Source organism: Condylura cristata, unplaced genomic scaffold, assembly GCF_000260355.1.
Source record: "Condylura cristata isolate star-nosed mole 26May11 unplaced genomic scaffold, ConCri1.0 scaffold00015, whole genome shotgun sequence".
Lineage (NCBI taxonomy): Eukaryota > Metazoa > Chordata > Mammalia > Eulipotyphla > Talpidae > Condylura > Condylura cristata.
Window position 1 is genome coordinate 10,436,397 of NW_004567116.1, and position 65,710 is coordinate 10,502,106.

The window sequence follows — 65,710 nt, forward strand, 5'->3', positions numbered from 1 at the left end:
GCCACCTCATGTTCAGGGTGGTGGGATGTCAACCACCCCTTACCAGACAGAAGCACTGTCAGATGGCGTTCCCAGGCTGGGCACTGGGCCTCTCCAAGAGGTTGTGTGAGGAGGGAGGGGTCAAGCACAGGCGAGAGGACTGTGGAGAGAACAGTTTCTGGCCCAGACTTCCAGTGTCTGGGATCAGGGACATCTTTGAGACTACTGAATATTTTGAACCTACGCCCTAGAGACGGACAAGCAGATACAGAGTGTAAGGCATCCCGCATCACAAGTCTGTCTCCATGGCTGTTTCCCTGCCCCAGAGAAATGGGTAGGAAGGCCTCTTATGCTTCCCTGGAACTAAGGTGAGCTGGCAGATGCTCCGTACCAGAAAGCACCTCGAGAAAGCAGCACATCATTTCTGTCCTGAAGGTGCTCAAGCGTGTGCCCTGTATAGTGAGGGCATCTCCCCACTGCCAGTTTTTTCCTAGTCAGTTCTTCAACCTGAGAGGGCCGCTTTCCAGGAGAGAAAGGCTGGAGGGATGGGGCATGGGCGTGAAGAGCAGCCGGGACCAGGGGCTCTGGCCCAAACACCTGGCTGGGGGTTTGGCTAGTGACCCTTGGGAATCATCTGTGATTTAAATGATCTGTGTTCTCCTGGCTGTAACCACTATGCAAGGCTTGTGACCCAGCCAACGGGCTGCGACCACGGAGAACTTCCGGTCCCAGCAACTTCCTCTTGGGATGAGGTGTTAGGTGGATCAGAGACCTGGGCTTGCGGGCTTTCTAGCCTTGTTGTCCGGGGCTGGCCAGGCCCCAGTCCGGCGCTCCTTGCTTCGCCCTTGCGAGGGGAGGGCAAGGAACCAAGTTCCGCCGCGCCGGGCCGGTGTCTCCACACGGGAACGCCAGCCAGGCAACGCGGCCCGACGCCTGAGAACCGGGACCCAGCTCCCTCCCGAAATCGCAAACCCCGGAGTCGTGTTGGGGACAGAGAAGGGCAAAGGGTGCTTCCAGCGCGGGGGTGGGGGTGGAGGGAGGAGGGGGGAGGGGCTCCGGCGTGGGTCGTTTTTGAAAACACCATCCCTTCCTCTTTGTTCCTAACTGATGCTCGAGACCACCGAACAGTATGTGGACTAGGCTTGTTTGATCTGGCGCTCCGGAGTCCGCCATTCCCGGATGAATGAAAATGCCTTCTGAATGCAGGCTTCCCCTCCCTCGGGAAAAGGCCTCTCCCGGCGCCGATTTCCCGAGCGCTCTCTACCCCTGGCACCCGGGGCCACGCACCTATCCAGGGGTCCAGCACTGGGAGTGAGGTGGGGGCCGCGGATGGGGAGCAAGGGCTGGCAATTACCAGCAGCTGGGGACCTGGCCCCGCGCCCCCTCCCGCGAGGTCCTCCTGGGGCTCCTTCCACCGAGAGCCCGGCGCGCTTAGTGCGGGGACCTGCCACCTCACCCCAAGTGGCCCCGGAGGTCGCGCCTCCCAGCTTCCTCCGGACAGACGGGGGCGCGGCGGGCCCTGGGGCATCACGGGCGCTTAGGGCGCTGAGCCCAGCGCAGACAGGCGCACGGCGTCCGCGTCCCGGGATCCGGCCAGAGACCCGGAGGCAGATGTTAGTGCCAGCGCAGGCGCCGACGGTTCCTGTCCACCTCTCGCTCTGCGACCTCGGCCGCCGCCCGCGAAGGGCACGGTGGACTCGCGCGCGCCGCCAGGGCTGGCCAGCGCTCCGAGATCCCGCCGGACTCACTCGCGCTGTAACGCCCAGCGGCGCTAAGAAACCCAAGCTTCTTTGCGAGCCCTGCAGACCGGGAGAGATCAGAAACCTTTCGATCCGCCTTTCCCCACAGAGGTCTCAGAATTGGGTGAAGTGGCAGACACCCTTGAGATGGCTCGGTGGTTGGGAGCCTGGGTTCCGAGATCAGACCACGGGCGTTAAGTCCCACGTTCTCTGCTTGGACTAGCCTTAAACAGTCGTTTCACTTCTCTGCTCGATATTTTAATCATCGTAAAAGGAGGATAAGGGTACCACCAGAGGGCTTTTGTGAGGACTGCAAAGGTCTCTTTTGCAGCAGCTGACTTGTAGCGGTTTCCCATACACAGTTACTAACGTGCTATTTCCTAAGCTTGAGGTTGGTGTCTCAGTGTCTGCCGGGTAGGAGAGCTCCTACAGGATATGTTTGGGGTTCCTGGCCTCTCAGCTTCATATCTCTACTCTTCTGTATCTCTTTGCTGGTGTCCCCAGTCTTTTAGGCAACCCCCACCTTGGGAGAGGATTGTGTTACCTCCTGCCATTGACAGAGTAAACTTTGACAGTAAATGTGAGTCTGGCATTGTACACATTGGTTCAGGTCAGAATAGCCCGAGTTTTACTTACGCAGTCCTGCCCACCTGGAGCTGGAGAACACCCCAGCATCCAGCTTCACTGTTTGTCTAACAGGGCAGGTGGGTGGGTGTGGAGGGGAGTTCCTAGAACCTCTCTCTCTGACCAAAAGGAGTATCTACTGTGCCTTTCTCCATCTGGAACTTTCTATCTAACAAACTCAAATCCCCACTCCTGGCTTCAAAACCTCCAGCTCTGAGCCATGAGGTAGACAGTTACCTCCAGCCAATGCTTCTGATAATCAGGTATTCACTCACGTATCAACTCACTTGCTCAGTCATTCAATTCAGCAGATATGTTCAAGCACTGCACTTCACACTGGGGAGAAGTGGCCATGGATTCCCATGTTAGTAGGGAGACGGACATAAGTCAAGTAAATCAACAAATATGGGAGATGACACCAGGTAGATGTCATGGAGGAAACAGACAGGCAGGTGTGACAGCAGTGTGGCGAGGGGGGGGGTGAAGGTGAGTGGGGTGGGGCATTGGACACTCAACAAAGAAAGACTTTTTTTCACCGCTCTGCCTTCCCAGGCTGTGTGCAGAGCCAGGAGGAAGAGGGAAGCTGCTTTCAGACAGACTCAGAAGATTCGAAAAGGGGAGAGAAAGGAGCAGTCTGAGGGTACAAGACTGGAAACAAAGGGTCCTGCTGACCCGCCCCCAACACAGTAAGCAGTGGTGTAAAGTGCACTGTGCAGCTCCTGCTGGGCTTGTCCCCAAGGAGACACCGGCCAACCCAGGGAAGCCAGTAGTGAGAATGAGCCTGGAGAGCAGAGGCTGAGGACAGAATCCTCAGAGGCCTGCAGCCAGAAGAGGACACTGTACCCTGGATGGGAGTGATGGGTGTGGCCAGACTTTCCACTTTGGAGGGAAGAAGGGATTGAATGATGGGGGGGGAAGCAATGAAATAATCAGCTATACTTATTAGCCTTCTCCCAGAAAGCGTGCTAAGGGGATGCAAGGGGGGGTAAAGGCTTTTGTTAGGCAAATGATACCCCCCCCCCCGTGTTCCCATGGGGTAGCAGAGAAACTCACACACACACACACACACACACACACACACACAGTGTCTACCTGTCAGGTGTAAGAAATCTTGGATGCTCTTAAGCCATTTCCCAGAACAGAAGAACTCAGCACCAGAAGGGATTCTGGTTGAGGACATCCACTGCTTCAAAGCACAGTGCTCAGGGTTTGAAATCCCAAAGGGGGAAGGGAAAGGTAGAATAAGGAGGTGATAATGAAGCAAGGAGTAGGTTAATGTGTGGGTGAGTGGGGAAGTGGCAAGCTGGTTTCCCATCACCTCCCAGTACATTTACTTCTTTCTTTCCCCCATGTTCAGGCTGATACCTGGAATGCCTCCACCACCGGGGTGCTGGCAGCCAGCTGTGAGGCTTGGCACCGGAGTAGTGAGCTCACTTAGCTTGGCACTCCTAGGCCAAAATGTGCGCCTAAGCCCCTGGGCCACAAGCATTTTCATTCATTCATTCAACATATTATTTGAGAGACACAATGTGCCCAGCCCTGTGATCAACAAGATCGGCCTGGCCCCTGCTCTGAGAGAATTCGCTGTTCCTATGCAGCTAAGTGCGGAGAGGACCTCAAGCCCTTAATCTTGTCCTTGGATTTATAAAGTGGGGGTGGAGAAGGAGAGCCCCCTCCTTATCCTTGGCTGGAGGAAACCAAAGACACTGGGAACCAGCTCCATCCTGGGCCGTAGAAGGAACCCAGAGCACGGTAGCCCCAACCTCAATATCTTATTATGCAAATATTGGGGTGCACCAGACATGGCAGACACTGCCCTCCTGGGCACTCCAGTTGGTGCAGTGGAAATGCACATGGAACCCAGCAGCTGGACAACCAGGAAGTCCAGGATAGAGGTGGGGAGAGATGGGAAGGCTTCCTGGAGGAAGCTTCTCTAGACTGAACCTCTAACTTGTAGCACAACAAAATTATAAGAGCAAGACTGATAATTCCAGGTCCAGAGGACACCTGTGCTATGTGCTTGGTGGAGGTGGGGAGAAAGGACTCGGCAGATTCTAAACACTGAAAGAAACGGAGTATTTAGGATGGTGGCAGCTTCTTCCACTTTTTGCCCAGGTTAGAAAAACGAGTTGGCTTCTTTGAGCTTCAGTGTGTTCACCTGCAAAATGGGTATGACAAGGAGTGTGTCGCCAGGCAGCCCGTGAGGCTGACCTGGGAGTGTGACCTGCGAATGGCTTCCAGCACTATATACATTCAGTATAAAGTCCTCACCGTGCCTTTGGTCTGCAAGGCCAGAGAGGCATGGGTCCCCATGGGCAGTGGAGAGAGGTTCGGGCCTGTGCACCCCCACCCAAGGTTTGCGGAATATCTTTATTAACGAGCACTTCAAGGTAAGCCGCGATGGAAACCAGATGTGGGATCGCATAGTCCCGGGCAGAGCGAGGAGTCGAGATACCAAGGGAGTGGGGTGGGGGGATGAGGATTAGCCCGGATGAGGTAGGCGGTGGGAGCATAATGCCCCCCACCCCCAACACACACTTTTGGTTTGAGAAATTGACTTCTGACCCACATTCCTGGGTTCAAGGAGCTCAGGCCCTTTTCGTTGCCCCTTCACCTCTCACCCCATTCCCAGACTCCCTTGAGGTATGTCCTCCATCCTAGCAATTTCCCTGCAGTTTATGGAAAGAAAGACTCTAACGAGTCCCCTTCAACTCAGTTATTCCGCAGCGGGTGACCTCTATTCTTTGCTTTATCGAGATCTACTGTGCCAGCCCAGGTCCATGGAGGCACACGCTGGCGCTGCTACATCCCCAAACCTCTCTGAGCCTCAGTTTGCATTAAAAAAAAATTGGAACCCCAGTTTCCACCACTTACGGTTATTGAGGCGCATTCGATGACGAGCGGCGTAGAAGGGGCGCGATGCGCGGTCAAAGTTATTTTTCCCTCGCTGTATGCGTCCTGGGACTTTGAGCCGCGCATGGGCTGGGCGAGGGAGACCACAATCCATCAAATCCAAACCATTCGTTTTACAGTCGGGGGCAGTGAGGACAGAGAGAGAAAATACTGCCTCCCACCCCACCCCGGGCGGCAAGCAGGTGACTCGCGACGTGGTTTCCAGACAATTCACTCTCAACCCGCCGGCCGGAAAATCCACGCGGCTGAACAAGACGTGCAGCGCGAACCGCTCGGTCCAGGGAGCAGAGAAGAGGGGTGGGGACAGCGCTCTAAAGCTTCGGAAGCCGACCCGGTCGAGGGGGTTCTCCAGTGGCTGAGTGAACAAGGCTCCCTCCGCAGCGCTCTTACGGGGGGAGGAAATAGTTAACGAGACGTGAAAGTGGCGGTGCACCGGACCAGAGCGGCTTGCGTGCACGCGCGGGTTAATTTCATGGAGGAACTGGGACGGAGGAGAGGGGCTGGAAACGCTGAGGGAAAGGCACAGCCAGCCTCTCGCAGAAGAGTCCACACGCCACTCGGGCACCCGAAAACGAGCGGTCCGCCTGCCCGAATGTCAAAGCCTGTTAGTGTTTTGGGTTTTTATTTTATTTTATTTTCGGTCAGTCTCTAAAGCTTTGTGTGCCTGCCTTCCCTGAACCAAAGCTTGGACCCTCCAGTTCAGTGCGGCCTCAGGGAGTACTGACACCTCCCCGGCCGGGTCTGAGTCGAAAAGACCCCCGGGCGCGGCCGGTCGAATCCCGGGCCAGCGAGTTAGTAGCGCTGTCTCAAGAGTGGGAAGAAGGGGCAGGGGCGGAGGAGGGAGAGCAGGGAAGAGGAGGAGGAGAGAAGGAAGGAGCGAGTTAGAGGGAAAGATCACTCTCTCCCCCCACCCCCACCCCAACCTTAAGAGGGTTTGGGAGTTCTGGTCAACTTTCGGAAACGTCTGAATCTTTTTACAGCCCTCCGTTCTTTCTCTGGGCCAGCTGTAAGGAAAGGAGGAGGGAGAGAGAGAGTGAAAGAGAGAGAAGAGAGTAAAAGAGAGGAGAGTGAAAGAGAGAGAGCGAGCGAGGAGAGAGAAAGGAGAAAGAGAAGGGGGGGGGAGAGGTGGAGGGAGGAGGGGAGGAGGGAGCGTGAGGAGAGGAGGAGGGAGCGTGAGCAGGCCGGCGAGGAGCGCACAGCCGCCCCTCCTCGCCTCTCCAAACTCCCGGCCCGGCGCGCGGTGGCGTCCTCGCGCTCTCGCTCGCCCCCCGCCCGCCGCCCGCGGACGCCAGGCATGAATGCTGAGACTTGCGTCTCTTACTGCGACTCGCCGGCTGCTGCCATGGACGCCTACTACAGCCCGGTGGCGCAGAGCCGGGAGGGCTCCTCGCCTTTTAGGGCTTACCCCGGCGGCGAGAAGTTCGGCACAACTTTCCTGTCGGCCGCGGCGAAAGGACAGGGCTTTGGGGACGCCAAGACCCGGGCCCGCTACAGCGCGGGACAGCAGGACCTGGCGGCACCCCTGGAGAGCGGCGCCGGGGCCAGGGGCTCCTTCAACAAGTACCAGCCCCAGCCCCAGCCGCAGCCCCAGCCCCAGCAGCCGCCCCCCGCCCCGCAACCGCCGCCGACGCAGCCGCAGCCGCAGCCGCAGCCGTCTGCGCAGCCACCGCATCTGTACTTGCAGCGAGGCGCCTGCAAGACGCCCCCGGACGGCAACCTCAAGCTCCAGGAAGGCAGCGGCGCTCACAACGCGGCCCTGCAGGTCCCCTGCTACGGTGAGTGCACGTGAGGCTTCCTCGGGGCTGGGGCCCCCGAACCCGTGGCTTAGGCACCCGGGAAATCGTCTCGGCTTCTGCGAGGCAGGAGTTGGCGGGCTGGGGAGGCGCAGGGCAGAGCCGCGGGCGACGACTCGGGTCGGAAAGTGGGGATCCGCCGCCCCGAAGGCAACCAGGGATCCGTTTTTGCCCCGTTCGTGTACCCGGGCAAGAGCGCAGTGTTTGGGCTCCTGCGCCCGACCTGTGCTTGCCTCCGCCGGCCTTCGCCGGGCTCCCGAACCTCTCGCCTCGCGCTCCCCGCGCGGCCGGCTTGGAAGCAGAAGCTTCGCACCGACTCCAGGCGCGTGGTGGGACGCGCTGGCGGCGCAGCTCCGAAGCGGTGCTCCGGGGGGTTCAGGCCTCGCTGCCGCCCGCTGGGAGGCTCCCCGGCGGCGACGCCGCAGGTGGGAGCGTGGCAGGTGCGGAGTCCGGCTGGGAACCCCGAGCGCAGTCTGCGGGCGCGCCCGGGATACGAGGTGCTGGGGCGCCACAACCGTGCGGACCCAGAAACTCCAGGGGCTGAGGAAGACACGTATCCCAGGGCTCCTGGACGAGGCTCCTGGAGGGGAGACAGGCGAACAGTTTCCCAGCGGCTCTCTCTCCCAGAGCCCTGGAGGAGAAGGAACTGGGGACAATTCTTTAGGACGACCCAGGAAGAACGGCTGGAAGCCGCTGAGCTCAAGGCAGCCCCGGCTGGGTAGGGATTTGGGCCCATCGTGAACCTGAGGCCTAAATGACCTCCAAGCCCCCTTGAACGTGTCTGTAGGACGAAAGTCCCTGCTCAGGGCCTGGGCTTCCAGAGAGCAGCCACCATAGTGAAGGAGAGAGCGGAGGGGCTGAAGGGCAGCGGAGGCCAGAGCACCTCAGTAGGCTGGGCCTTCCCTTCCACATAATCCAGAGTGACCAGCCCACGGCGGCAGGGAGAGAAACTGAGGAAACGGGGATCCCTGTCGGGCCCTGAGGACACATTGCCCTACTTGGCCATTCTGCCGGGTTCTGGAGGGGAAGAGCTGATCCTGGCAAGGCAATGGCTTTGTGCTGACCCAGGCTGAATGAGAGATACCAGCCCTGAGGACAGCGGTGGGATATGGTGGAGGCCTTCCTAGCTGGAACAACAGAGCAGGAACAGTGTTAGGAAAGCACGTCTCACACTCCAGCTGGCTCTTCCACAGGCTCAGAACTATTGATAGATGGTTGTTCAAACACATTAGCATTCACACAGTCCTACTTTCTCTGTCTACACTTGCATTCTACACACACAAGCACCCTTTCTCGTGAACCAACATGGTCATACTGTAGGTACCCACATAGCCAAACCCATGGGACAGGACAGTGCTGAGAGCAGATTTAGAAAGGCCCCGTGGCCTTTCCCCACTTGCTCCACTTCGGTGCACATTCCTGTTGCAGTGAGGTCAAGCTCTGGATGGCAGACACTCACACAGGTGCTCCTCCTGCCATTAACTGGCTGCCCACCTGCGGGGCCTGCCAGCCCCAGGCACTCAGGCTCTCTCTTCCTGACTCTCCTGATCTCTGTCATTTGGGACGATCAGGGGAGAACAAGTCACAGACTGGGGGGCTCAAGTCACAGACTGGGGGGGCTCACTGTTCCAAGCCAGAGGATTCACTGGGAAAGAGTCACTAGATTGTCATGTTTTAAAGCAATTCACCAGTGAGTCTTGTGAGGAAGACAGGATAACAAGCAAGGAGAAGCCCCAAGTGAGTTCCAACCTTGTGAGGAACATTCAGGTCAGGAGGGAGCACCCTCCCTCTCAGCACCCTCTTGAGCCCTGCTGGGAACTTCCTAATAGGCCACTGGGTCAGAGGGCAAGGCCAGGCCACTTGACCTAGGACTGCTCTAATGCATAGTATGACCTAAGAGCAATTGTTCTTAGACCTCCCCCCTTTCTCCTCTGCACTTGGGGTGATCATTGTAAGGCCCCATTAGGTAGTGTCTGCCCACAGATAGTGTCTCCCCACAGAGGGTTAGAGCCTCTTCCCTATTTCTGTCACAACCTCTGTCTCACTGGAAACCTGTGAGCACCAATTCTGAGGACAAGGCAGACCCCTGTCCAGATGGTTCTGAACAAAGCCTGCAGGTTAGGACAAAAGACAGCCTGGGATCACTGAGAGGACCCTACTCCCTGGCTTTCCAATATGAAGGCACCACTCAAGGCAAAGCAGCTCTTCTTATTCTTTCCTCCTCAGAGCAGCTGAATTTCCCTAGCCAGGAGTCTGGCTCCAGTGGAAAAAAAAAAAGATCCGTCAACTTAGGTTCAGGATGAGGAAACCGAGTCACCAGCAGTGGGTCTCTGCCCCTCACAGAGGCAGCTGGATGCAGCCCCTCCACAGCTGGCTGTCCAGACTTCCAGCTAGCAGGAAAAGTGAGGCACACCCCGATAAGTTCCTCAAAGTTGAGTACTTTGAGACTATGTACTCAAAACGGGGAAATAAGGCCCATTTTTTCTTAAGCCTCAAGTTGTTCCCTGGAGCTTGGAAATCTCAGAAGCTGAGACTGCCTAGGCGCTGACGTGAGTCCCAGCCTCAGAGAGCGACCGCCTGGAAAAACTCCTTCCCAGCTCTCTTGGTTGGTCTGGGGCCGGAGAAAGGAGGGGTTCTGAGGCCCCTTTGCAGACCTTAGCCCCAGGAGCTACCTTTAGTGTCCAAGGGACCTCCAACCTGCGGGGTGTAGTTGTGAGGACACACAGGGTGGGCTTCCAGAGCCCGAGAGAGCGCGCCGCGGGGTAGACTCAGGGTAAAGGAGCGCCCGAGTTTCCAGTCCGCCTGGCCGGTTCTTCTGAGTTTCCCCAGAGGTGAGAATTCCTCCCAGAAAGCAGAGTACTTTGCCCAAGGTCCCCAGTCCCAAGCACGTACTAAAAGAGCAACGAACTAACGAGAAGGAAGACCCCTCAGTCCCCTCGGGTGCAAAGACGCTGGCGACCTCAGGATAGTTCCACCGGGTTCGCCGCTGCCTGCCTAAGTCCCGACCCGACCCGCGAGGCTCCCAATCCTTACTTCATCCTTCTTCCCAAACCCCTGCTTCCCTGGGCGGTCCTCAGCTGAGGGTCACCGGGAGACACAGCGAAATGGACACCCGACCTTTCCCAGCGGCCAGAAGAGCCTCCTCTTCTGGGCCGGTAGGTGGGTGCTCCCTGCCTTATCTTCAAATCGGTGCGGACCAGTGAACCTCCACGCCCAGCCGGGGCCAGGCCTGGGCCAATGGCCCCGGGATGCTGCAGGGAGCGGCCTGGCTCCCTCCTCTTTCGCTTTCGGTTCGGTGCACGCAGGTTCTTGTCGCTAGCTTATTCCTACCTTCTAGAACACGCTTTGCCCCCCAAGACAGCGCTTTCAGCGCCGAGATCTCCCCAAATCGAGGGCCAGTTCGGAGACCCCTGGGGCACTGCTGTGGGGCTGGTCCTGATTTGTTGAATTAGACTCAGTGTGTGAACGCTAGGGGTATTTATTTCCCCACACCGACACAATCCCCACACCACAAAATGTGTAAACTCCTCCCGGGTCCAACTCGAATTTTATCAAACAACTCGGAAGTTGTTTTGGGTTTTTGGGTTGTTATTTTGGGTTTGTTGTGTATGTGTGTGTGTGTTTCGTATGAAAGACATCCAAAAGGAAAACAACAAAAGCTGAAAAAGCTGAGGGTGGTTGTGGGATGATGGGCGGAAAGAAAACTCGGAGCAGCAGCTAGATTTGGGGGATCCCGTCAGTTCTGGAGGAGGATATGGAGAAGGAAGGTGCTTTTCTCTTGGTACTTCGGTAACTTCCCCAGCCGCCAGCCCATCTGAGCAGTCTGGCTAAACACATATAAGTTCTTCCATAGAAAAACAGGAGTGAAAGCAAGGTCTCCTATCCGCACCAGCCCATCGATCGGGACACTGTTCCATTATTATAATTTACATGCTGTGAAGCGCACAGTTAGGTGGACCGCTTGGAGACTTGTTCTGCGTGGGCACGGCTCTTATTAACTTCCATCCGGTCAAGACAAAGCTCATGTACGCGTTGTGTGTGTGTGTGTGTACGTGACAAGAAAGCGCAGGGCAGGAAGCCTAAGTTTGTAGATTGTTCAAAATTTCAAAAGAGACCGTGGCGTCTCTTGAGTGGGGCGACCTTAGACAGCGCGTTTTCCCGCAGACTCCAAAGCGCCCAGGGCCAGTGAGAACTCTCGGTGCTCAAGGAACTACCCCAGTAACGAACCCAGGCGGTGGGCACCGCTTTCGGAGGGCGGCGTGGGCACCGCTTTCGGAGGGCGGCGGGACAGCGAATTAAAATCCCGTCAGCGAAACTTGGAAACGCAGTGCTCAGGCAAGAGCCCTGCACTTTTCGTTCCAGAGAGTGAGCCGCGAGGCGGGCACACTCTTCCCAGAAGTACTTTTATTCTCCTCCTACTGCTCTTCTCGAGGCTTGGTCTTGGTAGCAAATCGAAATGTAAGCAGAAATACAGCGGCTTTTGCAACGAGGGGAGGTTGGAGTCTCACACCTTTGTGGGGGCTTTGGGCTTCACCGCTGATTGCTGGAACAGTCCAGGCAGCAGCAGCCAGAGGAAGGGGAAACTGCGACCCACAGCCACAGGATGGGGGGGCCGGGTGCCTCTGCTCCTGCTAGCTTGCTCCTCAGCCCGAGGCTTTCCCGGTAAGGGAAGAGGAGTTGGGGGTGGGGTGGGGGTGGGCAATGCTGGATAGAAGGCTTGTTGGCTGCTGGGTCCGAAAGAGCTCCCTGGCCCCTGTGCCCATGATCCTTGGCTCCCACCACTCTTGTCTGGGAGCAAAGGAACCTAGGCCCAGGCACTATTTAGGGTGAGGTGGTGAGAGCCCCCTCCTGCTTCCAGATTCTTGCTGGGTACTACCTAGCTAGGTGTTCCCCAAGCTGGGGGGGGGGTGAGCAGGGGAGGGAAGCCAATGTATGTGTGACAGGCAGGTCATCAGCTTAGGAAATCAGGACAGCAAGGACCCCGCCACACTGTGATGACGCCCAGAGAATCCAGACTGACGGCCACCCACCCTCCCTGCCAGAGGCTGTGGCCACCATAGCCATCGGCTGGGCTGGGTCTGATACAGTGAGAAGAGGTTTTGCAAGTAAACAGGGCCCTTTTGGGAAAGAGATGTCACTTCTTGCTGTGCAGCAAGTCCTCCCAGTTATAGGCTAGTGTTTCTCCGAGATCTGTTACTGGTATCAAACACCCGCCTGGGTAAAACGAGCGACACTCTCTCCCCAGTGCTCTTCAGGATGTGTCCTTCTCACCTAGCACAGCAGTAACCAGGGTCAGCAAATGCCATGTTGCCTGAAAGTGGCTCTCACTAGAAAGCCTGGCACAGTAGTGCCGACTCTGGCATCCAGTGTGAGCAAGGAGTTGTTGGGCAGGGGAGGGGTTTGATGCCCCAGATTCACCCCCACTTTAATTACCAGCAGGCTCTGTCACTTTAGCAAACACCCCCTTCTCTAGCGTATCCCAGCCCTCACTGCCAGGACCACGGAGGAGAGGGGAGTAGGAAAGGAGCCCAGCTCAGCATAGAGGGACGAGCCCAGTGAGTGAGAATCTCCAATCTCCAAGCAGCAGCTGGGGAAAGGCTGGGGAGTGGGTGGAGGAGTGGGTAGGCTCCAATTCTGGCAACAAAGGCAAGGCCACCTGAGCGCCTTTTTAGACAAGAGAATGGCTGAAGATTCAGAGGGGAATGACAGGAGAGAGGCCCCACCACCAGACAAATGCCTGTCTCTCCTGGGGCCCAGGCTGCAAGACCCCGGGTTTGCCACACCGCACTGCTTTGGAGAAAGTGAGCGGTGTCTAGGATGAAAAAACCCATCGGATTCTTGGATTCTTAAAACAGATCCTCTTAGAGCCAATTCTACTTCCAAACTTGGGGGATCGAGGTGCCTGTGGCAGAGGCCTGCCAGAGACCTGGGTCAGGGCAAAACAGCTGGTTCTCCCTGAGCTGCAGCGCCCTGGTGGAACAGAGGAAGAGACTGGAAGGCTTGGGCTGGGATGCTAACTGACACCCAGCTTGGCTTGGCAGAGGAGGGCATCCGGGTCCCAGCTCTCAGCGGGCCTCGGGCACTGCTGCCTCGTTCTCTGGTCTCAGCATGCCTTTGGGACAGTCCGTTCTCCTCTGGCTTCAAGTTCTACTCTGTGTCATGTGGCAGTTCAGTTTCCAAGGGCCCGTTGGGGTTTCTATGCCAGTACCCATCTGGACCCGCCTCCCCGTTTCCCTGCCACTGCCCTTGTGTGTATTTAGTGTGTGGCCAGAAACATCAGACTAGCCTGAGCGGGAAAGACTTCTCTGGAAATGGAGAGGGCTCCCTGAAGCTTACTTGCATGTGCTTTGTGTAAGGGGCCCCAGGAAGTAGAAGCAGGAGGGGTGGGGGACTTCTGGCAGGTTCTAGGCTCTAAGCTGTGACTTGAATTGGGGGGAGGGTCTCTGTGCCCATGGTGAGTAGGCTTCAGGCAGGCTCTGAGCGCCTGGCCCCCTGGCTGCTCATGCCTCTCTCTCCACACATCCCCTGTCCCTGTTTTACTGAGTAGCTACTATGTGTGGGACCTTCCCCTGGGAGAAGCACCCAGTGCCCACCAGCAATCCTACAGTTCAGTCCTTCCTGGAGCACCCGTTTGCACAGAATAAATATTTACTGTCTAGAAGGAATGAAAAAAGAGCTCTTCCCGTGCATCCCAGCGCCTTTATATCACCTGAGCCAGAGGGTAGAGGACACTGGCATTGGGGTTGTGTGAGCACCTGCACAGGAGGGGGAGGGGGAAGGGGACACGGGGTGGGACGCACCCTGCCCAGACTCAGGGTCCAGGTTGCTTTTGGTTCGGTGGCATGTGCTTGTGTGGATTCATCAGTGTGAGCGCCTGTGTGAAAGACCCTGGTGCCTGTGTGTCCCGCGTGCCCTGACCCGCACGCACTCTGTGCCAGGATCTGCTCTCTGAAGCCACAAACGCTGCCCAGCCCAACCTCCTGACTTGGCTCAGCCTCTGGGGCCAGAACCCCGCACCAGGGAGATAGGACCAGGCACCCCTGGGCAAGGCCAGTGCCCTGCCTCCTTGGGTCACAGTCACGATTGCCCAGGGGACACTGAGTGGCAGACATAGTCCTTCCATGGACAGAGGGGGGTCCCAGAGTCTACCCAGCCCACCCTGAAGCAGTGAGGCCAGCCCCCTGCCCAGTGCTGGAGCGTTCTCTACCCCGTGAGGCTCACTAGGAGAGAAACCTGGCCTGACAGCCTGGACAGGCATAGTGCAGATCCCAATTAGCACATGAGCGAACTGAGCCCAGAAATGGGGCCCCACCCCCAGGTTAGCAAGAAAGTGGAAACCGCTCTCTTTCCCCCACCCCTCGGGGGTGGGAAGGAAGGAGGGGAACGTGTGCTCCCGCTCACCCACTCTCTTCCTTTGCTGTGACCCCTCCAGCCAGACCCACGCCCGCCCTCTCTGTGCATCCACTAGGGCAGGGAATTGCAATCTCCAGGCTCCCCTGGAGCTCCTGGGGGTTCCAGGCAGCAGGAGAGCAGCAGGCTGGCACTCCTGTTGGGTTGCAGGCCTGCCCTAGCAATGCCAGCCCTCCTGGGCCTCCTGTCCACACCAGCTCCCTAGCCAGGGCTCAGAGGTGGGCCAGCTGGGAAGCAGTGAAGGAAAGGGGTGCTTCTGTAACCGCCAGGACCCGAGAGGACACAGGCTCGTGCCAAATAGGACCGTCCGCTCTGCTTCCACACCCCACAGGGAGCCCTGGGGGAATCATTATTTCCAAGATGCAAGACAACATGTCAGTTTCTTACCCCAAGTCTTAATTCAAAGGAAGAAGAGAGGAGGAGAGAAAAGAATTCTAAAGGTTCCTAGCATGTTCCTATCCCATTAACTCATTCACGCCTTAACATTTATTGAGCACCTACTATGTGTACTAAGCCATGCTCTAGGCTTTAAGGGAACGGGTGGACACAGACTAGACGGAAGCCTCAGAACATCTCTCACCCTCCCTATTCTTCCACTGCGTGAGGCCACCTTCCTCCGCTCCATTCTGTCTGGCCCTGGAAATCAAGGGGTGACCCTCAGAGCTTATGAAGCCCCTTGGCCACACCTGATGGCCAGGACACCGGCCTGGGCTGAAACGGCACCCGAGGCCCCAGAGCCAGGGCTAGAATTCCCACCTGCCAGCGCCAGGCTCATCCTTGAAGCCCCAACCCACTCACTCCATCCCTAGTTATGCAGACAGGAAGAGCTCTTTAGGGGCCATCGTGGTAAAACTTAGAGTCTTTTGGGGTAGGATTAGGGTGATCTCCAGTCAAACCAGGATGATTCCACCGTGGACAAGTTTCTCATCCTTTCTAAGTCCGTTTTCATTGTGAAACAGGAATGAGAGCCATGGCTTCCTGGAATAATGTTCCATTCAAGTCATTTATAATACTAGTGAGGGAAAAAAAACCTCCCCTTTGACTTTGCTTAAAGTAGCAGTTACAGGCCCTCCCTGGTGGCGCAGCGGGTTAAAGCACAGCACTAAGAAGCTAAAGCCACTTCAGCACGAGTTCGATCCCCGCCCCAGAGGTGACCCACATGGCACAGCAGACCTCTCCTGACCCGCCCGCTGCTCCTCTCAGCAGTGTACTTCCTCAATCTGCCTGTTCTGCTCCCCTCTCTGTCTCTGGTGAATCCTCTCACTGCCCCTGCACCTCTGGCCTGTACCCCAGTTCTGTGTGCATAAATAAATCAATCTTTTAAAAAATGTAAAAAAAAAGTCGCAGTTCCAAGAACCCACCGCCAGCGTTAAGTGTGGACTCACTGTGCCTGACTCTGAGGGCTGGAGCTGGGGTCGGTGACAGGGCGGGTGGCTGCGGCCTGCTGGTCCTGCAGAGTGCTCACGTGTGAGCTGTCCGGTGCCACCAGCTGTGAGGACAAGATGGAGAGTGCTCCGTGATGGGGTGTGAGCCGGAGTGAACCCTCGTGGAGGATGGTGGGTGAACTGCCACAGAGCCAGACACTGTGGAGGGCGGGGTGGGCCGAGAGTTGGGGAGCCTCTGCTGGCAGGGCTCTCTCCCCCTCTTTAGAGAGGGGGCTGTTAGAAGTGCCAGACCACAAGGTTCTTCTCCCCTCTAACACCTCCCAGCGCTTGGACCGCATCAGGCAAGTACAGACCATTTGGGGCTAAAGGAGCAGATTCGGCCTTCAGGAGCTGAGCGCGCAGCAGGGGGTCTGGGGGAAAGTGGGTGTGGGCGTGTGGTTATGGGCCGGGCTGAGCAGGAGCGTGCCAGCTGAAGAGCTGGGAACTGGCACGCCCAGCTCAGAGAGGAGCCGGAACCAAGGCCTTGGGTCAGGAAAGTACCTGAGCTGTTGGGGGAAGGGTGTGTGGGGGTGTGGGGTCATAGTGGCTATGGCCTGCCAGCTGGGCGCTGGGCACCTCTGAGCTGCGCAGGGAGTTGGGAGACCCCAAATTGAGTGTGGTGGATACTGCTCACTTGGCTTCTAAGAAAATTCAAGATCTTTAATTAGAGATTATTCTCGATTGTGGTAACACAAATTTTACCATCTTATTTTTAAGAGTAGACAACTCAGTGGCATGAAGCACATTTATGTGTAACCATCGCCACTGTCTATTTCCAGCACTTTTCCATCAAACAGACTCATGAAATGATAATTCCTCACCTCCTCCTCCCCCAGCCCCCGGACACCTGGATTCTGCTTTCTGTCTCTGAATCTTCCTGCTCTGGGTGGGAAGGGGAACCCTCCAGTATTTGTCCTTTCGTATCTGGCCGTTGGGGGTTGTTCGATCTTTGGTTGTTGATTGGCAAATTTTTTTTTTTCATTCTACGGGTTGTCTTTTCCCCCTCTGGACAGGGTCCTTTTGAAACTACATTGAAAACTACATGAAAGTTTTCAATTTTGATGAAATCCACTTTGTTAATTCTTTTTCTTTAGTTCCTTGTGCTTTCGTTATTGCATCCAAGAGAGCATCAAAAACCACGCAGTGTCCTCAAGAATTTCTCATTTTTTCAGAAAGCTATATTATTTTAGCTCTTAAGCTGAGGTCTTTGTTCCCTTTTGACTTGATTACTGTATCTGGTATGAGCTATTCTCTTGCTTGTGGAGATCCAGCTTTCCCAGTATTGGCCATTAAAGAGACCACGCTTTGTCCATTGAGTGGTCTCAGCATCCTTATTGAAAATCAACGAGCCATCTATTTGAGTGTACTTGTCAGATCTCTATGCTGTTCCACTGGTCTGGCTGTCCCGGAAGTGAAGTCCAGAATCCCAGAGTGTGGGCGACCTTGGAAGGCCAGTGATGGCCAGCCAAGAGCCCCAGCTCAGGGACACGTTTGTTTTCTAGGAATCAGAGTTAGTGAGAAGGGGTGGAGGGCAGGGCCATGGATGAGAGTCCTGGCGTCACAGCCTTGGCCTCGAAGAAGCTCCCGTGTTGTTTAGCTGACCCTCCGGAGTGGACAAGGCCTCGGATGTTCTGAGGGCCCACACAGCACTCCCTGCGAGGCCCAGATCTGCCTTCAGTCAGAGAAGCCCAGTGCCCTCTCCCGAGGGGCTGGGAGCAGCTCAGAGGCAAGCTCACGCCCACCCCACCTACTGCCTGTCTGGGTTTTCTGTGGCCTTGTCCCACCATCTTCCACCCCCTGCACTGCCCAAAGGGCAGCATGTCTGGCACTGGGGCCCGAGGGCCATGCAGGATTCAGCTGCTCCATAGGTCACCGGAGCGAGGGAGCCTCAGAGAAGCGGAAGTCGCTGTCATGCAGCGACAGGAGCCCCACAGGGCTCTTGTGAGGCTGGTGCTTCCTGTCTTGGAATACCCCCGCCAGGAGGCCTGCTCAGTCCATGTCCCAGGGGGTGCCTGACCACAAGTCAGGCACAATTTCTGGGGTTCCTGGAATTCTGCAGAAGCCGTTTTCCACCCGCCACTGGGCTCACTGGGCTGCCCAAAGCTGGAGGTGCCAGATTTCAACCTGCCCTGCTGTGTGGCCTGGAGCAAAGCGGCTAAGCCTTTGGCCTTAATTTCCTCATCTTGGAAGTGGGGATTTGACCCTCCCTGGTGGCACAACAGGAGGAAGTTGTCCACAGCCACTGCAGCGGGAGTTCAATCCCCAACCCCGGAGCTGACCCACATGGCCCAGCCGACCTCTCCTGTCCCACCCGCTGCTCCCCTCAGCAGTGTCTTTCAGTCCATCTGCCTGTTCTGTCCCCACTATCTCTGGTGAATCCTCTTAACCCCCCCACACTTCTGGCCTGTACCCCTGTTCTTGTATGCATGAAAAAATACATTTTTAAAAAATAGAGAAAAAAAGTGGGGATGTGAATACTGTCTATTGTAAGGATGAGACGCAGCCATGCGGGTAAGGAGCTTAGAACAGCTCCTGGCACAGGGTATGTCCTCAGAAGTGTGAGTGCTTATTGATGGGAACTTGCTGGAACCCTGACAGTCAGGCTGGCTAGAAGCTGACATCGAAACCTAACACTGAAAAGTGGGAAATAATCACCGAGCCAACGCTCTGGGGGTGCGGGGGACAATGTCTCAGTGCGGGGCGTGATGAACGGGCTGGCGGCCTGGCCCAGGGGCAGGCAGGATCGAGGAGGGGAGAGACACCCCAGACCCTCCAACCCCCCGGCCTCGTTCTCCAGCTGCTGCCCCTGCCCTGGCATCCTGAGCTAGGCTGGCCTGTCTCCTTGCCCTCCTGAAGGTCTCTTCTCTGTGCCCACTGCAGTGTCGGCGGGCACAGGGCAGGTTCTCTATCTGTTTGGGCAGGCGGGTAAAGGAGAGTCCCGGAGCCCTCAGGGGCTTCTTCAGGCTTGATGCTCTCCCTATGCCAAGTGTGTAGGGCAAGCCGCAGGCTGGCAAGGCGGGGGCCGCGGGTCTTTACCTTTCTCCTTGGGCTCTCTGGCGTTCCCTCGTGGTCTCCTCTGCAGCTACTGCCCGCTGCCCGCCCTCTCATAGCTGCGATGCCACAGCCATCTTCAGCGCTGAGGGCTGCCACCCTATAGACTCCGCCTCCAGGCCCAGGTGTGCCCACTCACATTCCAGGTTCCCAGCATCAGGCACCAAGTCCATGCTCCCAAGCGCCTCCTGTGTGCAAGGCCGCAGGTGACAGCCACAGAGGCCAACGGCCTGAGCGAGCTTCAGGTACCCTCCATCATCCCCTCCATCATCGGATCTCAAACCTCAGGCCAGGAGGCCCCCAAGGCTGCGACTCATGTTGCGTCCATGTCTATGTGGTCCCGCCCAGAAGCATAAGGGAACTTCTGCATCAGCTCTGGAGGCCCTGGAGGCCCAGGGACCTGCCCAAGTGTCCTCACATGAATTGAACCAAGATCTCCCAGGACCCCAGGGCCTTGGGCCTCTCCACTCCTCTGCTTGTGGGCTGATGGCCACAGGGGCCTCACCTAATAATGAGCTCTAGAGACTGTGGACAGGGGTGCACCTGAGAGAGATTTTCTGCACACAGTACACCATGCTCCCCACAGCTGCTGAAGTGATGACCATAGATGCTGACTGCCGGGGCTCTAGCTCCCTCCTCCTTCAAGAAACTTCTTAAGAGCCAGCCCAGCCAAGCCCAGGGCCCTGTGAGTGGTAAAAGCTTGCATGGAAGAGGAAGAGGAGCTGACCGAACCTCCTCCTGGGCTCAAGGGCCTCGTTTGTTTGGCATGAACACCTGGGCCAGGGAGGCTGGGCTGCCTGGAGAAACATCACGTGAACAGACACAGGTGGATGGACACGCCTGACCCTAATGAGGCTTCTGAGACCGCCCCTTGTAGAACGTTGCACAGAAGCTAGTTAAGCGTCACAGAAAGTATGGTCTTCCTGATTCCTGGGATGAGCCCTTCCAGAAGCAGTAACAGGTTGAAAGAAAGAGGCGTGCTTGGCCCAGGATTCCTGTGGGTTGAGGTTCTTGGTGGAAAGTACACCCCACACGCTTACTATTAAAGGAGCTTTTAAGGGATCACTAGTTTCTTGCATCCTGTATGTTTCACATGTATCGCCTTATAGTTCAGCTGATCCACACTCACTCTAATTCTTACTTCCTCTGACCACGGACCCTCCTTCCAGTCACTTAAAAGTAGAGGCTGATGTGAAGTTTGTCCTTCAGCCTGGGTGAGCAGAAAGCAATGAAAGGACCATTTCAACCAGCACAATGGCTGTAGACTTTGGACTATAGGGTTATTACGCTGCTGACCTGTCATAGGTGGTGATAGACAACACGCGGTCCTACCTACTCCCAGCCCAGCCACGTAGGTAGACACCACCGAAACCTCAGCTATAATTATGTTCTGAAAATGCTGCTTGTTTAACCACTTGATGGTTATAAAGGTGGATTTTTCTTTCAAGCAAAGATTTAAATCTTTGCCTTGCAAATGGAATCCAATGAGCCATTCAGACCAGCTTCAGAAAACTTGAACTTTTGCTATGGATTTAGCCAGGACTTTCCCTTATTGTCCAAGGGGAGAGACACCTGTTTGCTTTTCAGCTTGTCAATGATTTTGTAGGTCAGAGTGAACATGTTTGGAGAAGGAAAGCACTGGGCTTGGTGAAAGGAGCCAATTCTTCCCAGCCCCCCTGGTGCCACAGTGGGTTCACACGTTGGCTTCCTTAACAAGACAAATTCAGCCAAACAGGTGTCTGGTAGCTGCTGGGGATCAGTAACAGAACCTGGGGGGGCCAATTCCCTGGGTGGGGCGAGGGCACTGTCTAATGCGGGGGCTGCCACCCCCCTATACTTGTGAAGCTTTGTGACAGTGATTTCATTGACTGGATACTCCTACCCAGAAAATTCTTCTCGAGCCGTTAAATGCTGGTGTGTCCAGCTGTTAACATGAGCATCTGCAGGAACGAGGTTTTGCAAGGAGCTGGCCACCGACTTGAGCTCTGTCACCTGGTTTTGTGAGCCACACTGGCGTCAAGGCAGTGATGAAAATGGCAATTCTTTCAAGCTGCAACCTAACAGGCTAAGATGTATGATGTGTCCCCCTTTCCAGCTAAACCTTAAAGATATATATAAAACGATAAATGCACATCTGATTTTACCATGCTTTCGTGCCCCTCCAGCCTGTGGTGTGTGTGGCAGGGGTCCTGACTGGAAGGACAAACACTTGTAATCACCACCGAGGCAGAAGGAGCTGAGGAAGCTGGGGTAGGGGCGGGCATCGGAGGAGGGAGGAGAGGGGAGACGAGACATCTGCATGTGTGCACATGAAGTGGCCTTGCTCCCTCTTGTTGCTGCTGGGGGGGGGGACGACCCCCAAATAGCTTCAGAGCTGAGCTGTAGCAACATCATGGAGGATAACGGAGAGCTACCTCCATCTCCCCACTGTCAAGTGAGGCCAGTAACATGCACATTCCGCAATGCTGTGAGGCTTGAATGAAGCCGAGTCCATGAACGCACATCCGGGCCTCATCCACAGCACGCACCTGGTTAACAGGAAACCAAGGCACACAGAGGCCACATGGCCTTCAGAGAGACCAAGCCCCAGGTTGGCTCCTTGTAGTCTCCTGTGGACTTTCCACTCCATAAACGGACATTTCCGCGACTTCTAACATGTTAGCTAAACACAGCTTCAACAGGTCCTGCCAGCTGGGTCTGCCTGAATTCCCTCTTATAAAGAGACGGGGCATTGCCCCTGCAAATACCCCCATATAGCCTAGATGCCCCCCTTTCACCATCATCGCTGCCTCCCTCACGAAGTTGGGTCTTGGAAGGAAGGGCCATGCTTTAATAGGTTTTGTTTTTCCTTCACCCAGGATCATGGCTGGTGCCTAGTTGGAATGAATGAATGAATGAATGAATGAATGAATGAATGAATGAATGAATGAATGAATGGGGAGTGAAACCTAAGACTTTTACATGAAGGCTTCTCCTTCGCTTCATCTCATCTAGTGCACTTTTTATGCTTCTCCATCTTGCCTGCCCGGTCCCCCAGTACCTTTACGTGGTGTCTGTGGGGGATGCAGGCTTTCTCCCCAGTACAGACAAGCGGAGGCTCAGAGGAGTGGGGGGCAGTAGTTTAGGGGCACGCCAAGGCCATGCTGCCAAGGGAGGGGCAGCGGGCTGACAGACTACAGGCTGAAACTGGGAGAGGCCGTCAGCCTCCCAAGCACAGTGAGTCCTCGGCGTCTCCATGTTCTGTGAGGTGTGTGTGGGGGGGGGGCGGTGTGGCGGCTAAGCTCTGGGTCTTAGTGTGGGGGTGAGGGAAGAGTGTGGGAGGCTCCTACTATTTCCCTGGTGGTGGGACCAGCTCCCTTTCCCATGGGGGGCTGGGGTCACTCCCCCACCCGGATAGGCAGGTCTCCTAGAGATCAGCTAATAGGGGTGGCTGAGGGCAGGACCCTGTGCACCCTAGGACATGTCAGGAGGTATGTTCAAGTGCTAGATCGCAAATGGGCCTTCACGTGTTAACCCTAACCCTCAAGGTGGCGTGATCCTCTTACTCTTAGGGTGCAATCGTGCCTCCCCGTGGCAAGATGAAGCCTGCCCAGGCCTGTGTAAGAAGGACATCCCCGCCTGAGAGAGATGCTGGGCTTGGAGCCCAACTTCTTTCTACCTTTGCTCGCTTCTTGACATGTGTCCAGGCCTCAGTTTCTCATTCTGTGAAATGGGGATAACAGCCCAGACCCGAGGGGGCCTGGGGAGGGTGAGAGGAGCACAGGTGAGCACGGCGTGTTGGTTGTGCCAGCGCCCTCGGCCCTGGCAGAAGCCCCGTGCTGTTGTTAACTGGAGACCAGCGCAGTCTGGGCGCTTGCGGTGACTGGCCAAACCTCCTGGACTGTCAATATGTAGTTCAAGGTCACGGCTGAAGCTTCCCCTACCATTTCAGCTAAGTCTGACTGCTCCTCCTGTGGATCCTGCCGTGCCTGGACCCTGGGCTCTTGCCCACCGGTCATGTCACAATCGTCCAGTTTCTGCTGCCCCGTGAGGCCCGGGGGAGCTCTGGGGAAGCGCTCGGATGATGGGCAGACACGTGAACCAAGGACGGAGCAGAGCAGATGAGAGCCAAGCTGCAGCATGGGAGACAGGGCAAGAAAAAAGAATGTGGGGTTTAAGCGGGGGGTTGGGGGGACCTAGGTGGGGATAAAGTGGGTCTTGGGGGCTGAAAACAAAACGAAAACCTAAGGGACACAGGCTGGCAGCTTTTCTTGATTGCTTTTATAAGTTGTTAACCCAAAGTATGCTCTCTTAACCATTCTTAAGTTTACTGGTATTAAGTACATGCATACTCACACAAGGGATGGTGGTGGGGAAACATGAATTAATTTGAAAAAAAGGTATCTTAACAGTCACAAGATTCATAGAACTTTTCTTACATGTATTGTTATAATTGTTCTGTTTTACATGAGCTCTTCTGATAGATCTCTTATGGTGCCTAATTTTTAAATTAAGCTATTATGGGTATTTTGTATAGCAGAAAACACAGTGCATACAGGATTTGGTTTTATCCCCTGCAGATAAGGAGAACGGAAAAAAAAAGTGTAACTATCACCCCCAAAACTCTTTCATCTTCCAAAATGGAAATCCTACCCCCATAAACACTAGCCCCCCAAATCCCCCTTCCTCAGCCTTGACAACTATCATTCTACTTTCCGTCTCTATGAATTTAACTGTTCTAGGAACCTCATGTAAGTGGCATCTTACAGTATTTGTCTTCTTATGACTGGCTACTTTCATGTGACATAGTGTCCTCAAGGTTCACCCATGTTACAGCATGTGTCATATTCCCTTCCTTTTTCAAGACTGAGTAATATTCCACCACATACAACCATCAGTTTATTTTATTTGTTCATCCACCAGTGGACATTTGGGTTGGTCCCATGTTTTAATCATTGCTGTAACCACTCTTTATGGATACAAGGCAATCTCACTCATTTAGAATAACTGTAGGAAGTAGGAATTATGATAAACTTAAACACTAAGACAGTAAAATACTTTTTTTCTTTTAACTGCCAACCATAGCTTGACCTGAGCTAATAAAATACAACTTCCTATAGCCCTCAGAAGGACTGTCAGAGGAATGCTGTGCTTCAGTCAGTTTAGCGGCCATTTTTGTGGAATTGTGAGCCAAGGAAATCAGGTTTATCCCCAAAGTTGGCCTTAGCCTTGAGATTTCATTACAGTGTACAAGCCCATCTGTGGGAGCTGTGGATGGTAGTGGTGAGGGAGGAGGTGAGAAGGGTGCTAGCAACCTCTAGTCCAGTCCCTAGACTACAGTGACACATGCCAGCTTCAGAATAGGGATTCCTGGATAAAGTGGCTGCTTCCCATCTGCCAACATCCTTTTTTTTTTTTTTTTAAAGATTTACTTATTTATGCATACAGAACTGGGGTACAAGCCAGAGGTGCAGGAGCAGTGAGAGGATTCACCAGAGACAGAGTAGGGAGCAGGACAGACAAATCAATGAAGTACACTGCTGAGGGGAGCAGTGGGCGGGTCAAGAGAGGCCTGCTGCGCATTGTGGGTCACCTCTGAGGCTGGGGCTGGAGCTCACACTGAAGTGGCTGCAGCTTGCTTGCAGTGCTGCGCTTGAACCCGCTGCGCCACCAGGGAGGGTCCCAACATCCTTCTTTTAAAAAACTTGGAATAACCACATAATTTCAGGCTTCAAGAAAAGTTACAAGCAGTTCACAAAGAATCTCCAGGTCCCCTTTACGCACGCCACACCCCCCAATGTCAGCCCTGTGCCTCTTCGTGTCAGCATTCTCAAGCTGTCTTGCAGTGAGCTCTCCCTCTCTCTACGGGTAGACGTACTGATTTATGTGCGTGCACATGCCTTACAAAGCACTTCTTTCTGAGCTGTTTAAGGGTAAATTGCAGACATATGCCTCTTTACCTCTAAATACGCCAGCACTTAGTGGAGAATGAATGCAAACTAAGACCGTGTCAGGAGGGGAGCCAGGAAGACTTAGCCGGGGGTAAGTGGGGGATGGAGAAGACCCTGACGATGAGGTCCAAGAACAGGTATTGGCCCACATTTGAGGCCCCAGGTGTTCTGTGAACAGCGCTGTGTCCAAGGGATCACGTGGAATTATTCTTCTGCCCCCCCATCCTTCTTCTTTCACCCCAACTCCTGGCTACCCTGCCCTCGCCCCCCTGGCACGTCCAGCCCAGGAGGTCCATCCCAGAGAAAGTGCCCAGACTTGGGATTCAAACAGTGCTGCCTCTCAGCAGTTGCATATTCTGAGGGGAGACCCTCTAGCCTGTTTCTGGAGCTCTACGGTGGGATATTGTGCAGTCCCTGTAAAGAGGGACAGAGATGCCCTCTTAAGGCACAATGCACCTATCTGGGCTCTCTGGAGCACTCAGTGCCAATTACCTTTTCTTCCCTGGGCTCTGGGAAGCCCCCTGCACCCCTTGGCCCAGAATAAAGGCACCATCCTCTACCCCCACTCCAAATGGAATGAACCCAGAGAGCTCCAGGAAGGAGCAGACGCCCTTTGCTGCTGCCTCCCTTGGGAAGAGCCGCAGAGGGGCTGGCAGCTCACTGCCAGAGACAAGGAAAGCCACCTGGGCAAAAGACCAGGGGCAGTGAGAAGCATCTGCACCACTGACTGGCAAGTAGCTGGAGGACCAGGGATTCCCTGGAGTTCCCACAAAGGGAGGCAGCAAGGGGGACTGAAAGTGCTCAAGACAGGTCAGCTACGCCATGGCGGGACACACCCTGAGACCCTCCTCTGTGAGCCTCAGTTTGCCCATCTGAAAAATGAGGATACTCATAAGGCGCCCATGTGGAAATGCATGGAAGGGTCTGAAATACCCAAGAATGTGAACACACAGGAATCTGCTCTGTGGGGTGGGCGCAGGCCCAGCTCATCCGTCTCTGTCCCTTGTAGTGCCAGGACAGTAGCAGACACACAGTAGGACTAACACCAGCATGTTTGGCACATCCCTTCATGAGGACCTGGGTCTTCAGCCACACTGGCCAAAGCCTCATTGAGGCCCCCAGCCCTGGGGCCACCCTTGGCCCTCAGGGCTTAACTGGAACTACAGTGCCTCCTGGTGGCCAGTATGAGCAACTGCAGCTTGAGCCAGACCAGCAGGAAGTGGGGCCTTAGAACCTTCACTTTTGCAGGGGCCTGAAGATCCCCTTGGGTGAGCAGAGCGTCCCAGAGCCCCGTGACCTACCTCAGTCTTGGCTTCTGACAGCCTGTGCCCTTCAGACAGCCCTCTCTCTGTGCAGGGATTCAGGAAATATTTGTGAATTGAGGAAGCAGGAAAGCCAAAAGTTTGGCTGGGGGGCCACAGCAGTATGGGGGTCACGGAGGCCCCTCATTCCCTGCCTTATGCCTCACTGGTTTCCATGGGCCCTGTCCTCCTTCAGGGCCTGCTTTCCCTTCCCCTGCTGCAACTCCCCTCCCCCCCACGACAGGGTCTGCTGAGAGCCCAGCCTTGGGGCCCAAGGGACTTTACCTCAGTGGGGCGTACAGAGCTGCCTCAGCTACCAAGGGCAGAGGAGGCATCCCTGGGCCTCAGAGATGCCCCCTCTCAAGCGCACAAGGCCCACTGAGGAGCAGGCCTGCAGACTGGTGCTTTAAAGCAGGGCCCCACATTGAAGAGGCCAGCCTAGCCCGGGGTCAGGGAGGGGAACAGGACACCTTAGCACCGAACCTTGGAAGCCCAGAGAAGCAATTCACAAATGAAGAAATACAACAGATAAAAGGATTAAGGCCACTGGCAGTAAAGGACAAATTCAAACAAGATCTGTTTTCCCCTACCACAACGGCGCAGCTTTTGAAACACTGGAATGACTGGGTTAGCTCTGCAATGTCAGGCCCACTGCTGACCTCTGAGGCAATCGGCATGTGTCTTGAAGACATCCTGACCGTGTTCATCTGAACCCTTAACTCCGTCTTTCTAGTTCTTGGAGCATCTTCTAAAGTAATCACCACCCATGCACTGAAGGCTGGAATTGATCTTCATCATAGGCCTGCTCTGATTTCAATCAGAAAGCTCTCTGCTGAGTGGAAGTTTGAGGAAATAAAACTGTTTGTCCACAAGGTGGATTATTATGCAGCCATTAAAATGATGTGGTAGAAGACTACAGAACGGCATGGAAAGAAGTACAGGTCAGCGTTAGGTTCAAAGGGAACTTCTACCAAAAAAACAATGTTCCACCACGCATGTGCATGTGTGAATGTTTGTCTGATGTTTTTAAAATTCCCATGTAGAACATAGATAAAAAGTGTAATGAGAAAAAACCCACAAAGGTGCACAGTGAGAGCAGATGTATAGGGGCAGAAGGACAGACTGGTGCTGCAGGACATGTTGGACTGGGGGACGGGGTGGGTGGGGGACCTTGCCTGGGGGACCCTGAATGATGTCACCATTAGCCTGTTTGTAGGACTGGCAGATTTAGCAAAAGGCAACGCAAAACCAGGGCACTCACTTAAATTTGAATTCCAGAAAAAAAACAATGCAGCCACGTGCTGAGTAGTGACATCTCGGTGAGTGAGGGTGGCATCTATGACGCGGGTTCCCGTAGACAGCCAGCCTGTCACTGCATCATCCAGGATGTGTGCAGACTCTCTGACGTTGGCATAACAATGAAATGGCCAGAAGATCCATTTCTCAGAACAACGATGCATGACTGTAATTTTTGAGTTATGAGTTATTTCCCATGTAGTGTTTAGGGCATATTTATGCCAAAAAAATTATTCCTTGTCATCCCTGAAATTCTAATGTAAGTAACCAAGCACTCTGTATCTGGCAATCTCAAAGAGAACTCTGGGAGTCACCGAAATTAGAGAGGGTGACCACACGCCTGGTTGTGGCTATGGGCATGACAGAGACTCTCTGTGGCTATATTTGAGGAATGTGAGCCTGGGGGCAGAGAAGGCCTTGAGAAAGTCTGAACTGGAACATGAGTCTTCAGTACCCTACCACTTCCAAGTCCTCACCGTCCGGTCTATAAGTACTGCAGTGAAAACGGGCCTTTTCCAAAGGCGCCCACCCCCGCCACCCCCATTGGTCAGGATACTAATTGCTGCTTCCCAATGTTTTTTTTTTAATTAAAAAAAATATTTATTTATTTATTTTTTCATACAGAACTGGGGGATATAAGCCAGAGGTTCAGGGGCAGTGAGAGGATTCACCAGAGACAGAGTGGGGTGCAGAACAGACAGATCGATGAAGTACACTGTTGAGGGGAGCAGCGGGCAGGTCAGGAGAGGTCTGCCGCACCATGTGGGTCACCTGGGGATTGAACTTGCACTGAAGCAGCTGTGGCTCGCTTGCAGTGCTGCGTCCTAACCCACTGCACCACCAGGGAGGGCCTGCTTCCCACTGTTTTAAAGTGAGGAAAATAATTGCCATCCATGGAAGCACAAATAGAAAAAATATTCAAACTAGAAACACTCTAAAAAGAACAAAATTAACCCATACACCTATATCCCCCTCTGGATATTTCTAGTATTTTCCTAAGGATCTTCCACCCCTCCATATACACTCCCTTTTCTCAAATACAATGAGAACATCTCGCCAAGGATCCAAGTGGTATTTTCTATAACACGAATTTCATTTGCTCTTGACATGGTACTGAAGACCCCTCCAAGCCAGCCAGGGTCTAAGGCATTGGTGACTGGTAGAAACAAAGCAAATAAATCCAGATATATACTCTTGGTTTTCTGGAAGGGACAGAGAGAGAATAAACAAAGGGGGGAAATCCAACAAATACTTAATAATGTGAAACAGACGACAGAAGACAGGAGAGCAAGAAGGGTCTTCCATTCATGGAGACATCATCCTTTGTTAAAGCAATCTCCTTTTTACTGGATATTTCGCTTTTTCGGCTTTTCTATGTAACGCCAGGATGAACTTTCTCTCCTGTTAGTTCTCCTAGGGGACCCATAATTATTTCTTTAGGGTCATTTGGAAGTGGCATCTCCAGGTGAAAATATACTGACTTTTCACCTAGCCAGTTTTTCTTTAATGTGTGTAAACATCATTTTGCATTCTCTAGAGTTTACATCTCTCTGACCTTTAAAATATCACAATGGCAAAGTTGATGCGGGGGGTGCAGGGTGCTCTGAGCCTTACAGTATTCCTGCCTGGACCCCACTGTACTTGGGACACCCCATGCCCCAGCCTGGAGCCCTAATGGGGGGCTCCACTCCCAGATGTCACACGGTAAGAAGCCTGAAACATTCTGTGCACTTTGAGACTGAGCTCCTCTGTCACACCAGGGCTGCCATGAGCCACCCCAGCGGGTGCTCCAGGTCTCCCGGACCCCCGACTCCCAGGGGGCTCCCGGATATGGGTCTCCTTGCCACAGGAGCGCGACCAGTCTCCGTGACCTTTCATACGCGGTTTCCGTCACGCTTGACGCCAGAGCCTATTCTCACGCCAGTCCACCACCTGCATAGCTTCTTTGGTGAAGTGTCTGTTCAAATGTTGCCGCCTTTCTTGTTACAGTTTCTGCCGCCACGCTGCGTTCGGAGCACGCTGGTAGCGTCCCTAACGCCCGCGTGCTGTCCCGTCTAGGGTGCCCACGGCGCTCGGTCCTCGGGTCCCGACAGCTTCTTAGTGTTTTAGGAGCTGCGTGCGCTCATGTTGGGAGCGGGGTGCGCACCTCCCCTTCCGGGGCAGTGGGCTGGCGCTCCTGCGCCTCCACCCGCCCCTGCCCGCTCCTGGGTCGGTGGAAGGACTGAGCCTCCAGGGCAGGCCCACGCTTGTGTGCACCCAGGCCTCTTTGCCCCTTGGAGTCACTTACTGGGCCTGGCGCTCGGCGAGGGCCATGGCGAGCTGAGCTGTGGACGCCCGGTGGCAGCTGAGGTGGGCCGGGACATCAATGGTTGACCTTTCCCCTCGGCCCCCACCCGTCCACTGTTTGGACAGCAGTGGGTTTCGTCAGTGCCCTTTAAATAGCATGAAAGGGCCTCATGCTGGCCTGTTTTGTTTAAGGAGATTGCATCGCTGCTGTGCTCTGTGCCACAGGGTGTGTGAGGCCAGCTCACCCGAGAACAGAGCGAGCGGCATGTCCCCCACAAAGCAGATGTTTGGAGGAAAAAGAGGTAATCAAAACCATGGAGGATAAAATTACTCAGACCCCTTCGATATACACTCCATATGCAAGGACTGTGCACAGCCCCCACCTACACACACACACACACACACACACACACGCCCCTCCCACCCCCGCCCCCAGCCCCTCCCCGCAGGTCCGCGGACTCACGTTCCCGCTGCACGCGCCCACGCACAACAGCACAGCCCGCCGCACGCACAGGTCCCGCGCGCCTGAGCTTGAGCACAGACCGCGCTGCGCAGGCCTCGCCACCTCCCACATAGGCTGCACGCCCGGCCTGCCTGCAGGTCTGGCCGCTCACCCGAGGGCGCATCTTGCTCACAGGAAGACACCCCAGGGCCTCCAGCGCCTCTCCCCAAGCGCTCCACCCATGCCTTCTTGCAAAAATCAATGCTATTTTTCAAAAAAGTCTCTTTTACATCACAGACATTAAAAAAAAAACCCACAGTCGTCTATGGGAACCTGTCAAAGGCTTTCATTTAAAAAAAATGAGATTAAAAAAGTTAAAATAATGAAAAATAAGACTATTTTTTTTAAAGTTTAGCTTTAGAGGGATGTCACTGTTTTTGTTTTGGGTGTTTTTTTTTTTATTATGATTAAAGATTTATTTATTTGTGCATACAGCACTGGGTACAGGCCAGAGGTGCAGGGATGGTGAGAGGATTCACCAGAGACAGAGCGGGGAGCAGAACAGGCAAATTGAGAAGAACACTGCTGAGGGGAGCAGCGGGCGGGTCAGGAGAGGTCTGCTGCTCCATGTGCCCCCCCACCCCCCCACCCCCCGGGGTGGGGATCCAGCTCCTGCTGAGGCGTGGAGACTGGCTGCACAGTGTTGTGCTTTAACCTGTTGCACCACTGGGGAGGGCCCAGGATGTCACTGTTTTGAACCAGAACAAATAGGTGCACATGCAGGACGGATTTTCTTGCATTTCTCAGCAGCAGACAAGGCAGCTCTGGGGGGCCTGATCCTAGGGGTTGGGGGGGTGGCTTCTCAGGCTGAGGCCCTGGGGCCTTGGTGGCACCTCACCGCACACACCACCTGCAGCCGAATGCTTCCCACAGTCAGGAGTAGTGGGCATGCCGGCTGTGGCTTGCTTGCGGGCTGCGATGGCATCACAGCCCCAGGCCGTAGACTCTGGCCAGGGTTCCTCCCAGTGCTCTGGGGGTTATTTCGAGATCAAGACATTTCCCCAGGAAGCTGCCGATCAGGATTGGTCTTGGGCCTCACAACCTGGGACAGAGCTTTCTCCCCCCATGGAGAGGCAGCTCAGACCCACAGGCGGCTGGCTGCCTGAGCCTACCGGGCTCTGGTGCCGCTCAGACTCTCGCCAGCACTGAGCACCACTGGTGCTGAGACGACTGGTCCAGCATCTGGGCAAGCTGGGAGTCTCAGCACCCCCTCCTCCACAGGGTGACGGCTAGGAGGGTGCCGAGCTGGTGCCTGGCATATCACGGACATTGAGGTTCCAGAGCCCCCCTCTGGAAACCCATCCTTTCGCTTCTCCCTCTGCCTCTCTGACCTTCACTGTTTCCCTCCTGCTCCCTGCAAGGACGTCTTTCAACGTCTGCCTAGTCTCATCTTTGCCTCCTGCCCCAGCCGCCAACCATTAAAAGCAGCTTTTTTTCATTGCTGCCCCTTCCTGGGTCCCGTCCATCTCACCCCTCACTGTCTTGCAGAATGAGTGGTTCATTCATCCACTTAGCAAACATTTCCGCAGATACTCTGGGGCATGGCACACGTAGGCCTATAAAGGTCGTTGAACAGAGTGAGAGCTCGGTGATATTTATTTCTTAGGAATCGTTTCTTCTTTAGCAGTGGCTTCCTGCATGTGTACCACCAACCCTGTGCTGTGCTAACCCGTGGACTGGGAAGAGACAAGTGACTTCAAGTCCCAAAGCTTCAGGGGCTGACATCCCACAGGAGGAGATGACCGTGCAGGGCCTTATCACATACTGCTCAAAAACAGCAATTGGAGGGCTGAGCAGAGAATGGGGGAGTTGGTATGGTTGTTGAAGTCTGGGAGGGCTTCCTGGAGGGGCTGGCACTCGATTCGATATTGGACGCGAGCCGGAAAGAAGGAACATTCCAGGGGTATAGCTGGAGGGGGGGTGGGCGTGGGGCGACCAAGGAGGTCTGTAGTATCCTTTGGGCAAGAGTAACAGCCCAGATGGTGGGGTGCCTACTTTGCTTTCTTGTTGAGGAGGGCACTGCAGGGCATCTGGGTGCAGCCAGCACCCAGCCTCTAGTCACCATGCTGGCTCTCCACCCAGCCCTTCAGGGCCACCTAGCAGGCCAGCCTGGGGCCCAGCACCAGAGCCCATCCCACCCCCACCCCCCCATACACACACACAGGCTTGTGAACCTCAGGACCAGCCATGGGATTGCAACTGTCTAGTCAGGGGGGTGGAGGACGCCGGAGGTGCGGCAGCTGACTCCAGATGCTTCAGAACCGGGTCCCATGAGCCAGGCCCACAGGCACTGACATGGGCTGGGTCTCAGGGCAGATGGTCCTGCGGTCCCCGGGGGCCCGAGCCCGCGGTCGCCAAGCCCGGTGCACAGGACTTTGCGGAGATGCTGCAGGGCGGGAGGAGGGGAAAGCCTGTGCCCAGAGTGTGGGATTGCTGGATCTTTGGGCTGATCACTTCTGACTCCCAGTTACACGGGTCACAGAGCTGCTTAGGGGAAATTTTTCTTGTCTAAAATCAGGGACCCAGCCTCGGAATTTTAAAGCAAGATGACCAACCAGTACTGGAGACTGAGGTGAGGAGGTTTTTTCCTCTCCCTAAGGAGCCAGAAGCATCAGTTTTCAGAATTCCCTCCAGCTCTAAGCCTGTCCAGTTAGCTGAGCTTTGCTGCACCCAGATGAATCCCCATCCTCTCCCCTCTTCTCCCTGCTCCAGAGGGGAAGATCCCAGTGGACTAAGGTGGGAGAGAAGCCCGACCGGTGGAGCCCTGATCTCTGCACCCTGGCCCCGAATGGCAGGCCTCTGTCCTTCACAAGTGAGACCAGAACGGAGTCACCTGACACACCGGCCAGACAGAGCTGGATAGAGATGGGCCAGTACCGATCTCCCAGGCCTTGGTCTGGTGGTCTCTGCACACTGGGCTGCCTCCCCCAACACACTTGGTCTCAGCAGGTGGGCAGGAAATCGGGCCAATGGGATTTTTACTTCTCCCCTGAAGACCAGATGTCCTGCCACCGCCCCACAGGCCAAGCCTGGAACCAGCAGCGTGAGGCTACTCAAGGGGCCTTTCTCGGCAGAGGCTCCCTGTTTTCCTCACCGTCAGAGGCCTGCCTTCCGCCCCAGGGTGAGCGCAGCAGGACGGTGAGACCCCTGGGTCCCTCCTGCCCCTGCCTCTCCCCCCAGGGGAGGCTCCAGACCAGGGAGAGCAGAGACTCCACCCGAGTACTGACGGGCCTCCTCTGCTTGGTCAGCCACATTCCCTGCCCTCTCCAGCCTCAGTTTCCCTGCAGGTAAAGCTGGGAGTTTGGCCTGGTACCAGCCAATGCATGGCGCTGTGCCTGCTACCGTGCAGGGTGGTCCTACCCCTGGGCTGGGTGCGAGAGAATATCAGTGCCCATGGAGTCCTGGGGTGGCGCCTGCAGGGCAGGCTTGGGGCTGAAGAGGCAGGGGCTGCCCCCTCCCGCAGTCTGGTCTCCGGGAAGTTGCATAACAGAGATGTTTATTTTTGGTGAGGCTGGGTGGGATTTTGTCTCTTAAAAAAAAAAAAGAAACATAAAACTTATTTGTCTGCCAGGAAGATAAATATCTTTGTTGAAAGCTCTCGGCCCAGTTGCCAGCTGCAGTTTGCACAAGCTGTCACTGAGGCGGCGGCAGCGGCCTGCGTGTGCCTGGCTCGCGGGCATCATCCGCGATGCCACCCACCAGCCCCGCGGCCTCAGGCGTGGCCTCCAGAAGCTGCCCGGGCCCCCTTCTGGCCCCATTCTGGCTGGCAGAGGGAGGTGGGAATGACAGAGGCAAAATGTCCCTTCCAGCATCCTCCCCGCTCCCTCGCGATGGCAGCAAAGCTGCAGCACCTGGATGGAGTCAGGAGACCTGACAGGTACTGAGGAGAGGAAGCCAAAGGTTGGCGTGGCTGGCACGCACCTGGACTGCACGTGTGTGTGACGGTCAGCGCTCAGGCACGTGGAAGGTTTTATCAGGTGCCTGCTCCTTTCCCCTAAGTCACAGACAAGGGCTTGCTCCGGTGGGCTCACACCTACCTCCAGACTCCAGCTCACCCTCCCCACAGTGCCCAGGCTCGCTCCTACTCTCAGGCCCCAGCACAGCCCACCCGCCTGGAGGCCTCTCCCAATGCCCACGGGACTGATCGTGTGGGCACAAGCTCACACGGCCCCCCTGTGCCGAGTGCTCTCCTTGGGGGCCCCTGTACTTCCAATAGCTATCCCAGGAGCACCTACAGGTTAGAGAGAGGGGAAACTGAGGCCCAGAGGTAATGCAGGGTGCACAGCTGGACAGCCACGCCTGTGGTCCCCCTCCTGGTGCCCAGCTCCACTGCCAGTTCTAGCCTCTGCCCGGGGGCGAGGGTGTCGCCCAGCACAGAGCTGAGCAGACTTGGACAGCTGCTCCACCCCACTGTCTTCCTGGCCTGGGCCCCCTTAACCTTGACCTATATTGGTTGACTTGACGGCTCCGGCTCTGAGCATGTCTAGCCGGCAGAGCCCTGTTCTGCCAGAGGCCACGAGTTTATGTGGCCTGTACACATCAGCATCTTGGGAGGGGGGGACCTGCTGCTTCCCCAGTAAACACAGCCCTCCTCGCCCCGAGGGGATAAGATTCTGTTGGAACAATGGAGGGGGCCCTTGTGGAGGGCAAGGGCATGTGACCCCTCATGTTGGAATCTTGGGGCCATCTTCTGCCTCCTGCTGAACCCTGGAGCAGACCAGGAAAGGAGGGGCAGTCTACTCTGCCTTGGGGCCGGCCTCATCCCTCACCCCAAGCACATCTTGCTAGACATGATGAGTTTTCCTTTCCATTCTGGGAGTCTGAGGCACTGGGCCACAATCTTCGATACTCCAAGAAGTTCTGGCACAGGGGGTTCTTCTGGAGGGAGGAGCCCTGGGTCAGTGGGTCAGGATAAGGGTCACAAAGGTCAGACTGGCTGAGCCAGAGTAATATAACATCGGTGCTGAAATGCTACCACATGACCTAGCGATTCCACTTCTAGGCTTTTATTTGAAGAACACTCACGGGGAGGGTGTATGCACGCTGATGCCCTTCATAGCACTGTGCACAGCAGCCGAGGCATGGAAGCCACCTAGTGCCCAACCACAGAGGAGTGAAAGAAGAGGTGGTGTATATACATGATGGAGTACTACGCAGCCATAAAAAAGAAAATATTGCCATTTTTAATAACACGGATGGAACCGGAGATTATGCTAAGCAAAATAAGTCAGAAGGACAAAGACATAGTGATGATTTCACTTACGTGGAGAAGCAAAGCAAAGGGACAGACAAAACTAAATCAAAACAAACCCTAGAAATCCAGCTGCACAGTTGAGGCTACCAAAGGGGGTTGGGGGATGCGGAGGAGGAATGGTGAGACGGCACAGCAGGATTAGAACCCAGCTCTCTGACCTTACACCCAGGGCACCTCTGAGAGGACAGAGGCAGGGGTGCTCCCGTTGCCCCCCTCCTCTCTTGCTTGATTCAGTCATGGGTTTCTGACCTATTTCCTCCCCTCTCAGCCAAAGAGAGCTCCCTGGGTGAGCCGGAGTTACCGCCCGACTCTGACACCGTGGGAATGGAGAGCAGCTACCTCAGTGTGAAGGAGGCTGGGGTGAAGGGGCCCCAAGACCGGGCCAGCGCTGACCTCCCTAGCCCACTGGAGAAGGCCGACTCAGAGAGCAACAAGGGCAAGAAGCGACGGAACCGCACCACCTTCACCAGTTACCAGCTGGAGGAGCTGGAGAAGGTCTTCCAGAAGACCCACTATCCGGATGTGTACGCACGGGAGCAGCTGGCCATGAGGACGGACCTCACTGAGGCCCGTGTGCAGGTCAGTGGGGGCTGCCTGAGACGGGGGCTGAGCGGGTAGGGCCTGGCCTTGGGCTCTGACCAGAGCTGGGAGCGCCCAGCTGTCCTCCCGCACACCAGAGCTTTCTTCACGTCAGTCCAGTGAAAGTCTGAGAGGGTCCTGTAGCCCGGTCTCACATGTCCACTCTGGCCAGGGCAAATCTGCTTGGGAGAGAGTGAAAGGAAGAGAGTCCCCTAGTAGAGTGACATGCCAGTTGTATTTCTAGGTCCTTCTATGAAATAGAAGGGTGCTTGGCTTGGCTTCTACTCTAGAAGGTGCTTCTCTTAGATAAAGTGAAGATACCACAGAGCTGAATGGGTAGAATCAGAAAACAGTCCAGGTTTTTTTCTGTCCAAGATGGCTGCCTCTTCCTCCTTCATTCAGGTCCCATCTCAATGTACCTCCTCTGAGAAGTCTTCCTGACCACCATAGCTGAAGCAGCAGCCCCATAACCATCACCCAACTACCGAACACACAACCCAACAGAAATCTACACAACCCAACACAACAGCATCCAACACAGCTCAAACCCCTCCACCACCACCCGACCCAAGACAGAACCCAAAACAACCCAACTGGAATCAGTGGGTCACAGTTCAACAGAATCATTGCAGCACAGCTGAGCACAACCCAACACAAGTCAACACAACCAACTGAAATGACCTTCTAGCACATTTTTCTTATTTTTATCTTTGAGGAAATTGCAACTGGCTTACACTTTTTTGTTTATTTCATCCCACTGGACTGTGAATTCCTGGTGGGCAGGAACTGTCTGTCTATCACTGTATTCCTACCCAGTAGAGAAGATCAGACTCAGAGCAACAAAGGCAAAAAATGAGTATTTGTGGACTATGGCCTCTTCTAGAGAGGTGCATGCCCCTTCTTACATGAAAAACCCAGAAGGAAGCAAAGACACCTGAGAACCTGATGCACAGATCACCTGAATCCCGAGCTTCAGCTTAACACAAAATACTCACACTCAATCAGCTTTTCTATCGTCCCAAAGCTCGTTAGAAGTAGCAAATATGGTGTGGCAAATAGCAAGGAATCCCCCCTCTAGTAGGCTAGGGAGATCAAAGCTTGATCACTAGAAAATTTTTAATTTTAAATTAAAATACCCCTCAGCTGACATGGGCTAGCTCAGCAGTCAGGGCCTTCCCCTGCCAGGAGAGACCCCAACATGACTCAGCAGTTCTCCAAGGCACTCGCTGTTGCAATAGTTCACTGAAGAATCTTCAGCAAAGTAGTTTTCAGATTCTGTTTGATAAGGCAGAGACACCTGTAATATAATCCAGAGGCTTCTTCATCCAAAATGGCAAATATGACGAAAGATCCTGTCATTAGTAAATACGAAGCTGTCTAGCAACTGCAGAGGGACTCTGCATGGCCACGCCATTTAATGGTGAGTCCCCCAAGCCAGGCGGCCCACTATTCCTCTCTAGTGCCTGGCGAATATTTGGGGAGGAGCCCACATGTTCTATGTGAACAGGTAGATATCCCCTAACGAGTGGGTCCAGGAGTAGATTCACTTAGGGTTGAAAGAAGGCCACCCTTCCCAAAACCAGACCCGCCCGAATACCACACCGGACAGGCCTAACACTTTGCAAACACCCGACAGCCAAAATGGAGGATTTTGCTCGCTCTCTCCACACGCACATATACAAACACCCGTGTTCACTTCCTAAAAGGTGTCAAAGCAGTGTTTAATTAAAGATCAATCATTTTTAGCTAAGAACAAAAACAACGTCATGAAACGGGACAGAACTCTGTCAGAAGTGTAGGTCAAGCATCTTCATTGCCACTGAGCACAAACCCCAACCATGAGTTTCCTGGCAGCCAAGGCAGAAAGGGAAACCCTGTCTTGCATTGACAAGACATCGTAGAATTGTGTCAGAGCTGGAGAGGATCACCTGGTCCTCTCATTTGATAAGGAGGAAGAAGAGGCCTGGAGGTAGGATGGGATCATCTGCGCTGAGTGGGTGGTGGCAGCGCGCAGACCAGAATCTGGGACTCCCACTTCTTTGACTAGTTTGCTGTACCAGGACATGTGCCAGATTGTTCCGAGACTTTTCTCTGTATAAAGCAGCAGGGTGGGTGGGATCTCCTTGTGCGTCAGACCTCTGAATGGAGCCCTGAGCCTGGCAGTGCCCTGGGGGCGGAGGGGTATAGGAAGTGGGGCTGGAAGCCCCCGGACTGTGCTGTTCTGGGCCATACTCAGCTGGTGGGAAGCCAGGTGCCGGGCGCAGAGTGGTGGTGGGGACAGCGAGGGTGACGAGGGCCCCCCTGAGGAGGACCTTTCCTGGGAAGAAACTTGGGGTTTGGCCCCACTCCAGGGGGCTGCAGGGGCCTCTCTCTGCTGTCTGGGATTCCAATCTCCGCAGCTGGTGTCTGAAGACAATAAGACAGAGGCCTCCACACCCTGGCCACCCCGCCCTGGCCCCAGATGGGCTGCGGTTAGTGAGGCCTCCGCCAAGACGGTTGGTTCCTTGGGGAGAGGCCTGTGCTGAGTGGGCCCAGGCTGGGGTGGGCCTGGGAGCGGGGTGGTCCTGGACACAGCATGCACAACGGAAGGCCAGGGCCAGCTCCCATTCTAGGGCTGCGTGATGGATGGAGCAGCCTGAAGCCCAGAGCCCGGAGGGGAGAAGCTTAGTTGGGGGGCGGGGGGGCGGGAGAGGCGAGGGGGGAGTTCTCAGAGATTAGAGAGGGAAAGGACTCAGGAGCCAAAGGTGTGAGCACAGAGGGGTCCGCGAGGATCCCCCTGCCACCCCCAGCTTCTGCTTGAGGAGACTGAGCACCAGTGAGGTTAACTGAGCTTCAGCCTCAGATCCCAGCAGGAGAACCCTGGCCTTGTACATGCTGCCAGACTGGGGGAGAGGGGCAGAAGGGGGCCGTTGGAAGAGGAGGGAGAAGAGGGCAGCTCTGTGACCCCACAGCTGCCTCCCACAATCTGTATCTCTCACCCTCGAATAAATCACTCAGCTGACCCTGCTCCACACCCTTCCCGAAGACCTGCTATCGCTGCAGCCTCTCCCCAGCCAGCTCATCGACCTTCCCTTGATAACTGGGAGCTCCTCAGGCTCCTCGCTCCCTGCCCCTTCCTCCCCCACACCCCGCTTCAGCCCCTCACATTCCATCCCCCCCTCCACTCAACCCTGCCTCAATTCTAGGCCCCTCCCCGGGTCACTGGCCCCCTCCCCTCACCCCTACCCCTCTCTCACTGGCACAGCTCCCTTGGCACCTTCACAGTGCCCGCGGGGGTTCCCACCACATGGACCCAGAGTCCCCAGGGGCTCAAGGGAACCCCTTACCCAGGGAGTGGAGGCAGCTCACCTTCTCCCTCCCCTCAAAGAAAGAAAGACGCCATCTATCTTGATGCCTCTAGTGGGCTCCCCGCTTGCCAGCACCCCCACAGAAAACCCTGGGAGGCCGAGGAAGCCGTGGAGAGACGGAGCTAAGCCTGCAGGACGTGAAACATGATGAGAACAAGCTCCTCTCATTCATCCTCTCCTGCCCCCAGCCCCTGACTCCAGGCCACTGATAAAGGGGATCCCGTTTCAGCAGCACAGAGGGGAGACCTGATGTGCCCTTCGCTCCCAGTCAGGCGCCAGGCCTGAACCCCTGGAGTCCGGGAGCCCAGAGGGAGAGACGGGTGATTCTGAATGAAATGGGGGGCCGCACGTGTGTGGTGTGGGCACGTGCCCACACGTGAGTGCATACCTGCGGCTAGGGAGGAAAGAGTGTGTGACTTGGGGCGCACTGGGTTTTTTTAACCTCATTCCTCTAGCAAAAGACAGCGAGCAAGGCCAGAGCTATAAATAAACAAGAGCGGAGGCGCCTCAAAGGTCTGAGCCAGGGATTCTAGCTCCCCTGCTGCCGGGGGAGGCTCCACCCTCGAGAGGAGGGGTCAGACGTGGGTCCCATTTTTGAGAAGCAGAAACGAAGACCACTGTCAATGCCAGGATTCCCACAGGCACTATTCCCCGGCACACTAGAAACCTAACAGGCCGGGTGCCAGGACCCCTGTGGGGAACACAGCCTGCCTCGGACCAACTTGGGTGCTGCCAGCCCAGAGATGTTTCTGGAACTCTGCGGCAGCTCTAATCACGGTGGATATGGAGTGGCATGCGCCTGAGGACAGCAGTTTTCTCAGGCCCCCGGCCTGCTCTTGGTCTCTGCAGCCAAGGCCCTTGTCCCTGCTCCGTGCTCCCTGCCCTCAAGGCTGCTGGCTGTGAGCTGGCTGTGAGCTTTCTGAGGTGCCTGTCTGCACCGTGGGCTGGTGCAAGCAAGCAAGCTGGCAGGGCCTGCTCTCGGTGGAGGGTCAGGGTCGGCCTTCACTAGGCCTGAAGCGCCCCCTGGCCCGGAAGCAGAGGCCAGCTCTCCTCCCCTCATGCCGGTCCTACCTCTCTCCCTCCCCCAATCCCAAGCCACAGGCCCGGGCAGCAGGCCAAGGCCAGTTCTTGCCCACGAGGCTCAGGTCTGTTCTGAGCCTGTGGAAAAGCTCCCGCGAGAGGATAAAGGCCCCAGCCCCTTCCCCACCACCACGAGGCTCACACCCCTGACCCCGAGACCACCACGCACCCCCAGAAGGCCCCCAGCCCACCCGAAGCCCCTCCCACCCTGCTTCCTCAGCACCCGTGGCTCATCCAAGTGGGATATGGCAGCGGTCACTAGGGAAGCACCATTGGGCAGCGGGACCTGCACAGCCAGCTCCCATGATTGTCTCGCCCACCTCGTCCCCCAAGTGGGCTCCAAATGGGCTCTGTCCCCACGTCCAGTGTCCCAGACGGACCCGCTTTTTACAAGCACAGTCCCTGATGCAGCTCAAGCTGGTACCCCCAGGAGGCTCTGACCTGCGGGGCTCTGACCTGAGGTGCTACACCACAGAGAGCTGCAAATAGGGTCTCAGAAGGTTGGAATTCCGAGTCGGGGCAACAGCCCAGGGAGCTGTTCTCCGTAGGAGTCTGTGGTCCACGGCAGGCCAGGCCGCGCTGCGCTGGGTCGGTTAGATGGCTGCCAAAGAGGACTGCTAACATGGAAAGAGGGAAAGGCACGACAGACAGAGGCCTGCTCTAGCTTCTCAAGTTTAGAACGATGCAGTTACTGGCCCACGGCCACACCTATGAGCTGTAAGTTCCAGATTCAGCATCAGTGACTACGCCGTGAGCTTTCGAGGAGAAAGACTGAGGCGGATGCTCACTGTCGCCCATGGACTTGACTGCTCGACGGCAGGTCAGGGGTCAAGGGCAGGACGTGTGCATGCATCACCCGAGGCGAGGCCTGCCGCCTGGCTCGACCCTGTGACCAAGGCTCTCTTCTCTAGGTCTGGTTCCAGAACCGGAGGGCCAAGTGGAGGAAGAGGGAGCGTTTCGGGCAGATGCAGCAGGTTCGAACCCACTTCTCCACTGCCTACGAGCTGCCGCTCCTCACCCGAGCTGAGAACTATGCCCAGGTAAGCTCCTACCAGAGCTGCGTGTCCCGGCCCAGCCTTGGCACCTTCCCTGGCAAAGGGAGGAATTGTTCTAAGCTGCCTGCAGGTCTCCTCCAGCTTGTGTGCCGCTGATACTAGAACACGGGCGCCATTTCTGTCTGGCCTAAGCGTTCCCGACGTGGCTGGGCTCTAGGGAAGGTTGGTTTGGGGCTTTTCCTGCTGCTTCTTCTGCCACTTTCATGGGACCCAGGCAGGGAAAGGCCAGGGGTCATGGAGCCCTCACAAGTCAGGTTTCCTAGGAAGGGGTGTCCTGCAGCCTGGAGGACTTGGACACTGGCTGGTCTGAAGGTGGAATTCCTTGAGCGAGACCCAGGCAGTCATCCCAGTGCTCCATCTTTCTCCAGTCAGCAACTCGGTTTCTTCGCCAGTAAACTGGATGTGAGGAAAGTAGCTGCCTTGACTCTTGTGAGGTTGCTGTGAGGCCAGGTTGGCATGAAGACGCGTCCTGTGGGTCTACAGGCTAGTGTGCCTGGACAGCTGGGACCCAGCTTCCCCTGCCAGCTCCGCCACCCCACCCAGAGCACCTCCCTAGATGCCTGGCAGCCAGTCCCCCAACGAGGGCATTGGAGTCCTCAGAGACAGGCAAAGGGACCAGGAGTGTGAGTCACATCGGTGCCCAGGACACCTGAGGGGTGGATGTTGGGCCGAGTCCAACCTGCCCTGCAGAGGTGCCGTTTCCTGCCTCCCAGGTCTCCTTCAGCCCAGCCCCGTCCAGCCCCAGGCCTGCCTGGGCCTCCTTTCCTGCTCATGTCCGAGGGCTGTGCTAGCTCTGGTCCCCAGGACAAGCTCTGCCCCAGGATTCATGTGGGAAGAGTCGAGGGGCAGGTGAGGGGGTGAAGGTGACTGCATGCACACATCCTGTCTCGTTCTACACTCTTTCCCTCTCTGAGCCCAGCCTGCCTCTGTCCCCCCAGGGGACGGGCCTCCAGGGCTGGCTCCTTGGCCCTGATATTTTGGCCTGAGCGCCCAGGCCGGAGGCAGAAACACAACCCAGTGCTCATCCCGCTCATCTAGAGCACAGCACATGGCATGGCCCTAGGAGAGGCTGGGGGGCCGATTCCCACCCCACAAACCACTATGAAGGGAGGAACACGGGGAGCAGATCTCGCTGCTAGGACAATGCCTTGCGGGATGCTGGGGCAGTGTCCCCCTCACCCAGCTTCTAAATGCCTCCAGCGTGCACTGCAAACACTGGGTGGGGGCCAGCAGAGCCCTGAGGGTCACCGAGGTCATAGCATCTCCCCCTCAAAGCTGGTCCCTCACGCCCTGCCCCTCCACATCCCACTCTACCTCCCCATAAACACTTAAAGGACAGTTACGTGCCCTGGGGGGAACTGGGGAGGAAAAGGACTCCAGCTGCCCAGATGAAAGATAAAACGTCCAGTCCAGCCGGAACCCCCCCGCTGGCCCCGCATGTCCATGCCCTGATATGGGGCCCTGGCCTGGCTCCCTCTGCCCCAGGGGGCTCAGCACCTCCTGAGCAGCCCGTCCCACCCTGAGGTAATGCCCAGGTCTCAAGGCACCACACCCTGGAGCCTCAGCCACTGGCCTTGGCGCTGGGAGAACGTAGGGCCCCTGCCCTCCCCACTGGCCTCACCAGAAGCAGCAAGCCAGAGCACAGATGCCGGAAGCCAGAGCTCCCTGGGCTGTAATTGGCTCCTGTTTATTGGGGACCTGGGATAATGATGGGCAGGGGTAGCTGGAGGTGTGTAAGACCAGACACTGGGTGTCCATGACCGAGAGAGAAAACCTTCAGCTGTGTTGAAGCAGAAACTCAGCCTGGCTCCCGCGGGGGTGCCCTCGGCCCTCGCTGCTTATATGGACTCAAGCTCAGTCCTTGAAGTGGAGTTCCTGTCTGCCGCTGGCCGGGCCCTGGGAATAGGGCCCCCAAAGCACTGACCCCAAACCCTCCCAGGGGTACCTGGATGGCAGCACAGATGTTCAGAGTCTCCCAGCTAAACCCTCGCGAATGCTTCTGTCCTGCAAACGGGCTGTGAGTGGGGGAGGGCATTTAAGGGGTTGGGAAAGCCCTGACTTTCACCTGCGCCCACCCCCCGCACCCCTACCCCCCACTCTGCGGGCCTGTGCCCTGACTCGCTTCCTTCTCCCCAGATTCAGAACCCATCCTGGATTGGCAACAACGGGGCCGCCTCGCCGGTGCCAGCCTGCGTGGTCCCCTGCGACCCGGTGCCCGCCTGCATGTCCCCTCACGCGCACCCGCCTGGCTCCGGCGCCAGCGGCGTCTCCGACTTCCTGAGCGTCTCCGGGGCGGGCAGCCACGTGGGCCAGACGCACATGGGCAGCCTGTTCGGGGCGGCGGGGCTCAGCCCTGGCCTCAATGGCTACGAGCTCAACGGCGAGCCGGACCGCAAGACCTCGAGCATCGCGGCCCTCCGCATGAAGGCCAAGGAGCACAGCGCCGCCATCTCCTGGGCCACATGACAGGCCCCGCCCCCTCCTCCGCGCCCTCCCCCACCTCGGGGCACTGGCCACGCCCATGCTTTCCGGGCCCCCAGCCTCCCACTCGACTTTCCTCTTAGGAACCTGGCCTGGGCCAGGGGCCTGACCCTCAGCACTTTCAGCCACCCCTAGTCTGAGGCCCCATGGACTGTGGGGAGGGAGGGGGCAGCAGGCCCCAGCCCCTCCCTGGCACTGAGGCTGGGACCCCTGTTCTTGGCAGGAGGAGAAAGCCAGGTGGCCGAATTTTGCAGAGGAGAAAGCCAGGTGGCCGAATTTTGCAGCTTTGCATCCATTATAAGCTGAAGACCCTCTCTCCACACCCACACCTGCTCCTTGCCCTGCCGGGTCTGACCCCTGAGGCCCGGTTAGCTTCCCACCCAGACCCAGCCGGGCCCACCGCTCCTCCTCCTCAGTGGGGTCACCCTGTCACCAGGCCCACTGCTGTCTGAAGAACAAGCTGCCCACCAGGCTGACCTCCTGCCCTTCCAGCTCCTTTTCCCTTCCTAAAAGCCCAGGAGTCTGGTCTGGACCCAAGACACCTGCCTCCCCTTCACCTGGAATGGTGAGGCGCCCCATGGGGCCTGGCCACCCTGTCCGGCTGTCCCCGGCCGACACCCGGGGGAGGGCATGCACAGAGAGCAGCTGAAGAGCCCTGCTGTGCCAGCCGAGCTGGCGTGGAGGAAGACGGACCGTCCGCAGGGGCTGCGCTCCCACTCCCTGGCTCCCCAGAGACTCTGGGTCTGGGTGGCACTGCGGGGGGGCAGGGAGGGAGGGAGGGGATGGGAGGTAGAGACCCCCACAGCACCCACAGTGTCAGTATCGGAAGAAGAAAAGCTTCTAGAGAAAGGAAGGGCCGGGAGCTGCTCACTCCCGTGCGGGTCAGCCAGGCACAGTGCGTGCACACACTTGCAGCCGCCTGGTACCCCTCTTCAGGCAGGGTGCAGCTGGAGGGCAGGTCTGGGTAGCTTTGTCCCCCATGCGCACACGCCTGTCCTGATCACCTGCTGGGGCTGCTGAGCAGTTTCTTGGCCTGGGGGGAGTGGGGAGGGGGCCTGGGGTTGCAATGGCAGAAGGCCAAGGGCCGCACAGGGGATTTGCTGGAAGACACCTCCTCTCCGGCCTCAGCCTTGCCTGTGCTGTGTGGGGACTCTGGATCCTTCTGTGTGGGTGGGGACTCGGCTACTCCTCCTGGCACAGGGCAGAGGGGGCTGGGAGGCCCCACTTCTTGGCTGGTCTCTGGAAGGGCTCACGATCTGAGCTCTTCTGGGTCACTTGCTCAGCTCCAGATGTGGGGGCACGCTTCCTCCCCAGGTCAGGCTTGCCTGCCAGAAGGGCCCTCCTTCGGCAGGGGAGCTGCGTCTGCCTGACCTGAGAGTTCCCAGGTGGCCCTAAGCATGTAGAGTCCAGCAACCATCATCTAAGGAGGCCATTCGGCATGCTGGAGTGTGTGGGGATTCCCTCCAGCCAGGAGCCCCTGGGGGGGAAGTACAGTAAGACCTCGCTAATGTCGTTGATAGGTTCTTGGAAATAAGACTTTAGGTGAAATAGTGTTTGATGGAAGAACATCTTGGCTCAGCTTCAGTTGGGGTATTTTCCCCCTGGGAATGATGCTACTTGGGGATTTGCTGCACCCACCCCTTCTACCCTCTACCTAGCCCCTGGCGGTGGGGAAAGCCAGGTCCAGCAGGCCTGGGGGCCTGGACACGGGGTGGGTGGAGAGTAGATGCCCTGTCCTTGAGCTGCTCGAGGTTCTGGGGTCCCTCAGTGTACCTCTCGTTCTCATCTGTTCCTGAACCCGGACCAGAGAAGGCTGTGCTTTGGCCGCCCTCACAGACCTCTTTGTGAACCGTAGCTCTGGACTGGTCTCACAGAAGTGGAAGGGGTCTTGGATATGGAATTAAGTTTTCCCGAAGGCTTGGCTTTCAGCATTTATGTATTTGAGGATCTTGGAAAGAGTCTTAGGAAGACTTTCTGAATTCTGAGGTTCACTGAAATTGCTCAGATTCCCCCTAATCTGGAACAGGAAAGGAAGCAAGAGCTCAAGTCGGGGACTATTTCCCCAAGTCCTTCTTACATAGTCCAGGGACCGGAGGGACGTGACTGGCACTTTTGCCAGTGGTTTGTCCTCACCCAGGAGTCAGCACAGAGCTTCTCAGAGAAGGAGGGGAGACGGGGGATGCTCCAAGGAGACTGTTCTGGAAGTGACGCCCGGTGCTCAATCCCCATGTGTCTGCTTCGCACTGAGCTAGACCTAAGTCAGGCAAATTTTAACCAGAAAGCTTTTGAGAAAAAGCTTCTAATAGAAGGCTCCGTGGTTGAGTGCCTGTCCCAACACAGCCGAGTATTTGAGGCTGAAATGGTGGAAACCACCCCTACCTACCCCAGCCCTCTAGGGAACCTTGCCTGTCACTTAACAGCCACTGAGCTGGGGAGGAGCTTAGAAACCCTCCATTTTCTCCAGACCGTTCACCAGGAAGGGGAGAAGCCCCAGGGCGGCCCTGAGCCCAGTTTAACAAGAGGCAAAGCTGTGAGGAGGCTCACATGTCACCACTGGGCCACTCAGAGACTCAGACTCAGACCCAGCTCTTCAACTGCTCTTCCCTGGTTGCGCCCAGGCCTCTGCCTGCCGGGGGGAAGGCAGGCCCTCAGCACCAACGGCTGGAACCTAGCAAGCTTGGGCAGCTCTGTGGCCACTGGCTTCCTCCTGCGTAGCTAGGTCTCCTGTGGCCAGCACAGGCGCGCTACCTGCTCTGTGGCCTGGCAATGAATAAGCTAAACCAGGTGAGGGTGGCCTCTGGCTCTTTGCCTAAGATCGCAACAGAGCGCTGTGCAGGAGTGACCGAGGGGCAGCTGGCTGGTCTGAGCAGCCTCCCCAGCCGGACAGCCTCTGACTCCCGCTGGGAACAGGTCTCGAAGGAGGCTGAGGCTTGACACTAAGGTGCTGCTATACCCTCAGGCGCCATCACTGCTCCCGGGCTTGGGAGGGGAGGCGCTGGGGTCACCCAGAGAGGCTTGTCCCCAGGCCTTCGGTGGCACTTGGAGGACACAGACTTCGGAACTTTCCTTGAATCTTTTCAATGATACTTGATGCTCTGCTGTTACGACCGTGCCTCCATCTCTGGAACACGCAGTGGCCGGGTTAGTTCAGAGACCCCGCGAGGGGTGGGGTCAGCCGTGGTGCGGTGAGTCCCAGCCCACGCTGCCGTGGCCACTCCAGGCCCAGCTCCAGTACCCCACCTGCCCCTATTTGGCCGGAGGGATGGAGGAACTTGCGCAGGGCCACTACCAGGCTACCTGCTCACGGGCCACGCTCTCTGGGCTAGCCTGTGGGGGCAGCACCTGGCAGACAGCCTGGGCTGTTGGGTGCCACGCATACAGGCCTAGCTGAGGGAGGGTGGCTGCCAGTGACTGGCCCCCAGGACAATCCATGGCTGCCAAAGAGAAAGGAGAAGGGAACACAGAGGCGAATTCCCAAGGCCACACGGACCCCACTTCACTCCGTTAAGGGTGCTGTAGGGAGGACAGATCGCGGGAAATCGTTACCTACCCACGCCCTGCCTCTCCTCCCCTCACTTACATACATAGAGCTAGGCCTTTATACTACTGATTTTGAAGGACAGTTTTCAATGTCTGTTAACCTGTTTGGGCGTGCGGTGGTTGGATAGGAGAGCTGAGTGCTAGAACATGAACCTCAACCAGTACTGACTGTTCTCACTGTAAGATAGTTTAACCCTGTATAGACGCAACTTTTTCCTTTAGCTTAATGGCCTGGGGTGGAATATTAAAAATATATATTAAAAATACATTAAACATTCAGAAAAAATGTATAAAAAAAAATGAGGTCGGTTCCATAAAGTTTTACTGCCTATCCCACCATGTAACTACATTATAGCAAAATATTAAAAGAAAGGTTCTTGCCTTTTAAAGTAAGTTATTGCACTTACATCTTTCGGGGAGAGGGGAGCGACACTGACGAGAAGGGGACTTTGGGGCCTAGGCACGGAGCCAAACGGAGAGCGGAGGCAGCTGGACGCTCCCAGAGCAGCCTTGGCTGGGCACACCCCAGACTGTCTGTTTGGCTGTTGTTTGCAATAAACTCCTTCTCCTTCCTCCTCTCAACTGGAACCTGTCTGTTTTGTTCCTGACTGGTGACAGATGAAATGTGATCAGAGGGGCCTCTGAAATCTCACGTTAATTGAAGTCGGCAAAAAATACTAACAGTGCCCTTTTGAACTGCTGACACAGTGCAGAATGGATTACCAGGCCTAGATTAACAACAGGTGGCCGGCCAGGGCTCCTGCACAAAGAAGGGGTGCGTGGCCAAGGGTGTGGGATGCCCCTTCATCCCAGAGGACCCCACTACACAGTGAGTAAGCCTGGGAGGAGGGTGGAGAAGTGGGGGGCCGTGAAGAGTCTCCTTTCCAGGCAGCAGAAAGGATCCCCAGTTCCATCACACACACACACACCCCCAGCCCATTCCATGGGGTCTGCACAGCGGCTGGCTGCCCTGGATGGCCCAGGGTCACAGTGCCGGTCTGTGTCCAGGGGCTGTGCTGGAAGCTGGGGGAGAGCCCAGGCAGGAGGTGCGGGGCATGGAGCACTGGGGGGGCACCCAGAGCTGGCTCCCTCCCTAGCTGCAAAAGAACTTGCAGGCTGTGTGGACAGATGAGTTTTAAATCAAAGTTCTGAAAACCAATGGTGAAGCAGGGAGGTGCCGGGTTCTGCAAGAGAGTAAGTGCTCTCTTACTTGCCAGCATGACGTTGACTCTGGGGTGATTTACTGTCAGGGACCCCTTTGCGGGAAGAGTTGTTGCTGACCCCCCAGGACCCTCACTCTGCTGGAGGGGAGTAAGTCCATCCTCTGTGAGTCTGATGGCAAACTCCTGTTCACTCTCATTGCAACCAACGATGCAAACGTTGCTTCCTTGGAGCCACGGCTCAGCTCAGGTTCTCGTGGGGACTAAGTTCACGTGCAGCAGAGACCCAGCTGGGTATGAGGTTGGCCTGGGCCTGGAGGTTGCTTTAAAATGACACCAGTCATCTTTTCTGGGGCTCAGGGCCAAAGCCTCAGCCCCTTGCTTCTGTCTGTGGAGCGGAGCAGCCTCAATATCCTGGGTCTAGACAAGGGCAACTCCAGAGGGAGGTGGCATGACAGTCACTGGCCCACTGAGACAGGCACCTTGCAGCAGTCTCCAGAAGGAGTGACCAGCAGGGCTCCCTCTGACACAGCGATCCGTCCCCTGTCCTGCCACCCAGTCCACCTGGGGCCTTTCCCTTGGCCGCATGGCCGGACTGTGCTGCCTGGAGGCCGGCACCCCGCGCCCCAGCACTCCAGATGACACGTCCTCCGAGAAGCTCTTTAGCGTCACGTCCCACAACACCTTCCACCCTGGGCAACTGCTCCCCTTCTGGTTTCTCACACTGCTCAGAACATGACACCCCGTTACCCAGTTACCAACCCTCTCCCATGTGCTTGAAAGGCTCCCAGAGGGACAGACTGGCCTGCTGTCCAAGCCCTTGAGAAAAGAGGTACGTGGAGTAACTGGGTGAATAAGCTGGGGGTGGGGGGTGGGGTGGAGGGAGATGGGAAAAGCTCTTTTTGGTTTGGGAAGGGAGGCGGAAGGACTGGGGATTCGTGCTGGAGAAAATGGAAGCCACCCCGGGCCCCTAGAGGCTGGCCCAGAGGGAACTCCAAGCCTCTTCTGCTGACAGTCACCTTGGTGCTCTGAGGCCACAAGCCCAGGCCGGGCCAGGATGCTGATCAATCTGCGTAGCGTTCCTGGGTGAGGCCAGCACAAGGCCTGAGCCCCAAGATGGCCCCCAGGGGTCCCAGGGCTCAAACTCAACTTGGCAGCCAGCCCTGGACAATCCCCCGCCCCTTGGCCCCTTGTCCACCCTGCCTCGGGGGCAGTGGGCGCCCACCCTGGCAGAAACTGCTCTTGCCTTCAGACCTCAGGGCACCAGGACCCAGCTGGTGGATTTGGTGGGTGGGGTGTGGGGCGGCTCCTCTCCTTACCAGGCTCACACCAGCCCGCAGGAGAACAATAGGCCCTCCACAAAGCCCGTTCCCCAAAATAGGGCTGTGTGCTCAGACGTGAGATGGGGCATGCCAGCGCCAGAGACAATGGGGTGTGAGAGTTGACATTTTCCCAGGAATTATGTGATTCCAAACAGATTTTTTTTTTAGCTCTGCACAGACCAACAGGCTCGAGGAAAAGACGAACTTCCGAAAGGAGCCTCAGCTTGCGCCCATGTGCGTGCCATGTGTTAAGGTGCTGCCATGACGTGGGGTCCCTCGATCCCTGGCGGGGTGTGGCGCCAGCGTGTGGAGGCGGCAGGCTCCCCACTCTGCCTCCTGGGCGTTCTTTCTGGCTTGTGTCAGGAACCCCTCCCTGTAATGGGTCTCTGTCATTTCCAGGCTCCCTGGGGAAGGGCAGGAAAGCTCCTGGGTGCTGAGATAAAGGCCAAGCTGCCGTATGTGGAAAATGAAATGACGACTGTGTGTGTGTTGGGAGGGCGAGGGAGGGAGATAAGAGCCAAGGCTGAAACATAAAGGCAACCTGTGTCTCCTCTCCAGGACAGACTTAGGCAGAAACCTCACGCTAAAAGGAGAGCTTGGAGAAGCACTGGCCAGGGAGCCATGTGGTGAGGTGAGAGGTGAGAGACCAGAGTTTAAGTACTGACTTTGCCATTTATGAGCCGGGTTATCTTAGGCAAGCCACTGCGTTTCTTTGATCTTTCCATTCTTTATCTGTAAAATGGGGATAAGCAACTATTTCCTGCCTGTCTCAAGGTGGTTAAGAACCCGCTAGTGAGAATATTTGAAAACAGATTAGAGCCTTACCAGCGGGAGGAAGGGTGCGTTCTGGTGTCTGGGCAGGGTCGGGGCTGGGGGAGAGACTTCCATTAAGAGACCAAGGCAAGGGTGCCTTACAGCTAGGGCGCTATTTCCAGAGCTGGTCACCACAGCATGGAGCCCTGGGAAGCCCTGGGATGGTGCTAATTATGACACAGGCACATTTCAAAGGGTCTTACTGGGCTCCAGCAAATTGCCTCATAGGCCAGCAAACCATGGGTCAATGTCCCTTTCTAGCTAGGCGACTGCTGAGTGGTTGTGTGCAGTTCCTGCCCCTCCCTGCTCCAGTCCATCCACACTGACGCCGTAGACCATCTCAGACCACACCCTGACCGGTACCATCACCTGGAAACCCTTCACACAGCTTACAGACAGAAACGCCTATTCGGTCTCCCCTTTTCCAACTCTCCAACCTGTAATTTTAGGGCACACTTTCTACCTTCTCATCTTCCTGTTTCCTTTCGCTCCCGCCGGTCAAAGTGCCTACCTCCACCTACTCACCCCCCAGCCCACCTCAGTGCCACCTCCTTAGCCCACAGACAAGCTAAGTGGCTTTGCTTTGTATTTATTAATTTGAACACAAGCTCCTTGAGGCAGAAATAGTGTCTTCACCTCTTTACCATGGCTCCTGGCACAGTGTCTCTCACATGGTGAGTATTTTATAAATGTCAGCTGGACAGCTGGCAAGTCTGTATTCCACATTCAGAACACAGCAGGGAACACTTAATTGAGAGGACACAACTGGAGGCAGCCTAGGTCCCGAGGTGCTGAGCAAACACCCAGGCTCAGGCCCCTGACAGCTGTGGACGATGAGTTTTTAGCCACTACAACAGGCTCCTTACAGAGGTATAAGTATATTACACAAAATGCTTCTGTTTCAATGGAGACGGATGAGTTTGGACAAATATACATGCACATGCTGTAACCATCACCACAATATAAGGTCAATACTATTTCCTCCTCCTTGACAGAATTTGCCAAACCATTTGCACTTGGGAATTATTTCTTTGCAGAATTTTTAAATTAAGAATTTGACTGATTAATCGAGGCAGGGCTATTCAGGTTTTTCTTTCTTGAGGGAGTTCTGTTAATTTGTCCCTCAAGGACTATGTCCATTTCATCGGTTATAGAATGATCAGTATAAAGATGTCCAATACATTTCTCCTTTACAACTTTTGGAATCTCCATCAAGTCCCCATATTGGCAGTTTGTATCTTCTTTTCCTCCTTGAAGACTCAGGGGAAGCTATCAGTATTATCACAGAACAAGTTTGTACTTAATTGGTTTTTCTTCACTGTCCATTTTCTAGTTCCATTCTTTGTCCCTTTTACTGAATTTGGATTTGCTATTCCTTTTCTATTTTCGTAAGGTAGGAGCTTAGATCATTGATCTTAGCTCTTTCTTCATTTCTAATATAAACTCAAGTTATTGATCTTTAAATACTTCACCCTGTACATTTTAATATATTGCTTTCCTTTTTTAGTCCAAAATAGGGCCTAATTTCCATTGTTTTTATTATCTCACCTATTATATTTAGACATTATTTAGACATGTTGTTTAATTTCTAACTTTTAGAAATTTCCCTAGGTATCTGTTACTGATTTTTGAATTCCGTTTTAGTCAGATAATATACTTTTTGTTTTCAATTCCACTGCAATTGTTGAGACTTAATTTATGGTTCAACAATTTTGTAGTGACTATTTCATGCTCATGAGGCAAGAATGTATATTCAACAATCAGTGGTTGAAGTGTCTGTAACGGTCATCCAAGTGAAGGTGGTTGATAGTGTTACTCAGGTTGTCTAAATCTTTTTGATTTTTCTATCAACTTACTCACTGAGAGGAGTGCAAGAGATAATCTTGCATTGTTTCTCCCAGTTGTTAGTTTTTGCTTTATGGAATTGAAGCACTGTTATCCAGTGCCTATACATTTAGTATTACTCATTCTTCTTGATTAATTGACTCCTTTATCATTAAGGAATAGTTCTTTTTCTGCCCGGCAATATTCCTTGTTTTAAAGCATAGATGCTTTTCTTAAAAAACAATCACTCCTATTTCTTATGATTAACATTTGTCTAATATATGATTTTCTGCCCTTTTAATTTAACTTTACTGTGTTTAACTGTTTTCCTTGTGAATGAAATTGCTCTTGCTATTTAATTGAGAATGATAATCTCTGCCCTTTAATTAGAATGTTTAGATAACTTACATTTAATGTAATTATTGACATATTTTGGCTTAAGCCTACTCTTTTTTATTTGTCCCCTTGGTGTTTTGTTTAATCTCCCCCCCCCACCCCCGCCTTCTGTTTGAATATTTCTGGTATTCTAGCTCCAGTATCACCTTAGTAGTTATGTTTCCTTTTTAAATAATGTGCTCTTTCATTTATCATAGCCCAATCTACAGGCATCTTCCTAGTTTTCTTCCCAACTTACTACCAAGTCATCAGTCTCCTTTGTTGTTCTGCCTTTTCTTCCCTTCTTGTAAATGTCACAGTGGGCCTTAGTAATCAGGTCCCAGTTTTTTTCTCTTCTCTACTTGTAATCTCACCTAGGCCTATATATTTAAACCCTAATTCTATCATGGGTTCTAATCGTCCTTCCCTCCCTGGGCTCAAGATCAGTACCTGCTTATCCTCTTACCCTCAGATGAGTAAGAGACATCTCAAACTTAACATCTCTTGATTATTCTCTCAACACTTCCCTGCCTTCACCTCTGTCCAGTCTGCTATCTTTCATTTACTGGTATCATGCATTTGTATGAGACAAAAGCTATGAACCCTTTATTGTTTCCATCTTCTACATTCATCAGAAAAATCCAATAGACTCTAGTTCTCATATAACTTCTTGTCACCTCTGCTGATAGCATCTTTTACCTTAAATCACCACCATCTTTCAGGTGGTTCCCCCAAGATAAAATCTTCCTTTTCCCTTTCTTCCATGCTTGTTCCCCACGGCCTATTTTCCACCAAGTTGGTATAACGATCTTTTCTTAAAATGTTATTCAGATGTCATGTCTCTGCTTAAAACCTTCCAGGGTCTTCCTGTCACACAATAAAAATCTAGAATCCTTGTAAGCAGCATAGTCCGAACACAATTTGGCACTGATTTACTTTCTGGCATCATCTCTGTTGTACTCTCCAGTACACAATAATTCAATACACTGCAGCCACACAAGAGTCCTTACTTAGCTTGTTCTTGCCTGAGGACCTTTATATTAGCTCTTCTCCCCACCTGGTACCCTCCTCAACATTAAATTTTTTTTAAAGTTTATTTTTGCATACAAGAACTCAGATGTAGGCCAGAGGTGTGGGGAGGTGAGCAGATTTATCGGAGAGAGAGTGGGAGAACATGCAGATCTACTGAAATACATAGCTGAGGGGATTGGTGGGGAGACAGGAGAGGTCTGCTGCACCATGTGGGTCACGCCCTGGCTGGGGATAGAGCTCAGGCCTTAGTGGTGATAGTGCTGAGACTTACGACTAGGCCATCATTAAATCTGTTTAAATGTAACTTAAGTGGCCCACTTAAGAATCCTTATACCCATCATTCTCAATTTCCCGTTTCATTTTCTTCATAGCATTTATTACCATTTGAAACAATATTCACTTTATGAATTTTATGAATTAAGAGATAAATAATTATGAAGTACAGGGTTCTGACTATCTTCCTGTAGAGTAAAAGACTGGTGAGAATGGGGCACTTTGTATTAGCCTATGCACCATCCTCATATTAAGAAAAGTATCTGGCACATAATACATGCTCAATATAAATGTTTACTGATGGAATGAATTCAACACATCAAGGTTTTTTTTTTAATAAGGGAAAAGAATCTTTAGGAGTGAAGTGACTGAAAACATGAGTGAAAATCTCAGGGTCTTTCTCCTGGACCCTTCTGCCAAAGTGAATTAAATCTGACTGTCAGATGAAATTCTCTTCATTAACAGACTTCAGGTTCAGGTTATATCCACATATCCACAAAAAGATTCCTCTGAGTGACTTACCAGGTTAATCCATTCCGAGAGGCAGATTGTTACCTTCAGCCAAAGTTCTGATAGATAACGCTCTCTCCTACTCATCCTCTCATGGGATACTTTTGATGTGTTGTCAACATCCGAAGGAGCCAGAAATCACTCCTGAGTTAAACCCTCATTTAGAATATTTCCTAGCTCCCGGCCCTCCACAACATATAACAACACCCTGCAGTGGGCCGCCAGATGTTTTCTTCCCTTCCCAACACTCTCCAGGTCATTCTCTCTTTTGAGATCGTATACCTATGGGACCGTCAACTGGAGATCAACAAGCGTTCCTCCTTACAGCTTCTAGAAAAGGACCAAGGTACCACTGGCAGCTGTAAGAGGAAGGGAGGGAATCCTTGCATCCTCCATGCACGGGAGACGATAGGGCCAATGGAATTGTCATTTGGCCAAGCTGTCAATACATCACACCAAACCGATGACAAGGCTATTAGGAAAGAAATTTTGGGGACTACATCCAAAAAGCAAAGACAGCAATCGGGCACATGGTAGGCAGAAGGAAGGAGATGGAGGTAAGTCCCTTAAAGTCTGCTAGAGAAGACCACGGAAACCCTGCAAGAGCTGCTGCCACCAATGCGCAATTTTCGTTAATTACCTCAATTGTGGCTGTTATCCTCTTAATGAGAAACACAACTTTACTTCTAAGCAGGGAGTGAGGCTGGCAGAAAGCTGAAACCTGAAAATCAGCAGACGCAGGGCTGCATATAGCCCTTACTATTGAAATTAAGCCACATCCAAAACACAGGGGGAGGGCTGCAAATAGCTTCAGACAGCAGCCAGCCACGCAGGGCCCTCACCAGGCACCGGATGGACGCTCTCCGGACTCGTCAAGAGGCCCAAATCCCAAGTGCTCATTTCAATAACATGAGAAAATAAACACGGGGCTTATTTATAGCACAGGAAAGGGGCTGGGGCAGAAGGACTGCTCATTCGGTAATCCACCCTGACGGGGCCAGAGAGGGTCCAGACCCCCAGCTCTGTCAACCGGGTGTGCGATCGGAGCCGGAAGAGGGCAGGCTGCCAGCATCACCAGGTACAATCTGGTAAAGGCCCTGGTTAAGAGGAGGGGAAGAGAACTGACACATCATTTCATCTCACCAATCCAGGTCGAAGTACTCTCTAATTTCTAGTTAAGGACACTGAGGCGCAGGCTGGCTCCCTCAAGGTCAGGATAGGCACCCTCAGGGAGGCTGCTGTGAGAAGGAGAAATCTTAAAAACCATGGTGCCCCATGGGTGATCTGATGATGGGAAACCCAAGGGGATTGCAACTGAGATGGAAAAATGCACAAAAATATGTAAAAATAAACTAATATAATAATAATAATAATAATAATAATAATAATAATAATAAAAACCCATGGTGCCCTCCACGGCCCATGCATTGGAAAAGATGCTGTGAATGGAGTCTGCATTACAACTGGGAGTAAAATGATGGGCAGCCTCAAACTCCTGAGGGGCTTCCACCAGCCATCTTAGCGCAAGAACTGCTAACACCAGCGCTCCTTGAGAACAGGACCGTGTCTCGCTGACCTCTCAACCTCCTGGGCCTAGCACCTCGCCCTGTGAATGAACAATCAGAGAAAGCGAATGACTGAATAAATGCTTACTTCATCAGGGTCAATAGCTAGGTAGTTGCTGTTCAGCCCTGACTACCGGGGAATCAGGTGTTCCTGGAATTTATCCTTGAGTGCGGTGAGGATGTAAGTCGGTAGCTATAATCGGCGGCTATAAAAAAGGCCCAGGCAGCTCGAGGGGAGGGCTGACTGGGTGTCAGGGCCCAGGCTCCTGGGCAGTGCTCGCCACACATGCAGCGCCCTAGAAGCCGCCATCAAGATGGCACTGTGCTGCGCAGACCTCCAGCTCCTTGGTAGCTCTTAGTACCCAGGCGTCCTCTCTTCTGCGTGACAGCTCTGTGCCCTCCAGGGGGACTGGGAAGAGCTGCCACCCAGGGGCCCAGCCAATTGAAAGCAGAAGAACTTGGCCCTCAACAAGTTATAAACTGGAGGGAACAAAATGCCAGGCACAGATGTTTGTGACTCAACCATTTTTTGCAACGGGAAGAGGCCTGGTTAGAGATGAAGGAAGCCAAGCTCTCTGGTCACCTTGCCTGTGCTGCCAGCGATGGTGCGGCTGGTGTGAAGAAGCCAAGGCACAAAGCTGCCTGTACAGACCCACACTCCCTGCCCGGGAACTGGGGGTCAGAAAGCCTGAAATCAGGGACCCCTGGGGGTTCACTTAGTGTGGGAAGAAGAGCGCTTGCAGGTTGAGTTTACAAAGCTCCACTCCTGAAGGAGAAAACCTGAACATTGGAGCTGAGGCTTCCCCACCTAACTTTGGCCTGCAGCAGCTCAGTGAGCCTGTTTGGATCACCTGACCATGCCCGTCTGGCATCATGGGGCCAAAGGCTGATGGTAATGAGAAGCAGAAAATGGTGAGGATCCAACCCTGAGCTAGGAAAGGAGCGAGAGGACTTGGCCTGGGACGAGCAGACAGGCCCTATGGTTCCGTATGCCTCAGGACCTGCAGTGGAAAGTTCAAGTTGCTTCCAAAGTCTTCCTGGCTGGGAGTTGCCTGCCAATATGGCTAGAATTCCTGCCAGAACTACTGTTCAGGAAGTGGCTGGAAGAGGCTTGCAGCCAGGTTAGCATTCTCTGTCTCCGCCTCTCCACGGTGGAGCTATTTGGGGCGCTCTTTTGTTGCAACAGGAGACTGCCTGGCTCAAGAGAAACGGAAAAAGCCACCCAGCCAAAAGAGTAGCTACTGTTCCCAAAGCAAAGGAAGCCCACCAGGGTCAGCATGGGTGGCTGATGGGGAACCTCCAAATCCCAAAACCTTTCCCCTGTTGCTGGCCTGCCAAAGCACCTCCTGACAGCAGAGCAACAAGTGAGTCTCTGCTTGCTCATTTTATCCTCACAGGGCTCTAAGCAATCAGCTTTGCTGTGGCCAGAAACCTGCTGTCTTCCAGTGGTGAGGACACCCGCGCCAGTCTCCCCGCTGCCTTGCTGACTTTGACTACCATCCTAGGGAGAGGCTGGCGTCACAGCAACCCCGGGAGCAAGTGAGAGGGGTCACATATCTCCTCCAGTTTCTAGTCCTGGCTGGCAGAGGCCAGTATGACTGGAGCTCCCCCCCCCCACCCCCACCAAAGACAGCACAGAAACTAACGCCTAAAACTGCAAGTGTAAAGCACAGTTGGGGGTTCCCAAGGCTTTAGCAGGGAGGCCACAGTAGCCAGTTTTGAACTTCATGACACTGAATAAGAAGAGGAGATAGTGTAGCATCATTTGCAGGAGAGAACCAAAGTTATTTTCCTTCCTGATTATGTCAGGAGATTTTTGCCTAAATGTGTGAGGTTTGGTAAAATACATGAGACAGGGTGATCATCAGCGATCTAAGGGTAACCAGCAAGAAGGGTTTCCAACGTTATCATTCCCGCTGGGGCCCTCCCAGGCAAAGGCAGGCGGCTGGGTGTACACAGCGGGCCTGGCTCAGCTTCATCTGTGCAGGCTAGAAAGATGCAATTTCTTATAAAAGATTTCTTAATCTAAAACCAGCTGTTGTCTGCTGTAGGTCACAACATGACATTTTAATTAGCATTATTGTTCTGCTTCTGAAACCAGGCTCGATGGCATCCCAAGGGCAGCTGATCCTGACCCAAGCTGACGGCCAAGGCTAATGGGGAGCCACTCGGAAATGTGCTCAGAAGGCGGGTGAGTAGCTCGGGCGCTCTGAATCCATGAATCAAGGTCACTTGCTGGAGTCCTGTCTCCCTGTGACCAGCCCACCTGTCGGCTCCCAGCGCAGTCACTTTGGGCTTCATTTCAAATACCTAGGGCGCACTATGCGTTCTGTGACGCAACACTCCTTTATACTAAGTTGCAAGACCCAACCCCCAATGTTCCTGGGCATAATGAGGTTAGTTAAGAGGCGTTTTAATGCTCTTAGCAGTCCATGAAGCCTGGGAAGGTGATAAAGTCACACTAACAAGACTCCTAAAGAAGTCAGATTAAAGAGCTCCTCATCCAAAATCAAAGGGCCAACGCGGTTTAAAAAGAGAGGGAAAAAAAAATCCTTTGGGAGGAAGTGAGTGGATTAGAAACCGGAGACTGAGGAAGAGCAGACGCTTCTGAAGAAGCCGGTGGGGGCTGCGGGGGACACACGAGTGGGCGTGGTAAGGACGTCGACACAACGTGGCCTCGGTCCGCAGCCACCTGGCCCAGGCCTAGAAAACAGCTAGAGAGCCCCAGCGGCGCGAGGCACGCACTGTGCCGGTTACCTGTATCTGGTGACAACAGCCATCGCTTTCTCTTGGCTTCTAGCAAACTGTCCCCAGAACTGCGAACACGGGACCAAACACTCACCCTCTGACGCGTCAGTGCGGACCTCACCAGAACACACTGCCAGCGAGCCGCGCCGCCTGCCTGCGCCCAGCAGCGCCTCGAGTCCGCTTGGAGAGAAGCGACGAAGGGATGCGCCGGCCCCGCCCCTTCCGGGCACCTTAATGCGAAGGGGATGAAACGCGTATGATTTCCACTACAATTTTGCTACTTCTGAAATTTTTCTTTGACCTCGAAATCCATGGGAGAACGTCTTGTTAAACTACACATTTAAAATCTACCGCACAGGCCCACCTGCATGTCGTTCGACGGAACAATGGTGGCGATTAGGGACTGCGACTGGCACACTGTAACTGGGCCTCGGTAATTATATCCATAGCCAAGCTAATTGTTATGTATTTTGTATTTTGGGGACATATGTTATGGCTGAAGTCCAAACTGTGGCTAATCTTAATATTAGAGCCAGATAAATCTGTTTCGAATCCATAACATCTAACATTTGCCAGAGTAGATTTGTTCATCAACTGGGCTTAAAGAGGTATAATTCACACATGTGTGGTATTACTAAATGCTGAAATTTAACGATTTAAATATACCAGCAACTATTGCAAAGCAGTTGTTGTAGCAGCATCTAACATTAGCCAGAACCTCCCTGGCTAACGTTAAGTTTATACCAAAGAATGGGGGAAATTCTGGCACCCTCTTGGGGTGGGGAGGGGGGTCACGGTGCTCCCAACTTCTACCACATGGTACTAGCCAGAATCACTCAGTAGATGGCTAGACGATGCTCTCCGCACCTCCTTCCTCCGCCACACACCTATGAAACTGAGGGACCTGACCAGGAAGCAAGCAGACCCCTTCCACCCGCGGCGGCTGGCCCTTCCTCTGCCTGGGCACGCCTGCCGCTCCCAAGCCTGGGTCTGGGCCTTCCCAGCGTGGGCAGCGCAGAAGGTGGAGTTAGACATAAAGGAAATAGTTCCTTGGGCTATCAACAACCAGTATTCAAGACATAGTAGAAAAAAGGAGTAAAATATAATTTTAATCATATCAAAAAGCCAAACGAAAGAGGAACAGTTCGTGAAACTCATAGGACCCTGATCAGCGGCTGGGCTCTTCCTCTGCGGGAGTCCAGGCCTGCCTGAGGCAGACATAAATCCCACTGAGACGTTTGCACCAGACACCAGATTCGGCACTTGGCTTTTCCTCCAAAGAGCTCACTGATTCGAAAATAACTAACAACAAGATACCGGTATCTTTTACACCATCCTCCAAATCTAAAATGGGCTGGCGGGTTTCTCTTCTTAGTGGCCTCCCCTGCAGCGATGCCTCCTGGTGGTTACACTGGTGCTGACATGAAGGCCCTGGCCGGGGGCATCTGGACATCACTCAGCTTCCGTTGGGCCTTTTCGAAGAGAACCACCAGGGTCAAGAAACAAGAGGCTGTGCAGCTCACGGCGCGCTCAGGGACCCTCAACAGGCTTCCGTTCTCGAGGGAGTGTGGGAGGCGGGCACCTGGCCAGACCTGGCCTGTTGAGAAGCCCCACGCTGAAGAGTGTGGGGGAGGCCGAGTGCTCTTCCCTTGTCCGAGCTGAAGGCTCAAACCTCCACCGCTGGCACGTTTCACAAGCTGCCGATGTTGGGGAAGCTCTTCAGCTTCTCGGGAAAGTCGTCTTTGTACAGCACAGGGTCAGCCCGGTGCTCCACCACCTTCAGCGGCATTGTCCCAAAGACGGAAGCAAACTTGTTGATGCACTCAGATCTGTGGAGTGCGGTGGGTCCGTTGAGCAGGTAATGGGGGGGGGGGGGCGAGAAAAGTTTATCAGGCTGAGAGATGGCAGCAAAATACATATTTTTAACACCAACAAAAAGAAATGCAAGTACCCCAGCCCCGCTCCCAGTGTCCTACAGGATGGTGTGTGTGGATGAGAGATCTAGAGGGCTCTATAAGTTCAGGGGGAGAAAGTGAACAGGATGGATGCTTTGTGGAATCCATGGCCCCACAGAGGTCAGAATAGCTGTTCCCCTCCCCCTCAAATTCCAGTCATTCCTCCTGTGCTGTACAGGCAGGCCTCAAACCAAGGTGGATTAGCTGCCAACAATTCTTAACCCCATCACTGCCAACTACAGAGAAGGCTAAGAGTAGGAAGGAAAAATCACTTGGAATTGAGCTTCACGTAAGTTTAAAAAGCAGCAAGGAAGGTGTTACACTCAAAGCAAGGGAAGGCAAAAGAAGATGAGGGAGGTAGTCAAACCCCATTTTAAACAATAAACACTTCACTCATTCACGAAACCTTTGCTGAGGTCTGTAAGCAGCGGAGGTCTTTGCTATGAAGGCCAGAGCTGACCAGAGCACTTCCCTAACTCTGCCATGGCCATGGGGGAGCTGCCCGGCTTAGGGACAGAGGGCCCAGCACTGCTGGAGGCAGGCAGATGCCAGTCTGCTCACCCCCCCCACCCCCCAGCCCACGAGCAAGCTCCTGAGAGGTGAGCACGTCAGGCAGGCGGGAGGGAACGTGGAGCACAACAGCGGCATAACGAGGACGAGGACGCCTCAGTGTCACACCAGAAGGAACATGGCTTTTAAAGTTACGGGGAGACCAAGGGTCTATTTCAGAAAGGTCTTAGCCAGGCCCAGGCCCCTGAGAGATCCATAGTAAGAACAAACTAGCCAAGGCAGGGGCATTGACCTGGCAGCTGAACTCGCAGAAGGGCCTGCAAAGCTGCTTCTGTCCCCAGGTACTGCAGGATTCAAGTGATCATACTTAACAAGTTATTATTCTGATGCTTGGAGCTCAGGAGGAAACCAATGAATAAAGAAGGCACTGGTTATCAATTCCTTTCTTGTGGCCCTTATGTTTCTAGGAAAAGCGTGCTCCTCATTCATGTGGAGTTCTAGCTGAAGTGAGTGTGAAGTGTCCCTAACACAACCAACAACTGAAGTCATCACACATGCCAGGCTGTTACAGGTGCGTGAGGTGCATCAGCAGCCTGGCTTAACGCCCCAGAGGCTGATGGGGTGGTCCTCCTACTTCTCAGCCCCATTTTTTACTTTGGAACAACTGAGACACAGAGAAGTGAAGCTGCGTGTCCGGAAGTCAAGTAACTAGCTCTGCACAAGGCAGAGCCCAGCCCAGGGATTTTGGCTACCGAGGCTATAGTCTTACTGATAAGGACACATACTTACTTAGGTCTAGGGTCCCAGTGGATGGGCTGGAAAATAACATCCGGGGGTACCTATTATAGGCCTGATAATTAACACACAAACCTCTTTCTTCCTCAGGGCTGGGCTCACAGTAGCTTCACCGTGTGGGTAGAGAAAGGCTAAGTAACCTGCCCAAGCACCCAGAGTGGGAACCGGGCTCACACCCAGACGGAGAGATTTTGCTCTTGTTATCACATTCTGCCATAACACGCAGGCAATGGGATTCCCTCTTGACACAGTTCTTTGAGACTCTTTCAAGGGGTGGTCATTCTATGTTCCACATTGAGAGGGAGCTGGGGAAAGGACTAAGGAGAAAGGCAGCAGCTTTCCTCTCCCCAAATATGGGATCAAGGCCCTGGCAAAGTCACACCTCTCCAAAGTTATAGTTTTGCTAGTTACCTGTAAACAGATACGGGCCCAGCCAGTTTCTAGTTACTATGTGTGTAGACTGTGGCTGCCATGCCTGGCCTAGTACCAGCGAGCCTGTATTCAAGAAGAGTCCTGGTCTGGACAGAGAATAGCGGCCCTGTGGCCCCCTGGAGAGGATGAGGACAATGTCCGCTCTGTCACCTAGTGTGGCATGAGGCCACAGAGACCCAGGCCAGCTTGACTTGCTGACAGTTGCCCTGGCCAGCCTGGGACTAATAAGGACTTCGCCTTCCACACAGCCGGCCCTGGAGTCAGGCTGGCGTTGGAGGGCTCCTGACTCTGCAGCAGGAACTGAAGGCTCAGGCTCCCACCACTTTCTTTTCACACAGGGGCACTGGGCTGAGGACAGGTTTAGCAGGGAATGAGTTTGGGGGTTGATGGTGGCCCACCACGTTGTTCTGTGAGGGGTTGGTCCCCTGTCAGCAACTGTTCCCTGGCTTGGTTTTCTAGTCAACTGCAAACAGACAAAGAACTGCCAGATGTCTGCCTCTGAAGTGCGGGGAGTGTCCAGGGGAGAAAGGACACTTTCTCGTTGGCTTTCTGTCTTCCTTTCAAATGCAGCTACTACAGTAACCAAGAGCCTTTACGATTGTGGCTGGGGGAGCTGCAAAGAGAGCGAACATTGCCACAGCCTTTCATGTGTTACTGCGCCATTCACCCCCAACATTCAGTGTGGTGTGTGACACAGATACTCAATGAATAATTGTCAAACCTCTGAATGGACACTGTCATTCGATTTTAACACTCATTTTAGGAAATGAAAAGACTGAAGTTCAGATAAAGGAAGTCAATGTCCTTAAGTCAGACAGCTGATAAGTGACAAATCATAATATTAAAAGATTGGCCTGAATCAAAATTCTGCATTTTACCCCCTAAACCAATACTGGTCGCCATGTTGCTTTGGTGAAGCTACTGGTCAAAATGAACAATTATGTTGTTGATTTCTCACAGAAATAACAGTACGTCCTGGGAATGGTTGCTGGGTAGTAAAAGTTATTCTCCTTACACTACTGAGATTTCTAGTTGATGGCCTCAAATCCAAGAATAAGTAAGCTTATTGAACCATAAAATCCAAGGCAAGTACATAATTTACAAAGTGGTTCATTCCTCTCATTATTTTGTGCAAAATGGGTATTCTGCAAAGGGACTTTTAAAAAATAAAGCAAACAATGTTATAGTTATAACTCCATCTCTTGGCCTCCCCAAGATGATTTAAATCATATCTTCCTTCCTCCCGTGATTTAATCTTTAATCCAAATAGTTTTGCTCCCAGTTTCTAACTGATTTCAAGGCTGATTTCCTTCCATTTCCTATTCTCAAAGGGTAGTCTGCAGCCACTAACGCTACTTCCTGGCCACCAGATCACGCCTGTAACCCTTTCATGCCATTACTCTACCACGATGCTGTTTTCAAAGCCACCAGTGATCGCTCAGTTCCAGGCCAGCGGGTCTGCGGAGTCTGCAGGCTCCTGGCTCCCCACTGCTGCTCCCGAGCTCCACAGGCCAGGCGCTGGCTCCTCCTGTCTCTCCTGGGGTTGCTTCTTTGTTTACAGTTACTCTTTCTAGCTCCCAAGTGTCAGAGTTTCTAGAAGTCTGCCCTTGCCTTTTCTTCAGCTAGCTACTATCCCCAGGCAGCTGTCTCCCTCAAATCTATCTAGATTTTAAACTTCTAAGCTTGAGTTCCACATCTCCAACTGCTTCCTCCATTGCATATTCACCCACTCCTGTTCTCTGGCTTCACCCAATGTTACCTCTGCTGTCCTCATTGGCCATCATCCTGTTCATGACACCACCATTCACACTACCCCTCCCCCAACTAACCCTGCCCTTCCTTCCTACATTCAAGGCTGCCGACTCTTCTTTCTTTGACTCCTTCACTCTTCATTCTTTCCTATGTATTACTTTCAAATTCATTTCACAACATTACTTTGATCAAGCTACTGAAAAGTAGCTTCTATGGCTTACCAGAAAACAGTTCTTGCCCCTTAAATGGGGATCCAAGGGCCTCTGCAGTTTGGCACTAATAGGACAGAATTCTGAGCCTAGCCAAACTGGGCTGCTTACGTGCCTGCTAAATACACATGAACTTGCTGCCCAGTACCTCTGGCAGGCTAGTTTCCCCTGCCCAGGATCTCCTCTTCTTTCTTCCCTCCCGGTCTCCAGAGAGCACATCAAAAATTGCTAAAGACAACTATATTTCAAGTCATGACAGTGGGGAAAGTTTCCAATTAGCAATAAGCAGGCCTTGCACAACGTCATAGGCGATGACTATTCAGCCACTGTGCAAGACTGGGCCTCCATCCCTGCCTCAGTTTCAACCACCGGTGACCTGTGATCTTGAATACTTCCTCTTTGACAAAACTATTCCTAAAAATCCACTAAGTAAGAGGTCACAGGCTTTGGGCCTCCTTTATGGCATTAAAGATACTGCTCTGAATTCAGTTTCAGAGACATGTATTCATTATATATCATGTTCAGATATCTATACATATTATATACATCTAGCTGGATTTTTAAATAATAAACTGATAATATGATTCAAGTCCAACTTTACCTACGTCACTATTTCTAAAAACCACTGCTCAAGAGACAGCCTCCACATCTCCCTCGGTTGCTTTCTTCAGCGTTTAGGGATATTCAGGCCCAGCTGAAATCTCTTTTTGCTCTTGCCTCACTAGACAAGAACTGTTCAGCTTCAGCATGATTTTCAGGCTGACATTTTTTCCCCTACACTTTCTTTTTTGGACCACACAGTTCTAGCATTTTGATTTAGCCCACATCAATTAGCTTAATGCTATGAGTTC

General features: G+C 54.1%; 2 protein-coding genes across 2 annotated transcripts in view; one reads left to right on the forward strand and one right to left on the reverse strand.

The window, feature by feature from the left end:
• Window positions 1-6,504: 6,504 nt before the first annotated feature.
• ALX4 (ALX homeobox 4) lies at window positions 6,505-44,239 on the forward strand. Its single transcript, XM_004682887.2, has 4 exons — window positions 6,505-7,030; window positions 35,771-36,081; window positions 41,420-41,548; window positions 43,700-44,239. Exons 1-4 carry the CDS (start codon window positions 6,550-6,552, stop codon window positions 44,027-44,029), a joined length of 1,251 nt encoding a protein of 416 aa, XP_004682944.1. The 5' UTR covers window positions 6,505-6,549; the 3' UTR covers window positions 44,030-44,239.
• A 16,062-nt stretch (window positions 44,240-60,301) lies between these two features.
• EXT2 (exostosin glycosyltransferase 2) overlaps window positions 60,302-65,710 on the reverse strand; it is a 102,150-nt gene continuing 96,741 nt past the window's right edge. Inside the window, exon 13 of the mRNA XM_004682888.2 lies at window positions 60,302-61,035. Coding sequence (XP_004682945.1) covers window positions 60,897-61,035 — 139 coding nt within the window. The 3' untranslated portion in view covers window positions 60,302-60,896. The remainder of the gene's footprint in view (window positions 61,036-65,710) is intronic.

Coding starts and splice junctions, on each gene's coding strand:
- ALX4 (XM_004682887.2), top strand. CDS start 6,550: ATGAATGCTGAGACTTGCGTCTCTTACTGCGACTCGCCGGCTGCTGCC. Junction 36,082..41,419: donor TCACTGAGGCCCGTGTGCAG/GTCAGTGGGGGC, acceptor TCTCTTCTCTAG/GTCTGGTTCCAGAACCGGAG. Junction 41,549..43,699: donor GAGCTGAGAACTATGCCCAG/GTAAGCTCCTAC, acceptor CCTTCTCCCCAG/ATTCAGAACCCATCCTGGAT.